Source organism: Macaca fascicularis, chromosome 16, assembly GCF_037993035.2.
Source record: "Macaca fascicularis isolate 582-1 chromosome 16, T2T-MFA8v1.1".
NCBI classification, from domain to species: domain Eukaryota; kingdom Metazoa; phylum Chordata; class Mammalia; order Primates; family Cercopithecidae; genus Macaca; species Macaca fascicularis.
In genome coordinates, this window is record NC_088390.1 from 62,657,807 (window position 1) to 62,726,871 (window position 69,065).

The 69,065-nt window shown below is 55.3% G+C and overlaps 2 protein-coding genes across 5 annotated transcripts; both read right to left on the minus strand.

Moving 5' to 3' along the window:
- Positions 1-4,001: 4,001 nt before the first annotated feature.
- Positions 4,002-9,143, minus strand: KRT17 (keratin 17). The gene is made up of 8 exons (XM_005584188.5): positions 8,646-9,143; positions 7,514-7,596; positions 6,925-7,081; positions 6,158-6,319; positions 5,531-5,656; positions 5,224-5,444; positions 5,098-5,120; positions 4,002-4,245 (listed from the first exon to the last, which is right to left on the minus strand). Exons 1-8 carry the CDS (start codon positions 9,075-9,077, stop codon positions 4,151-4,153), a joined length of 1,299 nt encoding a protein of 432 aa, XP_005584245.1. The 5' UTR covers positions 9,078-9,143; the 3' UTR covers positions 4,002-4,150.
- A 1,755-nt stretch (positions 9,144-10,898) lies between these two features.
- LOC141408816 (uncharacterized) lies at positions 10,899-54,595 on the minus strand. 4 transcript variants are annotated; one of them, XM_074019575.1, is made up of 8 exons: positions 54,513-54,595; positions 54,247-54,400; positions 20,095-20,210; positions 14,959-15,170; positions 13,650-13,811; positions 12,929-13,043; positions 11,363-12,676; positions 10,899-11,203 (listed from the first exon to the last, which is right to left on the minus strand). In XM_074019575.1, exons 1-4 carry the CDS (start codon positions 54,540-54,542, stop codon positions 15,117-15,119), a joined length of 354 nt encoding a protein of 117 aa, XP_073875676.1. In that variant the 5' UTR covers positions 54,543-54,595; the 3' UTR covers positions 10,899-11,203; positions 11,363-12,676; positions 12,929-13,043; positions 13,650-13,811; positions 14,959-15,116. The 4 variants fall into 4 exon arrangements, with proteins under 4 accessions (XP_073875676.1, XP_073875675.1, XP_073875674.1 ...); XM_074019574.1 differs by having other exon boundaries at positions 13,650-14,445; XM_074019573.1 differs by lacking the exon at positions 20,095-20,210.
- Between the last annotated feature and the right edge of the window lie 14,470 nt (positions 54,596-69,065).

Below are 69,065 nucleotides of genomic sequence, written 5' to 3' on the forward strand. Positions count from 1 at the left end.
CCCAGCCAGCTCAGGCTGGGCAGGCAGGAGGCAGCTTAGGGGGTTGAGAGGAGGGCAGAGAAGCTGAGGAGAGTGAGGGGGCTGCTGCAGGGCCCCCAGCCCCGGCTGGACAAGTCAGAGCCACAGGCTTCAGGGCAGGAGGAAGGAAAAGTGGAGCCCCACCGAGCCAGGACAGAGCAGCCTGGAATCGGGGCAAGCAAGGGTGAAACCTTGGGCAGGACATTCAGCCCCTCTGAGTCTCAGTTTCCTTCTCTGGGAAATGGCATATTAGGAGATTAGAGGTCAAATAAATAAAGCACCTGGCAAAGGCTGGTGGCTAGAGTTATGTTTATCAGCAGGTGTTTATAAAGCACCTACTAAGTGCCTGGCACTGTGCTGGACACTCAGACTCAAAGATCAAGACAGAGAAGCCCTGGAGACATAGTCTTCTGGGGAAGAAGGTGGTAAAGACAATCCCAATCCACTAATGTCAGGTCACGATGGGGTGCTGGGGCGCTGCAGAGAAACAGAGGCAGCAGGGTCCCTGGGGGAGAAGAAATGTCCAGGCCCAAGCTCTGCCCCTATGATGGCTCCCAGGATCTGGGGAAATCTGTGGGTGCCAGGCCCAGCTCCGGGGATCCTCTCCCCTCCTGCATATTTGATGCCCCCCTTCTGAAGGTGGGGCTGTCACAGCCCTTCACAATCCAACCACAGATCAGCAGCTTCTGCCTTGAAGACGGAGTGAAACATTCTCTGCAGTGGGCAGGGTGGGTGTGGACAAACTGTGAGTCCCATAAGTCTCATAGCTGGGTCCCCAATCCAGCCCAGGCACATGTCCCCAGCATCCTGGGCCCACTTGGGGTGCCTGTTCTGCACAAACAAGGACCTGGACTCCTGTGTGAGTCTCAGGAAATCCCCAAGAGGGGCTCCCATTGCCCCCACCCAAGGAATGTGAGCAGGAAGCTGGTGCCTCCACGGAAGGCTGCGGACCTCAGGGGGGTGTGGGGGAAAGAGTGGGCCTCTCTCAGGGATGTTTCTTCAAATGGTCACTACAGCTCAGGGTGAGGATGGGGTTCTGTCAAGTTCAGTTATCCCCTCGGCTCTGTGCATGGGGTAAACCCACCTGGCTCCGCTCCCTCTGTTCCCCTCATCTCCCCAAAACCTGGGTTGCCACAACAGAACCACACTGCATATGGGCTGAGGGACTATTGTCAGTCCCTCAGGTTCCCTTGGGGCAGGCGTTGTCTCTCAGGGTCAAGACCGGTGTCTCCTCCTTCCCCTAGACTCAGTGCAAACCAGGCACAGAGCGATGGCATGCCATGGATGAGTGTCCCCCGCCACCACATCCGTCTCCCTACAAGACATGCTGCCAGGTCAGCCCCTGCAAGGGGGGTCCGGAGGCAGGCTACCACTAGCATGAGCCTGACCTGAGAGTCATATGTGTGTGTCCATCACACGAGACCAGGTGTGGCAGCTCCAAGGGCAACCACAGATCTGCAGCTTCTGCCTTGATGACAGGGGGTGAAACATTCTGTGCAGTGGGCAGGGCGTGTGTGGACAAACTGTGAGTCCCTCCATGAGTCCCATAGCTGGGTCACCAATCCAGCCCAGGCACATGTTTCCAGCAGCCTGGGCCCCCTTGGGGTCCTTGGACGAAGTCATTCAAGTCTCCCCACCATCCCCTGGCAACCACTGCCTCTACTGGCTCAGCTCTCTGGGCACACTGGGGGGCTCCCCTATTCTGGACTCCTAGCCTCTGCTAGGTGCCTGGCACTGTGCTGGGCACTCAGACTCAAAGATCAAGACAGAGAAGCCCTGGAGACATAGTCTTCTGGGGAAGAAGGTGGTAAAGACAATCCCAATCCACTAATGTCAGGTCACGATGGGGTGCTGGGGCGCTGCAGAGAAACAGAGGCAGCAGGGTCCCTGGGGGAGAAGAAATGTCCAGGCCCAAGCTCTGCCCCTGTGGCGGCTCCCGGGATCTGGGGAAATCTGTGGGTGCCAGGCCCACCTCCAGGGATCCTCTCCCCTCCTGCACATTTGATGCCCCCCTTCTGAAGGTGGGGCTGTCACAGCCCCACTTTGTGAAGAGGGGCTTCTTCCCCAGCAGAGGGGCACAGTCTGGGGCTGTCTCTGGTCCTCCCCACACTCTGACCCCTCCTCACTCGCGCCATCGGTAATTGTGGACCCCAGGATCTACAGGAGGGAGAGAGAGCCCTGCCTGGAGCCTGAGGTGGGGCAGGAGGTGGGGCTCGGCTCCTCTTCCCAGCATGGAAGCAGGGCCCACTCCCCTCCCATGCCTGTCTCCATTATTGACCCCCCAGGCTCCAGGACAAGGGCTGAGTCACTGTTCCTTGGAGCCTCAGTGTCCCCATCCACACAACGAGGCGCCTTCCCCCAGATCCTCCCTGTTTCCTGGGACTATTCAGATAAATGAAGTCACCCTCCAGAATGAGCCATCTGCAGCCCAGGGCTGGTTCTTCTGGTTGTGGCAGGATGTGTGGTGGGGGCCTGGTGCAAGCAGTGCCTCCCTCCTTCCCTCCATGGCGCCACATTTGCTGCCAGACAGCAGGGAGACGTCAGCCTCTGACGGAGCAGAGCCTGCCCTTGCTTTGAGTCGTGCAGATGCTGCTGCAGGCGCAAGTCCCCGACTCCAGGCAGCCATCTCCCCTGCAGAGAGAAACACTCTCCCGGGATGTCGTAGCTCCGAAGTCCAGGGAGGGCCTGTGACCAGCCCAAAGTCGCCCATACTCCAGTGGTCAGTACCCACCCCCATCCCTGGCCTCTGCCAGTCCTGAATCCCCAGCAACCCAGGCTCAGAGGGCTCTGGCCACTCCCATTCTCCTCGGGCCTGGGCCCCACCCCCAGCCTCCAGGCACCAGGAGAGAGAGAGTGTTTGGGGACCCTGGTCTGATGACACCCCAGGTCCAGCAGTGATGAGGTGGAGGCACCCTCCTCCTACTAACCCCCTGTTTGAAGAAAACCAGGAAAGCAGGCCGTCCTGCCTGGCAGTTTCCGGATTTACTAGAAGGAAGATTTCCAGGTGTCAGGCTCACCTCCCACAGACCGTTCCCCACAGCCACGTTTGCTGCCAACAGCAAGAGCTGGGGCTGGTGCTCAGAGGGTGCCAGGAGTGGCTGGAGCAGGACTGTTCCTCCTCCTTTTCCTAGGAGGCAGTTTCTACCCTCCCTCATGCCACCCCTGTCCCTAGTGGGGAACCAAAGAGGGTCCAGACCGCCAGGGAGAGTGGCACTGCTCCCTGGGCACAGCCACCCCATCTGCAGTGCCCCCCGCTCTACCCCATCCCCATCCTGAGCAACAGCTGACTACGTGAGGAAACATTCCTGAGAGAGGCCCCATCCTTTCTCCCACACCTGCCGGGGGTCCGCAGCCTTCCCTGCAAACACCCGCCTCCCGCTCACATTCCCAGGGCAGAGGCAATGGGAGCCCCTCTTGGGGATTTCCTGAAACTCACACAGGAGTCTGGGACCCAACCACCCAGGCTGCCTTCCCCACCCACCCTCCCTTTGTGCTTATCCAAGCCCTTGCCCACCTCCTGCCCCATCTAGGGGGAGGGCACAGCCCGCAGGACCGGGAGGAGCAAACTGATTGAGTGAGTCATCTCTGAGGATTCAGGCTCCCATACCTGAGATCTTCCCATCCATTTATGGATGAGAAAGCAAGACTCAGTGAGGAGAAGTGACTGCCTAACTTCCGGAGGTCACAGAGCTACTCACAGGGCAAGCAGAGGCCACCTAGGACCACACCTGATACACCGACTCCACCCTGGGTCTAGCGCAGCCTGGACCACCCCCTGAAAATCTTCAGCCCTTGGGAGATGCGAGCACCCCCTCCAAACTCTCCCCAGACTTACTCTTTATGCTGGTCTAAGCTGACCCCTGACCTGCCAGTCAACAACAGTGGGTATCTAAGCACCATCTCCCCTCACCCTCACTCCTTCCCATTTCATCCTTTTGTCCCTAGCGCCCACTTCAGGGGCCAGAACAAGAATACATTTCATAGCTGAGTCAACAAGCTTTATTGTCATCAGGCAGAGAAGCATGGGGAAGGGACTGAAGCAGGGGGGAGGCTGGAGAGGCCGGAGACTTCGGGGCAGATGGGGCGGCTGCCTCCCTGCCTCCTGGGGGGCTGGCCAGGGGGAGCTGAGTCCTCAGCGGGTGGTCTGGTGGACCTGCTCGCGGGAGGAGATGACCTTGCCGTCCTGGACCTCTTCCACAATGGTACGCACCTGACGGGTGGTCACCGCTGCAGGAGAAGAAGGCGCTTGAAAGTGGGTAGGGACCAGGAGACCCTCGCTAGCCCAATAGCCCTCATGGACAGGAGCCGGCTCTCTCCCTCATCCTCCCCCAGGTGCTGTGAGTGCCTCCACTGGCACTTCGAGGTCACACTACACACACATCCCTTCTGTCCCTGCCACCGCCTCCCTTCCATCCCATCCCTCTGCCGGTGGCCCTGTGTGAGTCTTGCCTCCCCAGATGGGTTATTTGATTCTGACCCAGTGTGTCCTGCCAGGGAGGAGCCATGTAGACTCCATGCAATCCATCTCTATTTCTCTGCAGTCTCCAGGACATAGATTTGCTCCTATCTCCCCCATCAGACTGGGATCGCCAAGACAAAAGCCAGGCCCCTATCTCCTCCATTAGACTAGGAACCCTGGGGCTAGGATCATATCTTCTCCCTCAGATGGGAATTTGGAGGACAAGGACCATGTCCCTATCTCCCATCAGGCCAGAGTCCCCAGAGATAGGACTGCTTTTGCTCATCCGAAAGTTGTCAAGAGCAAAGATCATGACACCATGTTCCTGTCTTCCCACCAGATGACAATCTCCAGAGCTGGGACCTGTCTCCTCCATCAGACTAGGATCTCCAAGGTAAGGACCAGTTTCCTACTCCACCCCCATCAGACCAGACAGTGTCTCTCTCGTTTGATCTTTTCCTGAGTATCAATCCTCAGTGCTAATGGATCACTTCTCCCACCCCTGCTGAGAGACAGCCATCAACTCCTGGAGCTCCTGGGGACCCTGCCCCGGCAATGTGCAGGTGGGCTGCCTGTCCCATGCACCCAGTCCCCAGGGTCTCAGCCACCAAGATGCTTACGTTCTTTCTTGTACTGAGTCAGGCTGAAATAAAAAAAAAAAAAAAAAAAAGGAAATTAGATGTGGGTCTGAGAGCCCCACCCCTGCCAAGAGGCCCCCAGCCCTGACCCCAGGCGCCCCCACTCACTGGGCGTCCTCGCCCTCCAGCAGGCGGCGGTAGGTGGCGATCTCCTGCTCCAGCCGCGTCTTCACGTCCAGCAGGATCTTGTACTCCTGGTTCTGCTGCTCCATCTCGCAGCGAAGCTGGGCCAGCTGCTCCTCCACGCTGCCGATGAGTCCCTGGATCTGGGACAGCTGCACGCAGTAGCGGTTCTCTGTCTCTGCCAGGCTGCCCTCCAGGGATGCTTTCTGCAGGAGGGCAGGAAGACCAGGGGTCAGTGAGGGTGGCCAGTGCCCTCTTCTGGGCCCACCCCCATGCACAGGACTGTTCCTACCATGCTGAGCTGGGACTGCAGCTCGATCTCCAAGGCCTGCATGGTGCGCCGGAGCTCCGAGATCTCGCTCTTGCCGCTCTGCACTAGCTCGCTGTTGGTGGCCACCTCGCGGTTCAGCTCCTCTGTCTGCAGACGGGACACAGGACAGGGCAGTGTGAGCCTAGATCCCTCTCCCGAGTCAGGCCTCCTCCTAAATCTAACTGTGGAGAGAGTGGTGCCTTCTCACCAGCTTCCCACATCCCAAAGCCCAGAAACATGCCATTTGAAATGTTAACTTTTTATGGTTAATCCCTGCCTGTGGGAGGCACAAACCGGAAACTTGAGAACCAGCCAGAACATGTAGCCTAGCTCTTGGTGCTAGTTCCTGACTTCTTGAGTGAAAGGTGGGGACTCCCAGGGTCTTTACCCTCTGCCTTTATTCTGTGGGGGCTCCCTATCTCCCCGCCACCCCCCAGATCCCAGCTTGAGCTCAGCTCCAGGTCCATTGATGCAGCGGGTGATCCTGTGATCCATGCAGCTTACTGAGGAGGGGGCACCTCCAAGACACCTGGCCGTGGCTTACTGTCAGTGCTAAGGCCCCCGAGCCCCAGCCCCTAAGAGAGACCTCTGGCCTGCAGCAGCCCCCACCTTGCTGAAGAACCAATCCTCGGCATCCTTGCGGTTCTTCTCTGCCATCTTCTCATACTGGTCACGCATCTCGTTCAGGATGCGGCTCAGGTCCACACCTGGGGCAGCGTCCATCTCCACATTGATCTCACCGCCCACCTGGCCTCGCAGGGCATTCATCTCCTATGGAAAAACGGGATGTGGGTGTGCACATCTGCACCCATCCTGACCTCTCACTCCCAAGCCTTCCCCACAAGGGGACCCCACTCCCCACAAGGACCCTTCCTTTGTTCTCCCTCTGCTCTATCTGACCCTCTAAATGATTTTTATTCATCTGCTCAGTATTATCTCCACCATCAGACTCTATCTCCCCCATTAGACCAAGGGCTCTCCAAACTAAAATCTAATTATTAGACCTAGGCCCCAAAAATTTCCACTCTAATTTCCAAGCTTCTCTGTAGATGTTCAGCTTTGAGAGTTTGAAATGGAACAAGAAGGAGACTTCCTTACTTATCCCCTGCCCTCGTGAGGTAGGCCAGGGCAGGTAGAGGGAGGCTCTGAGGGCCCCTAGGAGGTTCCCTGGGTACAGAGAAGCCGTGTGGTACAAAGAGGAGTCTACCCTGCACGCTGGACCCCAAGGATCAGGGCTCTGCAGACGGGGAAGCCCTCTAAGGTGACTAATCCCATGCGCCTGCTCTGCTCTCTCCCACGGCCTCAGCCATGGCCCAGCCCCAGGGCTCTGCCACCCACTCCTCAGCCTCTTTGACCTTCTGCCCCAGCCACCTCACCTCCTCGTGGTTCTTCTTCAGGTAGGCCAGCTCCTCCTTGAGGTTCTCAATCTGCATCTCCAGGTCGGCTCTGGCCAGGGTCAGCTCATCCAGCACCCTGCGCAGGCCATTGATGTCGGCCTCCACGCTCAGGCGCAGGGCCTGCTCTGTCTCAAACCTGCCGTGGGAATCACAGACTTCAGCCCAGGCTGCTTGGACCTGCAGGTCCAGGTCCTGGCTGCTCACCTGCCTTCATTTTGCTAGGACTCTAAGGGGTTGGAAGGGCTGATGAGAAGGTCGAGTGGAAACAAATTCCAGTCCTGGGGCCCGGGGACCATCACAGGGCCAGATCCCACGCCCACCAGCTTCCTTACTTCTCTACGCCTCCCACCTCCCCTCCCTCTCTTCTATTCCCTGCCTAAGCCCAGCAACCTTCAGAACTGGCTGCCTTCCCTGCATCCTGGACTAAGGAGTGGGGCTCCTAGCACCGCCCCACCCTGAGCTCCTGGGCCTTGCCACAAGCAACCGAGGAGTCCTGGGGTCAGGAGGGATACCCCGAGATCCTCCCTGAGCTGGCCCGGGCTGCCCAAGCCCACTGGCCAGGACTCACTTGGTGCGGAAGTCATCAGCAGCCAGACGGGCATTGTCGATCTGCAACAGGATGTTGGCATTGTCCACGGTGGCTGTGAGGATCTGAGGAGATGGGAGAGTAGTCAGGTCATTGGATGGGGGTGGCTGAGCCCACACCAGCATTCTGAGCATATCTTCCTGCCTGGGGGCCTCTCTTCCCTCGCAGTCCCTTCCTTGCCCTGTGCTGTATTATTGGCAGAGGAGGGGCAAGCAGGAGTCTGAAGGGCTGAAAGGTGCCTCTTCTTCCCCCGCTACTCAGTACCTGCCTCCCCCACCAGACCCCCATGCCAGGCTCAGCCTTAAAGGAGAAGAGACAGCTGGCTGGGAGTATGAGGCAACCAGAAAAGAATGGGAAAACGTCCCCAGGCAGAAGCTGTCCCAGAATTCTAGAACAAGGGAGGGGATGTGGGCAATCCCCTCGTTTCACAGCCAGCTAGAGGGTGCCCCTGACAGGCTTCCCCAAAAGGAGGCTAAAGGAGCCCTCACCAAAGAGTGGTTCCAGATCAGAAGTCAGGATCCCTCCTAATCCCTAATTCTGGGCTCCAGCCAGCAGCCCCGCCCCCTGGGGTTTGCTGAGCCCGTCTTAAGGGACAGCAGGAGGAAAGAAGAAGCCAGAAAAATCCCCAAATAAGGCACATCAGAGGCCTTCCCCACCCTGAGGTCCCACCCCACAGGGACCTCCCCCCGCAGCAGGTGCTATCAGGAGCTCACTCAGACACCCCCACTCCACATCACCCAAAACCCCCTCCTGCTGACCCCTGCTCCAAAGGAGCAAGACACCACGCATCCAGCGGCCCAGGGGCCCAGCCCTCCCTCTGCATCCTCCTGCCTCATCCTACAACCTCTCCAGGTAGAGGAGCTCCACGAGGGAGAAACTGAGGCTCCAAGGGGCTCCACGAGGCCTGTTTGTTCGTGACTCAGCCTGCTGCCCTCAGAAAAGGGGGATGTGGGCCACACAGGGGCCCCAAGGCAGGTTCCCAGAAGCTAAGCCACAGCCAAACCACCCTTGGCTCCCTGAGGCCCTGTGGCTGGACTCCAGGCCTTTGGCCAGGGCAGGAATTGGAGGGAAGAAGTCATGCCCCCCGGAGACCCCTCCCACCGGCAGGCCTTACCTTGTTCTGTAGCTCCTCGATCGTCCTGTGGTACTGGCTGTAGTCACGGGCGGGCCCCGGGGCCTGCCTCTGGTACCAATCACGGATCTTCACCTCCAGTTCAGTGTTGGCCTCCTCCAGGGCGCGCACCTTGTCCAGGTAGGAGGCCAGGCGGTCATTGAGGTTCTGCATGGTGGCCTTCTCACCTCCGGCCAGCAGCCCATCAACGCCCCCAAAGCTGCTGCCATAGCCACCGCCAGAACCAAAGCTGTAGCAGCTAGAGTAGCTGCTACCTCCGAGGGCGCTGCCCAGGCCTCCAGCAGATCCCAGCCTGCAGGAGCCGGCACCCAGGCCGCCAGACAGCCGACAGGAGGTGCGGGATGAGCCGCCCCCCAGGCCGGAGGAGCCCTTGATGGAGCTGGAGGAGGTGAACTGGCGGATGGTGGTGGTCATGGTGGCAGCGGCAGGAGGCAGGCACACAGGAGAAGGGCTGGAGAGGAGAGGGGCCCCAAGGTGTGTAGGGCTGCCGGGGTTTGCCCGCTTCCTTTATAGGCCACCAAGTGGGCGTAGCGATTACAACAGGCTTGCTCCTCTGTTTCCATTCCCCTGGGCTTTCATCACCACTGGCCACCTGCCAGCTTCCAGGTGGCCAGGGGCCCCCTCCCCGCCCATCATCAGGAATTTGCCTCATTTCTCCAAATCCTCATGCTGGGTGCCGTGCGTGTGCGTGTGCGTGCCTCTGGTCTCAGGCCCGTCACCTGTGATTCAGGCGGGCCCTCCAGCTATGCTTTCCCATGACCTAATACGGAGAAGAGCAGAAGGCAGGACGTCACCGTCCCCAGGCCCTCCCAGGCAGCCACCACCCCAGCCCGGCCCGCCTCAACCCTGTCTGGTGGGGAAATGGGTTGCAGTGTCAGGTGACCCCCCTGAAGTTGCTGTCTTTCACCCCACACTGCTCCACCCACGGTGCTGGCCCGGGGCTGGGTGCTGAAGAGACAGAGGGGACTGAGAGCCTATCCTGCCTTGGAAACGGAGCCCAAACCCACCAGGCCCACCTCACAGCACAGAAATGCCATCAAGCCTCGGAGACCAACCCACGTCGCAGATAAAGAAATTGGGGCTCCAGAGGGGTGCAGTGTCCACACTGGCCCCTTCAGAAAAGCACTCTAGGGGCTAGAGTTCCATCCAGTCAGCTTCTGACCCTGCCCCATCCCGAGAAGCCCTTGCTAACCCAGTCTCCTCATGTAGACCTTTCCCCAGGTTTACACCCCAGGGCTGGGGTGGGTAAACAGGGGCTCAGCTATAGGATGGGGAAATGGTGGGCAGCGCTAAGACAGGATCTAAACCAACTGAGAGGGGGATGCCCCCTTCCACTCCCCTCACCCTTTTGTACCCCAAGAGACCTCAGGGTCAGGTGAGGGGCATTTATCTCAGGTCTCAGCCCACAGGAAACCTAAAGTATATTGCCCAAGAAGAGGCTTTTACTGAGACCCCAGCCAGCCCCCTCCCCACTCCAGGCTCCCCAAAATGTGGCTCCTCAGGTGTGCCATGTGCCCCACCCCACAGCCCCACCCTTCCCTGCCCACCACCCCAAACCCGACCCTGGGTCCCAGGGTCCCTCCAGGCCCGCTGGGTGGAATGTGGTCATATTTCAGACTGTCGATGGCTTCTACTTCCCAGACAGGCCCAGACAGCCCCGCCAGCAGCTGAAAGAGATTCCTCAATAGCCCAGTGGCTGCCAAGCCACCAAAGCAAACAGGACGCCCCCCACGCATACACACACAGCGGCCACCCCACCCCACACACACACCCCAAGCTGGGCAGAGCCGGTCTGGTTTCCTGGGCTGGCTGCGTCGCTGCCACCCCCTCTCACTCATCAATGCCCTGGACCACTCCTTCAGAAGTACCTCCCCACCGAGCCCCTCTCTTTCTGCTCTCGAACGCGCCCCGGGCTGAGGCAGGGAGTGCTCCCCAACAGGCGTGGTCCTTGGAAAGTCTGTGTGGCCATCCCAGGGACCAGCCACAGGTGACAGGGACTCAGGGGCTGATTCTTAGAAACTTTTCCCAATACAAGGGGCTGTCCCATCCCTCCACCCTTAATCCTTCCGCCTCCTCCCGTCTCATCTTCCCAGGAGTCCCAGGCCTGGATGGAGTGGGCAGCACAGATTGGCAGGTGACAAGCCGATACCCAAACACTCAGTAAATTCTCCACCTCCCCCAGTCCCTCAGCCCACACTGCCCCAAACCAATGAATAGACCAGATCACACGAGGCATTGAACTTGGGGCAAAGCTTTAATAGCAGGCACCGGACAAACCCAGGAGGCCTCCTCAGTGTGGGGCTACAGGAAGCAGATACAGAAAGACCACAGGCCATGGACCGGGGCCCAGTCGGACACTCGGGGCATGGCAGCGTCATGCTGGAGCTGGAGCTGAGGGCTGTGCCGTGGCCCGTGAGGTGGGGCTGTCACAGGCAGAAAGGGGCCTTGGTGGTGGAGAGTTGGATCTGCTCACAGAAGGAGGCCACCTCTCCAACCTGGACTTCCACCACGATGGCACAGCTGGTGGCTGGTCACTGTGGCTGCAGGCGATGGAGGCGGGGGGGCGCAGGGAACATCAGGCAGGAGCTCTTCCCCCTACCTGTCCCCCAGTCCGTGTTCCCCCCAGTCTCACACACAGAAGGGTCCTCAGCCTCTCCCCTGCCTTGGGGTCCACACAGCAGGACAGGGCAGCTTCTTACCTTCCCGGGTGGGCTGTGAGGCCAGGGACAAGGAGTACTGAGTGGCCAGCCTACAGGGAGAGGAGCACCCATCAGCCCGGGGATGCCAGCCAGCCCAGGCCCCTGCAAGCACTGCTGGGGAGAAGCAGGCCCTGGCAGAGGAGGTTCCCCCAAATTGGTGAAAAATGGCAGCTGGGAATGCACAGAAATCAGCACAGGCCCAGGAATGAAAGGGCAGGGGCCCCGCGCAGCGGGAAGAAGAAAAAGAAACAGCACAGCGTAGGCCTGGCAGCACTGTGTGACTACTCACCAGGAATTTACAAGGAGAAGCAGAGCAAGTGGCTTTTCCATATCCCAGAGGACCCAACAAATAAACGCAATTAAAGCAGGAGACACTGTGGTTAGACTATAGATGGACTTCACCATTTTCGGGGAGCAAAAAGCTGCAACGTGTGACTAAGCATGGAGACTCCAGAACACTCTCAACGGCAGGCCTGATCACCCTTCCCGACTGCAAACCTGACCACCGCCCACCTTGCTCCTCACCCTGTGGCTGATGGTATCACCACTCACACAGTCATCGGAACCAGAAACCCAGGGCCATCAATGCCCACTCCTTCATGTGTTCACCTGACACTTACTGAGTCCTGACTGTGAGCCACGCTCACCCCAAGATCCAGGCATGCAGTCCTGCTGTTTTGAGCTATAGCCTCTCTTCTGTGTGTACCACCTTCCTTCCCCTGCCCCCCACGCAGGACTTCTCTGGCCAGACTCCCTGCTCCCGCCCCCGATGCATCTCTCTGGCCCCAGCCTGACCCCTCTGATCCATTTCTCCCTCTGCAGCCAGAGTGAATGTTCTAAAATATCTTGATGTTCATTCCCTTCCTCCGCTCCAAATCCCTCCATGGCTCCCCATTGCCTACGTGATCTAGTCCAGACGCTTTAACTTGGCATTCAAGGCTCCTCAGTCAGACTCCAGCCTGCATCCTCAGTTTCACCTCCTGCAAACCCCCACAGGTTCCCACGTTCACACCTCCTGGACTTCGCTGGTGCTCAGACACCAACTTCTCCCTGGGTGAAGCGGGCCCCCAGCCCACCCCAGCAGGTACCCAGGTGCACACTCACTGGGCGTCCTCAACCTCCAGCAAGCGGCGGTAGGTGGCAACCTCCTGCTCCAGCCATGTCTTCACATCCAGAAGGACCTGGTGCTCGTGGTCCTCGTGTCACAGCAGAGCTCGCATAGCTGCTACTCCATGCTTCTGATGAGCCCCTGCAACTGGGCCAGCTGGGTCTCGTAACATACCTCCGTCTCCACCAGGCTGCCCTCCAGCGATGCTTTCAGTGGGCCAAGAGATAGGTAGTGCGATGAGATGGACCTGGGACGCTTCCCCACGGCAGAGCACTAGAGAGGAGCCCCTACTGTACGGGGCTGTGGGTGCTGCCGGCACAGTGGGGTGGCAATGCACCCAGCCACTGAGTGTGAAGGGACAGGCTGGGTGGGGACTCTGGTTCTCCAAGCTGGGGTCTACAAGGCTGGGCTCACCCTGGGGTGACAGCTACAGGGTGGGGAGGGGACAGAGGCCCTACCTGGCTGAGCTGGGACAGTTCAGGTTCTGCACAGAGCTGCAGAGCTCCATATCTCTGTCCTGCCGCTCTGTAGGGCCTCTGTGTTGCTGGCCACCTCGCAGTTCAGCCCCTCTCTCTGGAAGACAGAGTGGGCCACAGGGGAGTAAGGAGGCTTTCAGAAGTGGGGCACAGGAAAGGGGCTGCTCCGAACCCTCACTTCCCAGAACCATCCCCTAGCCCTTCCCTGGCCTCTGTGGGGCCCCAAAGGCACCTGCGCACAGAGACCCTCTGCACCCACACTGGAACTTGGAGGAACTCAGCCTGCTGGGCGCTCATTTGCATTTCTTACTCCTACCGAACTGCAGTACCTCAAAGACAGGCACTGGGTGTTATTCTTTTGTGCCTGTTGCTGTCCCTAGGACACCGGAGACACTTAGCCTGTGCTTGCCAAGGGTATGTATATGTATTCAAACACACACATCTTGTAAACAGCTGTGGTGGAAACCCAAGACCAGGCTTGTAGAGACCTGGATCTATTTTGCAGGCCACAGTGAAAGGCTGTGTGAGCATGAGTCCTCTCTGAGCCTCACATTTTACATCTAAAACATGAGGGGCTGGTCCAACTGGTTTCCAAAAGTCCTTCCAACTGGGACGGCCTGTGGATCTGCCAGTGTTCCAGCTGCACCAGCATGCAGCACATGTGCCCACACGTGTGCACACCTGCTTACACACGGCCACCCACCACGCTGAAGAACCAGCCCTCGGCATCCTTGCAGCTCTTCTCCACCAATTTCTTGTCCTGGTCACACATCTCATTCAGGATGCAGCTCAGGTTCACTCCACGCACAGTGTCCATCTTCACACTGACATCCTCGTGCACCTGACCTCAAAGGGCGTTCATTTCCTGGGCAGAGAGTACAGCAGGAGCTCACCCAAGGCCATCCTGAGGAAAGACCCTGGGACCTGCCTTCTCTACCTCGAGGAGACAGGTACAGATGACAGACAGACAGACAGACACAGATAGGCCAACAGCTCCTCACCCTGAAGGTGGAGGTGGATGCTGTCACTTCTCAAACATACAGGGCTATGAGTATCAGCAACCTCCCCCAACACACACCGTGACTCGGGACTGGACTTCACCCATCCCCAACAAGTGCTAAGCCCCGAGAGATGACACCCCCCCAGCACGGCGGAGGATGACCACGGGCGACCTCACTCCCTGCCCTGACCTTGCCCCCACCACCAACCCCACAGCACAGGCATGCAGAAAGCAACACTGGTGTCACCGCGCCAGGCCCCGTTAGCAAATGTTAATCTGCTGGAGGAAAGCAATAGTATAACCAGCCTCAAAGCCAGGGGGAAACCCCGTCCGGGTGTCCCGCTTCTCGGGGAGTAGGCTCCCCCAGTTCAGAGCAGCACGGAGCTCGGCAGAGAAGGAAGCCACAGGACAGGGCGTGTAAGGCCTCCTGACTGCCCCAGCAGAACCTTGGCTCTCTATCCTTGGGTTGAGCCTTAGAGTCCCTGGGACCTAGAGCCTTCTGGAAAGGAGAGGCAGGAGAGGGGGCAGAGAGGTGGAGTGGATACGAGTCCAGCAGACCTGAAGGAGGGTCCCTGTGCAGCCGTAGATAAATCCCTTAACCTCTCTGAGCCTCAGTTTCTTCACGGGTCAAAAGGAGGAAAGAGTATCTGTCTCCCACCTGCAGTATCAGCTGAGATAATGGCTCTGAGCCATTTGCAGTGCTGGGCAGAAGTTCCTTGTTTTCATGACTATCACTATTATAATTAATTATAATAATTAGCATTGTGTGTTCTTACACTGACTTACTCATTAGTTAGTTAACTTCAGTGAGCTGAGCCTCAAGGGACAAATGAAGTCTATTTGGGAAGAGAGGCTCCTCCAGGCCTCACTCAGGGTCCTCTGAGGGTCAGGGCTGGGCATCCATAAGAGATGGGAACTGGACTGAAAACATGGCCCGGCCCAGGGAGGTTCCGGGTCCCAGCCTCGCTTGCTTCCAGGTGAATTTCTGCTGCGTTCCCTGAGCTGACCTCACCTCCTCATGGTTCTTCTTCAGGTAGACCAGGTCCTCCTTGAAGTTCTCAATCTGCATCTCCAGGTTGGCTCCGGCCAGGGTCAGCTTGTCCAGTCCCTGGGGCAGCTCCAGAGACCCAGCCTCACTTGGTGCAGAAGTCATCGGCAGCCAGCTGGGCATCATCCACCTGCAGCCAGCACGAAGCTGGAATGACCGATCACAGCCACCGGGATCTGGGAGAGACATGGGCTCCATGAGCAAATGCCCTTGGCAGCCTCCAGGAGACCCTCCAACACCCTTCTTGCAGCCTTTTCGGAAATAAGCCAGGGTGAGGGTGATGAGAGTGCCCGTAGTCTTCTCTGAGCACCCTCCTGGGAATTTCTGGGACCCAGCCAAGGCCCTCAGGGGGTTAAAGGATGATGGGGGTAGGATGCCCAGGCATGGGTAAACACGGATGCCAGGAGAGAGACCCTTATGCAGCTGTCTGCCACCATGGGGGTCATGGCTGCCTAGGCCTCACTCCCTCTTTCCCAACTAAATTCACCTCTAGGTTCAGCTGCCACCTCCTCCAGAAAGCCCTCCTGGATTCCCTTTCTGCATCTCTTTTCTGGGTCATACCTCCTTCCTTCTCCAGGTTGTGAATTTATACCTATTTCTATGACTTTTTTGGTTATTTCCTCCTCCACTGGACTGTGAGCTCCAGGGAGACAAGGCCATGTCTGTTTCCTTCTCTTTGGAATCCCCAGCCCTGGGCACAGTGCCCTGGCCCAGAGTTGGCCCCGAGGGTTCGTTAGTTTAATTAAGTGATTCGTTAATTAATTAATGAGGTTATGACTGGCCTCACCTCAAACCTAGGGCAAAGCTTTCTTTTCCCACAAGGTCATCTGGGTGGTTTCAATGCAAACACGGAGGGAGGGGCCCAGAAGAAGCAAAAGGTTGGTTGTGATTACTGCTGCTGTTGTTGGCATAGTTGGAAATGCCCAAGAGGGGTTCCAATTGAGGTCATGGGCATGCACCAAAGAGTGAGGCCCCTCCAGCAACCCAGAAGTGAAGGTGACACATGTGCGTGTAGAATCTGGAATTTGCTGAGGCTCAGGGCTGACCACCCAAGGCCTCAGAGGGAGAAGCCCCAGGACACACTAGTAGCCCCCACAGGCTCATCCTGTGCAACCCCTCCCAGACCCTACTCGAGGCCCTAAGTTCTGTGAAGTGACCCTGGGTCAGGCTGAGCCGAGGGCCAGTTTGTTCCCAGCACCCCCTCCTCTGCCTCAGTGGGCCCATCTGCATCTGGCAGAGACCCACCCAGCCCCCATCTCCTTGCTCAGGAGGCTTTGGGGGCACAGCAAGGGGTGGTGATGAGGCGCTGGCTGGTCCCAACATCAGGAGCACTGACTCACCAGGGTTTCCCTGGGTTCCCCGCTGCCAGGACCAACCCCAATATCTGATCTGGCACTGCCAGTATCTCTGCTTCCAAGGGGAAATTGCAGGAATTCCCACCTAGTGGAGGTCCCGGGCAGGAACAGACAAAGCCCCTCGTAGGCAGCACCAGGCCTGGCTCTCCACCCAGGAAACTGAGCAGGCCTAACCTGACTCCCGCCTGGCTCCCCGGTCCCCCTGGTCCCCCTGCCTCCCCTGGCTCCCTTGGCCCCCCTGGCCACTGTACTCATCGGTTGCACCCCTCACCTGGCACTGGTGGCATTGCTCTGTAGGACCCTCCAGGGCAGGGTTTGTGCAGAAGACAAAGTGGCCATGTTTACAGAATGCCAAAGCCATGTTCTCAGAGGTCATGAGAGAGAGTGTGTATGTATGTGTGTGTGGGGGTGGGGGGTGTGGTGTGTGATGTGTGTGTGGTGTGTGTGGTGTGTGATGTGTGTGTGGTGTGTGTGGTGTGTGTGGTGTGTGATGTGTGTGTGGTGTGTGGTATGTGGTGTGTCATGTTTATATGTATGTGGTGTGTGTGTGTGGTATGTGGTATGCATGTGGTGTGTGTGTATATGTGGTGTGTGTGGTGTGAATGTGTGAGATCTGCATGTATTGTGTGTGTGGTGTGTATATATGTGCGTGTGGTGTGTGTGGTGTGTGGTATGTGGGTGGTTGTGGGTACATATGTGTATGGTGTGTGTAGTGTGTATGTGTGTGGTGCATATGGAATGTGTGTGGCGTGTGTGGTGTGGGGTATGTGTGGGTGGTGTATGTGTGTGGTGTTTGTGTGTGTGGTGTGTGTGGTGTGTGTGTGATGTATGTGTGGTGTGTGTGGTGTGTGTGGTGTGTGTGTGGTGTTTGTGTGTGTGTACTGTGTGGTGTGTGTGGTGTGTGTGTGGTGTGTGTGGTGTTTGTGTGTGTGTACGTGTGATGTGTGTGTGGTGTGTGTGTATGTGTGTGATGTGTGTGTGGTGTGTGTGGTGTTTGTGTGCGTGTATGTGTGTGGTGTGTGTGGTGTGTGTGTGTGTGATGTGTGTGTGGTGTTTGTGTGTGTGTACGTGTGTGGTGCGTGTGTGGTGTTTGTGTGTGTATGTGTATGATGCGTGTGTGGTATTTGTGTGTGTGTACGTGTGTGGTGTGTGTGTGTGTATGTGTGTGATGTGTGTGTGGTGTGTGTGTGGTATTTGTGTGTGTGTACTATGTGGTGTTTGTGTGTGTGTACATGTGTGGTGCGTGTGTGGTGTTTGTGTATGTGTGTGATGCATATGTGGTGTTTGTGTATGTGTACGTGTGTGGTGTGTGTGTGTGGTGTTTGTGTGTGTGTGTGATGTGTGTATGGTGTGTGTGTGGTGTTTGTGTGTGTGTACTGTGTGGTGTGTGTGTGGTGTTTGTGTGTGTGTACTGCGTGGTGTGTGAGTGGTATTTGTGTGTGTATGTGTGTGGTGTGTGTGTGATGTTTGTGTGTGTGTGTGTGTTTGTGTGTGTGTGTGTGATGTGTGTGGTGTGTGGTGTTTTTGTGTGTGTGGTGTGTGTGGTGTTTCTGTGTGTGTGTGTGTGGTGTGTATGTAGTGTTTGTGTATGTGTGTGATGTGTGTGGTGTGTATGTGGTGTTTGTGTATGTGTGTGATGTGTGTAGTGTGTGAGGTGTTTGTGTGCGTGTATGTGTGTGTTGTGTGTGGTGTTTGTGTACGTGTGTGGTGCATGTGTGGTGTTTGTGTGTGTATGTGTGTGATGTGTGTGTGGTGTGTGTGGTGTTTGTGTGTGTGTACTGTGTGGTATGTGTGTGGTGTGTGTGGTGTGTGTGTGTATGTGTGTAATGTGTGTGTAGTGTTTGTGTATGTGTATGCATGTGATGTGTGTGTGGTGTTTGTGTGTGTATGTGTGTAATGTGTGTGTGTTGTGTGTATGTGTGTGATGTGTGTGGTGTGTGTGTGGTGTTTGTGTGTACTGTGTGGTGTGTGTGGTGTTTGTGTGTGTGATGTGTGTGGTGTTTGTGTGTATGTGTGTTATGTGTGTGATATGCATGTGGTGTGAGTGGTATTTGTGTGTGTGTACGTGTGTGATGTGTGTGTCGTGTTTGTGTGTGTGTAGGTGTGTGATGTGTGTGGTGTGTGTGTGGTGTTTGTGTGTGTGTACGTGTGTGATGTGTGTGTGTGTGTATGTGTGTGATGTGTGTGTGTGTGTAGGTGTGTGATGTGTGTGTGGTCAGTCAGGTTCTGCATGGTCTCCTTTTCACCGCCCCCCAGCAGGGCATCTGCCATGCCAACGCTGGAGCCAAAGCCCCCACCCAGGTTGCAGGTGTGGCCACCGCTGTAGCCTCCCCAAAATCCTGCCAAGAAGCAGGAGGAGGTGACGGACATGTTGCCACAGCTGTTGGCTCCCAGGAGGCTGGTGGCCCGAAAGGCATCCCCAACACTGACAGATGACATCCAGGAGAAACTCCCGCCAGGTGTCCACAGGCCGTTGACAGAGCCAGAGGTGGAGAACTGGCAGATGCTGGTAGTGGTGACAACCAGGGTGTCCATGGGTCAGGTGAAGGGTCTGGTCTGGATGGAGACGGGGTAGCCCATTATAGCCAGGCTGAAGTGGGGCTCCGACTCTGGCCCTTGAATTTCAGGCCAAAACCCCAGGAGTGTATTTTGCCTCCATCCCAGCCACCCAGGGCCTGGGGCTCAGGCTGGACACACTGAGAGCCTCCCCAGGGGCCCCTCCATAGCCAGAGCCCAGCCTGAGCACCAGGGCCTCTTAGTGGTCTGTTCAGACACAAAGGTGGTGGCGGGGCATGGTGGCTCATGCCTGTAATCCCAGCACTTTGAGAGGCCAAGGCAGGTGAATCACCTGAGGTCAGGAGTTCGAGCCCAGACTGGCCAACATGGTGAAACCCTATCTCTACTAAAAATACAAAAATTAGCTGGGCATGGTGGCACGCACCTGTAATCCCAGCTACTCAGGAGGCTGAGGCAGGAGAATAGCTTGAACCTGGGAAGTGGAGGTTGCAGTGAGCCGAGATGGTGCCATTGCACTCCAGCCCAGGTGACAAGAGCAAAACTCTGTCGGAGAGGAAAGGAGAGGAGGGGAGGGGAGGGGAGGGGAGGGGAGGAGAGGGGAGGGAAGGGGAGAGGTGGTGCTGGAGCTGCAGCCCTGGGGTAGGGTGGCCCTCCATGCTCAGCCGCAGTTAGGAGGCTGAGCTCATTCTTGTGTGGAGTCCGGAGAATCCAGCCCTGGGAGCCAGCACGGGCACAGGACAAGGCTGCACAGGCCAGGAGCGCAGGAGCGGGAGGCTGGCCTGGCCCCCCACCCAGCATTCCAGGGCCCCGGGGCGAGGGTGGAGAGATCGGGGGCTGACATCATCATCCCCCAGGTACAACATGGCCCTGGCAGAGACTCCCAGTCAGAGGCGGCAGAATTAGCGTCTGACCTGTGGGAGCCCCACTCTCTTGGGATTCTTCCCAGTCCACAGGGAGATACAGCCCACAGGTTCAAGGATCCCTGTGTCTGAGGGAAATAGACGTGGCGGCTGAACTGAGGGGGCTTTGGATCCAAGCCATTCAGGAAGTCAGTTCCAGAGCCTCCGTTCCCTCGTTTGTAAAAGGGGGACCAAATCTCGTCTCCCAAAGTCTTTGAGGGAATCTGGAGAGATAATGACATCAGCCAGGCTCTAACAAAACAGGAAGCAGGGGTGGGGCTGGGAGCAGGGGTCTGAGACCAGAGGGTTAGGGCAGCCTCCCGGCTCACCCGAACCTGAGAAGCGTCAGTCCAGAGCAGTCCTGGAGGAGGGGAGGGCAGCCCAGGAAGACCACAAAGGAGCAGGATCTGTGCAGGAGCCAGCGTCGTGCCCCGAGGAACGGCCCCTGCAAGAGAGCAGCATGATCCACAGGCTGGCGGCTGGCACCGCTCCACCCAACAAGGAGATTAGCAGCCTAATCTCCGCGGCGCTAATGATTTAGGCGCTGCCAGGACACCAGCGTCTGCACCAGGCCTGTCTGAATGTGGAGTTTCCCAGGGCAGCCAGGGCCTGCGGAACAGGAGAGGGGAGGGAAGTGCACGGGTGGCCTGGGCTCTCTGCCCGCACACGGGGACAGGGAGGGAGGTGGCCCAGAGCTCCTGGATGAGACCACACGGCTGGAAAGACTTCCTGCTCAGACAGTGGGTGGTCTCTTACGGAAAGTGCCAGCTGGGGACTGTGCCAGCTGGGAACGGCAGGAGCTATCTGGAAGACAGCGGTTGAGCCCTGACTTTACTGCTCCCGCCCAGCCTGTAAAGGTGCTGGGCAGGGATGCGGGGAGGTTCGAAACCAAGGCTAGAGAGCAAGGTCAGACCACCGTGAACATGAGGTTAGACATCAGGAAGGACTTCCCGGTAATCCAGGACTGTCTTCAGGGAGGAGAGAGACCCAGTAAAACCAGGGCTCACCTGAGCAGCCAGGGTCAGGCCTACACCCGCAGACACTCACACACAAAGAGACAGGAAATGAAGACCCTCCCCATCCCCATCCTCCAGTAAGAACCCCTCCCTTCCCACGCCCCATCCTCCCCCAGGCCAGCTGGGCTGCCCAGGCGGGCCTCACTCTGGGCTCAGAAAAGGGACTGCCCCACCTTCCAGCAGCAAATGTGGGGCAGAGCCAGGGCCCTAGGGAGGGGACCAGGCCATGGGGTGCCACCGCCCCTCTGCCTCCCCCTAGAGCCCACACCGCCGGTGCTCACCCTGCCTGGGAACCCCACTTCCAGAGTACCCAGACCTTAGTCTTGACACCAAATTTGAAGGGGCAGAGAGTTTATTAACCTTCTTTCCGCCTCTAAAATCACCCATGCCTCCAACCCTCAAGACCACCATTTAGCCTCCACAAGCTTCCTCACCCCTGACAGGCTTTCTGCCGCCGGCCTGCTCCTCTTCCTCTCTGGGCCTCAGTTTCCCCACGCCACTGACCGCGCCCCCCCCCCACCCAGGCCTCTTTGCTTCTGCTCGTTAGAGGCTCTACTGCCTGTGAATCTCCCTCTAGCCCCCAGCCCAGAGAAGCCTCACATGCTGAGGACAGGCCGGGCCAGCCAGGCAGGAGGGCAAGCTCAGCTCTCAGTGCAGAGATAGAAGTGGGACCCCAGGAAGGCCTCCTCTGCCCTCCAGAGCATGGGGCTACTCCCTGACCAGGGCTAGAAGAATGTTAACGTTCCTCCTGAGACCCTCACAGCAGTGCCTTGAGGACACCAAGGCGCAGGGTGCTTGAGCAGCGGGCAGTCGGGCGGTCCAATGTTGGCATCAGAGCCGGGCCTGGAGCAGGCCTCGGCAGGTCCCACTCTCCCAGCCAGGGAGGAAGGCCTGGCAGGGGCCGGCTGAAGGGCCACACAGAGGTCCTCGGGGCCATGGCACATCCTGTCTGGGCCTGTCCTCCACCCCCAGCAGGGAGAGGTCGCTGTCTCCCCCAAGGGGCAGCCCAGGCCTGCAGCTCCAGCAGCGGCAGCAGCCTAGCCCGCATGGAAGATGAAGGGGAAGAGAAGGAGAGGTTCAATGGCTCTTCCACCCCCAGAGGCTGCTGGAGTCAAGCGCAGGTGGCAGAGGGGGAGGCCCAGGGAGGTGGCTGGGAGAACTCGCAGCTTCCCCCAGAGCCCTGGGTGCCAGCCCAGCCTTAACTCCCCCTCAGTCTCCTCTGCAGAGAGGGCAGGAAAACCAGCACGCTGGAGAGCGCAGCACAGACGGAACCTGCCTGGAATTTGAGCAGGGCTAGGGTTTGGGGACGGTGTCCCCTAATATCACCCCTATTATGTTGTGGGGAGGCAGAGGGTGTAGAATGATCTGAGGCCCTGTGGACAGGAGATGTTCAATAGATGCATTTTTTTTTTTTTAAATAGAGATAGGGTCTCACTATATTACCCAGGCTGGTCTTGAGCTCCTGGGCTCAAGCAATCCTCCTGCCTCTGCCTCCCAAAGTGCTGGGGTTATAGGAGTGAGTCACTGCGCCCAGCCAATAGATGCATATTGATGATGACAAGGTCTGGCCAGGCTCAGTGCCTCACGCCTGTAATCCCAGCACTTTGGGAGGCCGAGGCTGGCAGATCACTTGAGGTCAGGAATTTAAGACCAGCCTGGCCAACATGGTGAAACCCCGACTCTACTGAAAATACAAAAATAAGCCAGGCGTGGTGGCAGGCACCTCTAATCCCAGGTAGTCAGGAGGCTGAGGCAGGAGAATCGCTTGAACCCGGGAGGTAGAGTTTGCAGTGAGCTGAGATCGCTCCACTGCCCTCCAGCCTGGGCGACAGAGCGAGGCTCCATCTCAAAAAAAAACAAGAAAACAAGGTCATGCCCTGTCTGCCCAGCTGGCCTTGGCTCCTACAGGCCCCCCAAGCAGTAATTATCAACCCGTAGGATGGTGCCCACCCCACACCCCACGCCGCTGCCCAGAACCAGGGCGGGCTGTGCGCAGCAGGTTCTCTGCGAGTGCTTGCTGAATTGTTAGGATCGTGGAGCCTGGGCGGTGACTGGGGTGGAGACAAGGTCCCAGGAAAGGGACATGGCCACCTATCCTTCCCCCACAGAAACGGGTCAGTATCAGGTGGTCAGGCAAAGTGAGAGGCCCAGGAGCCTGGAACAGGCTCCCAGCTGAGACCTTGGCTTGGCTGATGAGGAGAGAACTCCAGAGACCCTCATTCCAACCCTAGTCCCTTGTCACTAGGACCCACTGGGGTCTTTCCATTCACCCCTCAGACACAGAGCCCCTGTCACCTGCAGGGCCCTTGGTGCTCACAGATCTCCTGCCCCTCGCTCACCCTCAGGCACTCCCACCTGGCCCAGCATCCCCTGAGAAGTGCACCCTCACCCAGCCACACCTGCCGCTGGGCTGGCTCGCAGGTGGAATCCTGCTTCCTCTATTCTGTTTCCTGCCTCTATCCTGAGGCCCCAGGCGGCCCCGCCCAGATCCACCCACTAATGATTTGTATCTGGCTGCAAAGGGCCCCGCCCTCCACCTTCCCAGGGCCCTGGGAGATTCAGGACATTGCAGGGTGCCCTGAGCCTCTGCCCCAATTTGAAGAGACAGGGTAAAGGGATCCCCCAGCACCCCCTGCATACCCAGAGCTTGGCCAGGGGCTCCCCTACCCAGGGGTGAGTGGACCCAGCCTTTCTTCCCCTCTGCACCCCTCAGTTGCCTCTGACTGGTTTCCAGGAACCGTCGGCCTGGGGCGGATCCAAGATGTAGGATACGGTCACCCAGGAACACCCCACCCTTCCAGACAGCACCGTAGCTGTCCAGGGGCCCTTCCCAAAAGAGGGCCTGGAGGTGTCCCATGGGTGACCCCAGATGAGGCCCAGGGTGGGAGGACAGAGCAAGGGAGGAAGAGAGGGAAGGCTGGGGACCAGCGGGAATGGGTGGGGAGGACATCGCGGACAGGAAACCCAGGCCTCCGGGGTCACCCATGGGACCCCTCACTGCCTCTCACAGGGTGAAGACTCCTGTGAGAGGAGTCTTGACGAGACCGCTTCGTCCCCCTGTCCTTCCCTCCCTCTGTCCTTCCCTCCCTCTGCCCTTCCCTCCCTCTGTCCTTCCCTCCCTCTGTCCTTCCCTCCCTCTGTCCTTCCCTCCCCCTGCCCTTCCCTCCCCCTGTCCTTCCCTCCCCCTGTCCTTCCCTCCCCCTGCCCTTCCCTCCCTCTGTCCTTCCCTCCCCCTGTCCATCCCTCCCTCTGCCCTTCCCTCCCTCTGCCCTTCCCTCCCCCTGTCCTTCCCTCCCCCTGTCTTTCCCTCCCCCTGCCCTTCCCTCCCTCTGCCCTTCCCTCCCTCTGTCCTTCCCTCCCCCTGCCCTTCCCTCCCCCTGCCCTTCCCTCCCCCTGTCCTTCCCTCCCTCTGCCCTTCCCTCCCTCTGTCCTTCCCTCCCCCTGTCCTTCCCTCCCTCTGCCCTTCCCTCCCTCTGTCCTTCCCTCCCCCTGTCCTTCCCTCCCTCTGTCTTTCCCTCCCTCTCTCCTTCCCTCCCCCTGTCCTTCCCTCCCCCTGTCCTTCCCTCCCTCTGCCCTTCCCTCCCTCTGCCCTTCCCTCCCTCTGTCCTTCCCTCCCCCTGCCCTTCCCTCCCTCTGCCCTTCCCTCCCTCTGTCCTTCCCTCCCTCTGTCCTTCCCTCCCCCTGTCCTTCCCTCCCCCTGCCCTTCCCTCCCTCTGCCCTTCCCTCCCCCTGTCCTTCCCTCCCCCTGTCCTTCCCTCCCCCTGTCCTTCCCTCCCTCTGCCCTTCCCTCCCTCTGCCCTTCCCTCCCTCTGTCCTTCCCTCCCCCTGTCCTTCCCTCCCCCTGCCCTTCCCTCCCTCTGTCTTTCCCTCCCTCTCTCCTTCCCTCCCCCTGTCCTTCCCTCCCCCTGTCCTTCCCTCCCTCTGCCCTTCCCTCCCTCTGCCCTTCCCTCCCTCTGTCCTTCCCTCCCCCTGCCCTTCCCTCCCTCTGTCCTTCCCTCCCCCTGTCCTTCCCTCCCTCTGTCTTTCCCTCCCTCTGTCCTTCCCTCCCCCTGTCCTTCCCTCCCTCTGTCCTTCCCTCCCCCTGTCCTTCCTTCCCTCTGTCTTTCCCTCCCTCTGTCCTTCCCTCCCCCTGTCCTTCCCTCCCTCTGTCCTTCCCTCCCTCTGTCCTTCCTTCCCTCTACCCTTCCCTCCCTCTGCCTTTCCCTCCCTCTGCCCTTCCCTCCCTCTGTCTTTCCCTCCCTCTGCCCTTCCCTCCCTCTGCCCTTCCCTCCCTCTGTCCTTCCCTCCCCCTGCCCTTCCCTCCCTCTGTCCTTCCCTCCCCCTGTCCTTCCCTCCCTCTGTCTTTCCCTCCCTCTGTCCTTCCCTCCCCCTGTCCTTCCCTCCCTCTGTCCTTCCCTCCCCCTGTCCTTCCTTCCCTCTGTCTTTCCCTCCCTCTGTCCTTCCCTCCCCCTGTCCTTCCCTCCCTCTGTCCTTCCCTCCCTCTGTCCTTCCTTCCCTCTACCCTTCCCTCCCTCTGCCTTTCCCTCCCTCTGCCCTTCCCTCCCTCTGTCCTTCCCTCCCTCTGCCCTTCCCTCCCTCTGCCCTTCCCTCCCTCTGTCCTTCCCTCCCCCTGTCCTTCCTTCCCTCTGTCTTTCCCTCCCTCTGTCCTTCCCTCCCCCTGTCCTTCCCTCCCTCTGTCCTTCCCTCCCTCTGTCCTTCCTTCCCTCTACCCTTCCCTCCCTCTGCCTTTCCCTCCCTCTGCCCTTCCCTCCCTCTGTCTTTCCCTCCCTCTGCCCTTCCCTCCCTCTGCCCTTCCCTCCCTCTGTCTTTCCCTCCCTCTGCCCTTCCCTCCCTCTGCCCTTCCCTCCCTCTTTTCACTTCCCCCCATGACTTCCTTGGCCTGAGGGACACATGGGGGTGAGTGAGAGGCAGAAACTCCAGTGGGTTCCCCTTTCAGGCCTGGGGCTCACACCCCCTCTGGACTCTGCCTTGCAGCCTGGCTGAGGGGGCCCTGAGGGCCTGGGGGAGTGGGATGTCAGAGACACCAAAGGGACTCCAGGCTCCTTCCCACCCTACAGACCTCAAACCCCCAGCTGCACCTCCCTCCCTCACCCACCTACCAGCTCGCTCCTCCCTCCCCGCACCCTGGGGAGGCTGGTTTCTCCCTGTTGATCAGCGCTCATTCGCACCTGCTCTGCAATGCTCTTGAGCGGCTTTCTCCAGGGGCAGATGGGGCCAGGCTCCCCGAAACAGAGGCTGTGTCTCTCCCCTTAAATTGGACACTTCCTCAAGGTAGCAGCCATGTCTCCCCCTCAGACTGGGGACTCCCTTGACATAGGGGCTCTTTCTCCCTGATGTGAAGGGAGTCTCTCAACTCTTTGTCCTTGTATTGACCACCCAGCCCACCACAGTGTGACACACCTGACTGACCAACAAGGGAGGAGAAGCAGGGCAGGGAGGACTGGGGGAGGAGGACTAGGGCAGGGAGGACTGGGGGAGGAGGACCAAGGCAGGGAGGAGTGGGAGAGGAGGAACAGGGGACGGAGGACTAGGTGGGTAGGACCAGCGGAAGGAGGACCAGGGGAGGAGAACCAGGGGAAGGGCATGAGGAGAGGGAGGACTAGGGTAGGAAGACCAGGGGAAAGAGGACCAGGGAGGAGGACTGGGGGAGGGAGGACCAGCAGACGAAGGGCTATGGGAGAAGGACCAAGGGAGAGAGGACTAGGGGAGGACCAGGGGACGAGGACCAGAGCAAGTCATCGTCTATCCTTTCCTAGGGCAAAACAGGAGGACAGGGCAGGAGCATTCCTATGCAGAGGCCTGGGCTCCATGGAGTGCTCTGCCTCAGCCCCAGCCCGCCATCAAGGCCTGCTTCCTCCATCTGTGAAGCTGAGCTGCCCTCCAGCCAGCCAGGAGCAATCTCCCTCCACCAGACTCCTGCAGCGCTGTGGTCCCTGCCGTCTCTGCCTCAGACCCCAGGGGCCCTGGGAGCCTTGTTATTGAACGTTTCTGGTTGGCACACTTCTTTCAGCAAAGTTTCATGGGGAGGGACCAGAGTTTCTAATCTTCACGACCACAAGGTCAGGCATTGTGTTAGCTGTGATCACTCTATGATGTCACGAAAAGAGCTCCAAGTCCAAGAACCTGGGGTCAAATCTGGACTCTTGCCCAAGTATGCTCTTGGGCAAGTCATTTTTCTTCTCTTAGCTTCAAACCCTCCTCCTCTGCAGAATGAGGGGACTAGACTTTCTTTTTTTTTGTTTGTTTGTTTTTTTTTTTTTTGAGACGGAGTTTCACTCATGTTGCCCAGGCTGGAGTGCAATGGCTTGATCTTGGCTCACTGCAACCTCCGTCTCCCGGGTTCAAGCGACTCTCCTGCCTCAGTCTCCAGAGCAGTTGGGATTACAAGTGCCCACCACTGCGCCCAGCTAATTTTTTCTATTTTTAGTAGAGACAGGGTTTCGCCATGTTGGCCAGGCTGGGCTCGAACTCCTGACCTCAGGTGATCCGCCCACCTCAGCCTCCCAAAGTGATGAGATTACAGGTGTGAGCCACCATGCCCAGCCAGGACTAGACTTTTGTAACAAACTCTTCATGAGATTAAATGAGTCAATATGTCAAAGTAGCTAGCACAGGCCTTGTAGTAACTAGCGATTCAATAAAGCTTCAGTGACTCCAAAAATTGGCTGAGCCAAGGCTCCCTGCCATGAGAAGTCATCCTGCCCTGCCCGTGGTAGGCAGAATAATAAACCCCAAATATGCCAGGCGCAGTGGCTCACGCCCGTAATCCCAGCACTTTGGGAGGCCGAGGCAGGCAGATCATGAGGCCAGGAGATCGAGACCATCCTGGCTAACATGGTGAAACCCTGTCTCTACTAAAAATACAAAAAATTAGCCAGGCGTGGGGGCAGACGCCTGTAGTCCCAGCTACCGGGGAGGCTGAGGCAGAAGAATGGCGTGAACCCGGGAGGCGGAGCTTGCAGTGAGCCGAGATCACGCCACCGCACTCCAGCCTGGGCGACAGAGCGAGACTCCATCTCAAAAAATAAAAAATAAAAATAAAAATAAATCCAAATATGTCCATATCTGAATCCCCAGAACCTGGAAATATGCACCTTATAGGGCAAAAAGGACTTTGCAGATGTGAGGCTGATGGTTCACAAGGGATCTTAACAGGAAGGAGACAGGAGTCAGGGCCCAAGAAGGAGACGTAACCAGAGAAGCAGAGGTCAGACTGATGCGTGGCCCTGAGCCAAGGAGTGCGGCAGCCTCCAGAAGCCAAAAAAGGCAAGGAACAGAGTCTCTCCTGGAGCCCGCAGAAGGAGCACAGCCCTGCTGACACCTCAGTCAGCGCTCTAAGACCCATGTTGGACCTCTGGCTTTAAGTTGTTGATAATTTGTTACAACAGTAATGGAAAATGAACGCACTCTCCTAGCTCGTTCTAGCACCAGAGGTGCTAGCCTCTCACACTCCTGTTAGAATTATTGGGAGGCGGGGCTGGGCGCAGTGGCTCACGCCTGTAATCCCAGCACTTTGGGAGGCCGAGCCAGGTGGATCACCTGAGGTCAGGAGTTCGAGACCAGCCTGGCCAACATGGTGAAACCCCATCTTTACTAAAAATACTAAAATTAGCCAGGCGTGATGGCAAGCGCCTGTAATCCCAGCTACTTGGGAGGCTGAGGCAGGAGAATCACTTGAACCCGGGAGGCGGAGGTTACAGTGAGCTGAGATCACACCACTGCACTCCAGCCTGGGTAACAGAGTGAAATTCCATCACACACAAAAGAAAAAGAATTACTGGAAGGCGAATCTGCTCCCCTTCTCGATTGATAATCCTTTACAGCCAAAAGATGGTTTTCTGTTCATCTTTGGACCTACTACAAGGTCTGACTCAGTGCTTTGTACACAGTAGTTGCCCTATTGATGCTTGCTGAATGGAAGCAGGCAGTAAGAGCCCAGAGTTGGACTTCATTCAGCACCTAATTGTTGCATTCATTGTGTGCAGTCACGGGGTTGGGTGCTCAGAATTCAGTACTGAGTCAGCCGAGCCCTGCCCTTAATGAGAGCAGGCCATGAGTGAGACAGACACAGAACAGTTCAGTGCAGTGCAATGTTTCTTGCGCAGTGACAAAGGTATGTGTGTACAGGCACCTTGGGAGGCCCAGGGAGGGAGCAACTCATTCAGACCAGGCCGCCGAGGATAGTTTCACAGGGAGGGACAGCAAAGTTCGGTTTCGAAGCCAAGGCAGCACTTTGCCAGGCTGAGAAGATGAGGTGGAAAACCGTCCAGGCAGAGACAAGAATGCACCTGATGTGTTTGGCGAATACCCAGAGACTCATAGCTGCATCTGCATTTCCAGGGGGATGCAGTAGGAGTGCTATGGAAAATGGATCTTGCAAAGAAACACATTTCTTCATCTCCTGTTAGTTGAGCACCTGCTCTGCGCCAGGCACTGTCTCAGCTCTAGGAACAAACACCACAAACCACATTTTTGCTCTCGTGGAGCAGACATTCTAGCAAGAGAAATGGGCAATCAGCAAACCAAGGGATGGTCCATTCTCCAAGGAAATACAAAGGGGACTATAAGTGCTTCAAGAGGCTGGGGAAGGCCTCTCCTAGGTGACAGTTAAGCGGGGAACTGAACCGTGGAAAGAGCCAGCCATGTGCAGGGTAGGACACTCCAGGCTGGGGTAACAGCTGGTCCAAGAGCCCTGAGGCTGGACCAAGGTATTCCTTTTTGGGGAACAGAAAGAAGGGCCTGTGTGGCTGGGGTGGAGTGGGCAAAGAAGAGAGTCGAGCCACATCAGGTCAGGAAGGGACAGCACTGACCCTCAGAGCAGAGGTTCTCATCCCTGATGTACAGAGCTGACCCCTGTGGTGCTCTTAAGAGCAGGACTGAGAACCATGATCCACAGCCCCGTGGGCCTGGGAGCCTCACATCTTCGACAGACAGTTTTTGTTTGCTTGTTTCTCTGCAAACTTCTCAGAGCCCGGAACAAGCCAATGCACAGTGTGACCCTCCACGATGCTAAGTGTTTCCCAGACTCATATGGACATGGAGCCACTTCCAGGAGAAGCTGGTGGAGCTAGGGTTCCTGGGAAACCATTTTGGAAATCTCTGGGCCAATTCATAGGTCATACAATGAAAGAAACGACTGGGACAAAGGTTGAAAAGGAAGACCACCATGATAGGATGCTGAAGAGTTTGGACTTTATCCTGTATTAATAGGGAGTCGTCCAAGCATGATTGTGTGCTGTTTTGTTCTTAATGTGTCTGTTTACATAGATTTTAATCAGACAAAAGGGATATTATCGATATCTCCAATGCTTCAGTTTCCCAGTTAATAATATCTCTTGGAAAGCCACCTCGTTCTTTTTAATCCATCATGACCATGAGCTATAATTTATCTACTTCGTCCCTGACAACCACCTCTCTGGTCTCCAAGGCTTTTTGCTTTCCCAAGCAATGGTGTCATAAGCCTCCCTGAATGTAAAGCATGGTGAACTTTTGCAAATACATCTTCAGGGGGAAAGTTTAGCAGTGGGATGACTGGGTTAAAGGATAAATCCTTTCATACTTCGAGAGCCATTGCCAAATTTTCTTCCAGAGTAAAACAAAATGATACCTGGAGTTTGCTTTAAAATATTCTTACCTCTTCTATAAAAACTGGCAGCGGGAAAGAGAAGAAACCAAAATGGCATCATGTTGACAATTATCAAAACTGGGTGATGGGCATATGGGAGCTCATTTTGCTATTCTCTCTACTTTTGTGTACATCTGGAATTTTCCACAGTTAAAAAAAAAGTCACCTTGAAAAGTTCTACAAATTATCACTTGCCCTAATCATAACTGAGAATATCTTTCCCCTTAAACTTCTACTAGCAATGACACCATCAAAGTTTCTTTGTTGCTGTTGTTTTCCTATTTTATCTTTTTTTTTTTTTTTTTTTTTTTTTTGAGATGGAGTTTTGCTCTTTTCACCAGGCTGGAGTGCAATGGCATGATCTCAGCTCACTGAAACCTCTGCTTCCTGGGTTCAAGTGATTCTCCTGCCTCAGCCTCCCAAGTAGCTGGGATTACAAGCACCCACCACCACACCCTGCTAATTTTTGTATTTTTAGTAGAGATGGGGTTTCACTATGTTGGACAGGCTGGTCTCAAACTCCTGACTTCAAGTTATCTGCCCGCCTCAGCCTCCCAAAGTGCTGGGATTACAGGTGTGAGCCACTGCGCCCAGCCTTTCTTTTTTTTTTTTTTTTGAGATAGGGTCTCATTCTGTTACCAAGACTGGAGTGTAATGGTGGGATCACCGTTCATGGCTCACTTCAGCCTTGAACTCCTAGGCCCGAGTGATCCTCCCACCTCAGCCTCCCAAGTAGCTCAGACTACACGTGTGTGCCACCATACCTGGCTAATTTTTGTATTTTTTGTAGAGATGGGGTCTCACAATGTTGTCCAGGCTGGTCTCAAATTACCAGGCTCAAGCTATCCTCCTACCCCGACCTCCCCAAGTGCTGGGATTGCAGCCGTGAGCCACCGTGCCTGGCCCTTTTGTCTTTCTTCATAGTTGAAACAGATCTCTCTGTTGCGTCAGTTTCCATTTATTTACTTATGAGTAAAACTGAACTTCTGTTATAGTTTGAATGTATCCCCCAAAGTTCATGTATTGGAAATGTAATCTCCAATGCAATGCTGTTGAGAAATGGGAACTTTAAGAAGAGATTAGGTCACGAGGGCAGAGATTAATGGCCTTAGCGATTAATGCCATTACCAGGGGAGTGGGTTAGTTATTGCACTTATGGAGGTAGTGGGTTCCTGATAAAAGGATGACTTTGGCCCCCTTCCTTCTCTGTCTGTCTCTCTCTCTTCCCCCACTCCCCTCTCTACCGTTCCACTTCCTGCCAAGGGATGATGCAGCATGAAGGCCCTCGCCAGACGCAGGCCCTTAACCCTGGACTTCCCAGCTTCCAGAATTGTCGAAGTAAATCTTTGTTCTCTGTTAACTCACCCAGTCTCAAGTGTTCAGTTACAACAGCACAGAACAGCCAAAGACCACATTCTTCCCTATATTTCATGGTTGCTTCTTATTCTCCTTCTTGTTTCTTAGGAACTAGCTGTTCCTAACCTTTGCCTGTTCTTGTCTGGGATCTTGTCCTTCCTGGCTTGCGTGAGCTTTTCATAAACATGGGAAGAGGCTTTGGCACAGGTGTTGTGAATGCATTTTCCCAGTTACTTTTTCATTTTCCAACTTTGTTTATAGGGCTTTCTCCATACAGACAATTCCCTCAGGCCACATTCCTTCCTTCTTTTTTCTGTGTCTGGGCATTGAGTAGTTTGAAGAAGGAGCTCCCTTTGGTGGCAGTGTGAATGCCGGATAGGGCAGAGCTGGCCCCAGGGCTGAAGTGGCGGCCTGGGAGAGAGATGTGAGGTGAGGATGGGACACCATGGCCAACAGGGAGCCAGGCCTGAGCTGGGAACAGCAGGATGACTGTGCATTCTCTGAGCTGAGTAACTGGATGGGTGATGATGTCACTGAGTAGGATGGGGAAGCTAGGACAAGCAGAGTTCACAGAAACACAGCAACTCCCCTCTCTGAGGCACGTCTCACCCTATGTGGTCACACCTTCTTGTATACCTGACTCCCCTTCTAGACATGGGGCAGGGACCCTGCCTCCTTCTCTCTGTCCCTGGAAATGGCCATAGCAAAAAGTGCCCAATAACTGCAGATATGAATAAATTAATGAACAAATTAATAAATGAATGACTCCAGCACCTTGGGAGGCCAAGGCGGGCAGATCACTTGAGACCAGGAGTTCAAGATTAGCCTGGCCAACATGGCAAAACCCTGACTCTACTAAAATTACAAAAATTAGCCAGGTGTGGTGGAACACGCCTGTAATCCCAGCTAGTCGGGAGGCTGAGGCAGGAGAATCGCTTGAACCCAGGAGGTGGAGGTTGCAGCAAGCCAAGATCACACTGCTGCACTCCAGCCTGGGAGAGAGAGCTAGACTCTGTCTCGAAAAAAAAAATACGGCCGGGTGAAATGTCTCACGCCTGTAATCCCAGCACTTTGACAGGCTGAGGCAGGCAGATCATAAGGTCAGGAGATCAAGACCATCCTGGCCAACATGGTGAAACTCCGTCTCTACTAAAAGTACAAAAATTAGCTGGGTGTGGTGGCACATTCCTGTAATCCCAGCTACTCGGGAGGCTGAGGCACAAGAATCACTTGAACCCAGGAGGCGGAGGTTGCAGTGAGCCGAGATTGTGCCACTGCACTCCAGCCTGGCAACAGAGTGAGACTCCATCTCAAAAAAATAATAATAAATTAAGATAAAATAAATTTTGCTGGGTGCAGTGGCTCACACCTGTAATCCCAGCACTTTGGAAGGCTGAGGCAGGCAGATCATCTGAGGTCAGGAGTTCGAGACCAGCCTGACCAACATGGAGAAACCCCATCTCTACTAAAAATACAAAAAATTAGCCAGGCGTGGTAGCGTATTCCTGTAATCCCAGCTACTCGGGAGGCTGAGGCAGGAGAATCGATTGAACCCGGGAGGCAGAGGTTGTGGTGAGTCGAGATTATGCTATTGCACTCCAGCCTGGTCAACAAGAGCAAAACTCTGTCTCAAAAATAAAATAAAATAAAATAAAATTTATGTTAAATAATTTAAAATTTATAAATTTTATTTTATATTATAAACAGATTTAATTATTTAAATATAATTATAAATAAATTTATAATTAAAATTTAATATTTTTAATTTAATTTAATTTAAAAATCAGTGAGTAAATGGCTTGAGTGTGTGGTCCCCCTGTCCAGGTGGAGATGCTGGGAGGTGGAAGGCAGAATTCACAACTGAAGGGATTTCCTCCTCCCTAATCGCCTCCCCCAGTAGTTGATGGGGGCTACCACGCCTCAAGCCAAGCAAGGGACCTGGCAGTGTTCACCCACCAGCTGCGTGGACGCCTGTAACTCTTTATGGCAGAAGACCAAGGGTGCGTCTGGTCCACAGAACGGCAGCTATGGAGAAGGCTCCTTGGATGAGGCAGAGTGAGGAAGGAGACAGACAAGCAAGTCCTCCTCCCAGAGGCAGGGACAGGAAGCAGGAGCAAGGGGTCACCAGGGAAGCTGCAAGGGCTAGAACCCAGGGAACTTTCTAGAAAGGTTGGCTGGCCCTAACAGACCCCCGGCCTAGAGGAAGACCTCCAGGCAGGTTAGGAGGGCCAGTCACATCTCCGGGGAGTGATTTCAAAGTCACCACCTGGGGACAAAAGGATGGAAGCATTGACCAGACAAATGCCTGACCCAGCAGCAGCAGAAAGGGATGCATGGAACCCTGTGGGGTTCCCAAGTCATGAGGTCGTCTCTCCTCACTCCTTTGCTCGGTGGCTCCCAAGGGGCAGGCCCTAGTGCTCTTCATGGAGACCCCAGGCCCAGCCGCCTTCCAAGGCTGATGCCCTGTTAAACAGGGACAGGCTCCGGCCGCCCGGTATCCCCAAATCTGTAGCAGGAGTGCCCTCTGCTGGCCACCTTGGGTAGCGCCTCTGCGCTGCAGTCTCGGGAGGAGCCCGCGAAGCCGGGGGAGGAATGCAGGGGCCCTGGAGACCCATCCTCCACCTGCGCTCTTCAAATCACTCCTTCTCCCCCAGGGTCCTGGCTCCTCCTCGCCATCTTCAGCTCCACCGTCTCCAGTCCCTTAACCGCCAGGGACTGGGCTGGGCCGTGTGTCCAGGCGCATGAACACGAGATTCCCCACTGAAGCTGACCTGCGCTGTGTATCATCCCTATCCCCCATCCTTCATCTCAAAAAAGCCCTTCCCTGCCTTTGGCACGTCTCCCTCCCCCACGCCCACCCGCTCAGGTCCCTCTGTTAAACTGCTAACTCCAAAGCCAGCCTTCCTTCCAGCCTGCCCGGCCCCAAGTCCGAGGGTCCCTGGAGCAGACACGCTCCACCTGCGGGGACCTCTCCCTCCTGTCAACCCGGGGAGACCTCTCCCTCCTGGCAACTCCTGAGGAGCGGCAGCGGCTTCTGGGCTTCCCACGCGGCGTGTGACACCAACGGGGGACACAATACAAACGAACGAGGGTTGAGTCCGTGTGCGCACCTGTGCGTAGCCACATGCGGATGTGCGTCCAGGCATGCCCTGCAGGTGTGTGCGCAGTGACTGCGCCCACCCTTCTGTGGGGTCTCGCCACGCTAAGCTGGGTGGGCTTCTTCCAACCCTGGCTGGGGCTGAGCAGGAGGAAGCTGCAGCCTCGCCCCCAGAGGGCAGCACTGAGCCGCTCTGGCCCGACTTGGGCCAGACTCCACCCAGAGAGGAGTCCTGAGTTTCCCCGTCCAGGGCCTGGCGGGAAGGACTTCAGATCTGTAAAGGCAGGCAAGGAATCAAATCCCAAATCGAGGCTATCGGTTACACTGCGGGCAGAGCGCGAGGCGCACGTCCAAGCTAAAATGTCTAAAATTGGGCAGTGGATTCACAGATATTTGTTGTGCTTTTATTCTCTTTTTTTTTTTTTTTTTTTTTTTTTTTTTTTTTTGAGGCGGAGTTTCACTCTTGTCGCCCAGGCTGGAATGAAATGGGGTGATCTCGGCTCCCTGCAACCTCCGCCTCCTGGGTTAAAGCGATTCTCCTTCCTCAGCCTCCCAAGTAGCTGGGATTACAGACGCGTGCCACCAGGCCCGGCCAATTTTTGTATTTTTAGTAGAGACAAGGTTTCACCATGTTGGCCAGGCTGGTCTCGAACTCCTGACCTCAGGTGATCCGCCCGCCTTGGCCTCCCAAATTGCGGGGATTACAGGCGTGAGCCACGGCGCCCGGCAGTGCCTTCATTCTTAAATCCTACACATATTTTGTAAATATTATTTTGAACCTATTCAGTGTTACTTTTATTAAGATAAAGGCCTCTGAGCTCTCTCCAGAATGTGGAAAGACCACTCATCGCTCAGTCAACACTCCTGGAGCAAAATGAGCCTCCGAGCTCCCCAGATCGCCCCCAGAATCCCCAGAATGCAGAGGGCTCTGAGTGTCTCTGGGGTTGCCTGTGGCTTTAGGGAAGGGGAGAGCCTGGACCCAGGATTCTTTACCGCCTGGAGTCCCGGGTCAAGCACTCCTGCAGGGTAAGCCACACATCGACACGTAGCTCACACACACTCACACTCCCAGATTCATACACAGGTACATGCTCACCGGTTGACACACACACGCTCAAAGACTCATACACACACGTTCACACATAGCTCACATGCACATATACACACTGAGACTCTCAGACACACAGACTGATACACGCACATTCACACATAGCTCATACGAACATTTAAACTCCCAAATTCACACACAGGCTGACACACACACACTCTAAGACTCATACACACACATTCACACGCAGTTCACATGCACACTCACACTCCCAGATTCACACACAGGCGCATGCTCCCAGATCGATACACATACACTCAAAGATTCATATACACACATTCACACATAGCTCACATGCACATCCACACACACACATTGACACTCTCAGACACATGTACACACAAAGACTCACACACACACGTTCACACACAACTCATACTCACACTCCCAGATTCACACACAGGCACATGCTCCCAGATCGATACACACACACTCAAAGACTCATATACACACATTCACACATAGCTCACATGCACATCCACACACACACATTGACACTCTCAGACACATGTGCACACAAAGACACACACACACGTTCACACACAACTCATACACTCACACTCCCAGATTCACACATAGGCGCATGCTCACAGGCTGACACACACACACTCTAAGACTCACACCCATTCACGTGCAGCTCACATGTACTTTCACACACATACACTGACACTCCCAGACTCACACAGCAGCACATGCTCACAGACTTCCCCATACTCACACACACTCACACTCAGAGTCGCGTCCACACTGGCACACTTGTGCAAACTTTCACACTCACACAACCTCTCACGGGTTCACACCTTACACACTCACACAAAGATGTCATTGCCACTCTGGCCTGTTAATCTTACATCCTCACCAGGAGAGAAGAGGGGCTTGTATCCTCCCTGATTGCAAGAGAGATTTCTAGAATGTTCCCAGGAGACCCCAGTCCCAGGGTAGAGGGATATTCCTCCCGGACTGAGGAAGCAGAGTCGGGGCCGGGACTGGGCCTCAGAGGAACTCCCTGGGCCTCCTGCACCCACTCACTAGCTCATCCTCTCACTCCCAGCCCGTTCGTGGGAGGGCCTGGCCTGGGGACATGACAGGGGACACAGAGCAGGCCCTAATCGTGGGGAGCTCCCGGACCTCACGAGACAGCGTGCAGGCCTGGACAGGTCGGCCTGTGGGAGTACCCATGAGGGGTCCCTGCCCCGGCCCCAAGGCAGAACAGCTGAGGAAAGGATCTGAGCGGGCCCAGCACAGCAGGAGACACAGTGGACGCCGGCCTTCCAGGCAGGGTGATAGGCACGTGCCATGGCAGGGGGTACCCTCAGGGAAGCGTGAGATGTCCTGGGCCAGGGGAGCTGGCTGGAGAGGAAGGGGGTGGGGGCTGGGCCTCACGAGGTGGACAGGGGCCCGCCTGGGAGAGGCCCTGCTTGCCACACGAGGGAGCAGGGCCTTGCTCCTGAAAGCCACCTGGAGCCCTGATTAACTGCACAGGACAGGAGAGGACACAGGTGCTCTGCAGAGGCGCACAGCTTGTACCCAAAACCTGCAGGAGGGCAGGTGGCCCTCAGCCTCCATTCCAAGAGCAGAGAAGGCCCAGGAGCCCACCACTGGTCTAGGGGAACCCCCGACAGGTACAGCCACGTTCTTCCCTGATTCGTCAGAATGAGGCCCCTGTAAGTGACAGAGGGTCGGTCTGTGCAGACCCGGAAACACAGTACCAAGACCTGGGATCCTGAGGAAGCAGAGCCAGCTTCTCCCAGACAGCCCTCCCCAGCTGGCCCGCTGGCTCCAGCCCAGCCAGGAGCAAGGGCAGTGGGGGAGGCCCACAGGAGGGAGCGGGGGCTCAGGAGGCCTGGTGGGGCAGAGCTGGGACAGCTGGGCAAAGGGGCTGGGTTCTGGCTCTGCGATGAGGGCCCGTTCCTGGGTGAGGTAGGGTGGGGCTACTGCAGCCCGCACATTCCAGCTGCTGCCACTCCCGCCAGTCAGTGCCAGCCTGTTCTCACCTGTTCCCATGAGGTCCCAGGCTGCCCTGGGTCCAGCGCTCAGTGCCAGCTCCCAGAATCCTTCAGGGTTCAGACTCTATAGGGACCCCAGTGCGGATGTCCAGAAGCCCACCCCACAGAAACAAGTGCCTCCGCCACCAACACACCTGCACGCACACACCCCACCAACACACACACCCCACCAACACACACACACACCCCACCAACACACACACACACCAACACACACACACCCCACCAACACACACACACCCCACCAACATACACACACACCCCAACACACACACACCCCAACACACACACACCCCACCAACACACACACACCCCACCAACACACACACACACCCCACCAACACACACACACACCACCAACACACACACACCACCAACACACACACACCCCACCAACACACACACACACCCCACCAACATACACACACACCACCAACACACACACACACCACCAACACACACACACCTCACCAACACACACACACCTCACCAACACACACACCCTACCAACACACACACACACACACCACCAACACACACACCTCACCAACACACACACACCTCACCAACACACACACCCTACCAACACACACACACCCCCCACCAACACACACACCCCCCACCAACACACACACACACACCACCAACACACACACACCACCAACACACACACCTCACCAACACACACACACACCACCAACACACACACACCTCACCAACACACACACACACCAACACACACACCTCACCAACACACACACACACACCTCACCAACACACACACACACACCACCAACACACACACACCTCACCAACACACACACACACCTCACCAACACACACACCCTACCAACACACACACACCCCACCAACACACACACACACCCCACCAACATACACACACACACCAACACACACACACACCACCAACATACACACACACACCACCAACATACACACACACACCACCAACACACACACACCCCACCAACACACACACACACCACCAACACACACACACCCCACCAACATACACACACACCTCACCAACACACACACACCCCACCAACACACACACACACCCCACCAACACACACACACACCACCAACATACACACACACACCACCAACACACACACCCCACCAACACACACACACCCCAACACACACACCCCACCAACACACACACACCCCACCAACACACACACACACCCCACCAACATACACATACACACCACCAACATACACACACACCACCAACACACACACACACCACCAACACACACACCCCACCAACACACACACACCCCACCAACACACACACACCACCAACACACACACCCCACCAACACACACACACCACCAACACACACCCCACCAACACACACACACCACCAACACACACACACCAACACACACACACCCCACCAACACACACACACCCCACCAACATACACACACACCTCACCAACACACACACACCCCACCAACATACACACACACCTCACCAACACACACACACCCCACCAACACACACACACACCCCACCAACACACACACACACCACCAACATACACACACACCACCAACACACACACCCCACCAACACACACACACACCCCAACACACACACCCCACCAACACACACACACCCCACCAACACACACACACCCCACCAACATACACATACACACCACCAACACACACACACACCACCAACACACACACCCCACCAACACACACACACCCCACCAACACACACACCCCACCAACACACACACCCCACCAACACACACACACCACCAACACACACACACCCCACCAACACACACCCCACCAACACACACACACCCCAACACACACACCCCACCAACACACACACACCCCACCAACACACACACACACCCACCAACACATACACACCCCACCAACACACACACACACCCCACCAACACACACACCCCACCAACACACACACACCCCACCAACACACACACCCCACCAACACACACACACCCCACCAACACACACACACACCCCACCAACACACACCCCACCAACACACACACCCCACCAATACACACACACCAACACACACACACCCCACCAACACCCAACACACACACCCCACCAACACACACACACCCCACCAACACACACACACCCCACCAACATACACACACACCCCACCAACATACACACACCACCAACATACACACACACACCACCAACACACACACACCACCAACACACACACACACACCAACATACACACACACACCACCAACACACATACACACCCCACCAACACACACACACCCCACCAACACACACACACACCCCAACATACACACACACCCCACCAACACACACACACCCCACCAACACACACCACCAACATACACACACACCCCACCAACACACACACACACCCCACCAACACACACACACACCCCACCAACACACACACACACACCACCAACATACACATGCATGCACACACACACAAACACCAACACACATGCACATACACAAACACACACCTCACCAACACACATGCACACACACATACACACACTCCACCAACACACACCCCACCAATGCACATACATGCATGCACACACACAAACACCAACCAACATACATACACACATACACAAACACACACCCCACCAACACACGCGAATCCACATCCACACACCCCAATACACACATGCATGCACACACACACACACTGCACACACACCTCAACAACACATGCGTGCACACACACACAGAAACCCCACCAACACATATGCCCACATACACGCACACACACGCTATCAGCACACATGCACACACACACACAAACCCCACCAACACATATGAACGCACACACATATGCCACCAACACATATGCCCTCACACACGCACACACACACATGCCATCAACACACATATGTGCACACACACACACGGAGCCATCCTCAACCACAGGACACAGACACAGAGCAGGATTTTCAGGAGCTGAGGCACTTCCTTCCACTGCAGGCAGCACCAACAGCCAGGACAAAGTTCTACCCTCTTGCCACAAGGCCCTGGTTAGAGAAGCAGGGAAAGCAGCCAAGGTCCCCAGAGAGTCCCTGGAACGGGGCACCCCAGAGCCAGCCCCAGGGCTCGCCCAAAGAAAGCTGGGGAAGTGGGGAGTCGCCCCCAGAAAGAGGAGCCAAGGGGTCTCTGCCCCAGCCTGGGACACCTCGGCCAGGCTTGCCCACCACTGCTCTTCGAGGGGCCAGGTGGGGCCAGGGGGCTGCACCTGCTCTGGTCCCTGCCCCCCAACTCAGCTGCCCGGAGCTCAGCCTGCTGCCCTCACCGTGGAGGCTACACTAGACGCCTAGGACCAGTGTCCCACCTCATCCCTCAGCCTCTGCTCCCACAGCCCTACTGTCACCCTTCCTGACCTCCCCACAGGACAGAATTCCCACGCCCACCCTGGGCCCAGGGCCAGGAACTGCTGGTTCCCACCAAGGCTTGGGAAGTGATTTCTGCAGACCAAGCCACCCTGGGCCCGCCCTGGGCCCGTCACAGGTTCCCAGGAAACAGCTCGGCCCTGCCTACTGCGAGGCATGACAGAGGGGACCAGCCCTGGGCTGTGCTCAGAAATGCTGAGGCCTCAGAACTGGGCGACAGGGAGGCAAGGAGGCCCCCCATGGGTGGTTGTTGGTGTGATTGAGATGCTGGCCCTGCCAGTAGCCCTCCAGGAAGAGCTTGAACAGTGACCGAGGTCCCTAAATCCCAAACTTGAAGTTTCCTTCCCCAGTCACCAGCCAGGGGCCCTGCCAGACCCACAGAGAGCAATGGAGAAGCTACAGCACTAAGTTGGGGGGTCCCGTCGTGGGGAAGATGCAGGTCCCAGCACAGCTCATCGCAGCTCCCAACACACATCCTCAGTCTTACGGTCACATTCCTTTCACCAAGAACCCAGGGACATTCAGCTAGGCTTGGTGGTGCGCACCTGTGATCCCAGCTACTCAGGAGGCTGGGGTGGGAGAATCGCTTGAGCCCAGGAGGTCAAGCCTGCATGAGCTGTGATGGCGTCACTGCACTCCAGCCTGGGCAACAGAGTGAGGCCCTATCTCAAAAATCACAAAAAAAAAAAAAAAAAATTTAATTAGGTAAAAAACAAAAATAACCCAGGGACATTGGGAAAGGGAGTTCCTACCCCTGCTTTCCAGGAAAGAAAACCGTGGCCCAAAGAGAAGTGGGTCGTGGGAAGAATTTCACTGCAGTAAATGGCAAGGACTGACCTTGGCCAACCCCACATAGACCCCTTCCAGCCCCAGGTGTCAGTGCAGACAGCCCAGCTGGGATGTGGGGGAGGCAGGGCCAAGTGGCAAGGTGTCAGCAGCAGCCCCCGGAGATGGGGACCCCATGGGCAGAAGGCCGCACTCACAGCCTCTGCCTCAGGGCCCCATCTGGCACCGAGCTCCAAGCTGCTTAGGACAAAGGCCTCCCTTAAAGGCTGGAGGCAGCAAACAGAATGTGTCCCTCTGCTGCTTTCTGGCCACTGTGGGGCCCTCACCGCCACCTTAGGTCTCAGAACATCCTTCATTCCGCCTCCAGCATCTACTGGGGTGAAGGGCAGTGGTGAGCAATGACCAAGACCAAAGCCCCAAACCACAGACTGTCTGGGCCTCGGCCTCTAGCTCTCCAGCTGCAGACGCAAGAGCAGAGCGTGAAGAGGGCATGAGGAGTGGGCACCCCAATTGCCCTGGCCACTGTGGGAGCTTGGGCTCTAGCAGGCTGACCCCCCCAGCCTGCACCCCACCCGGCAAGGACATGCAAGCCAAGCAGTTCCCACACCCCGTTCCTGGTGGCTGCCAGAAGCTTCCTTACAAGGCCCGAGCACTGAGCTGGCTCAGCTGCAGGCGGGGGGACTGGGTGGGAAACAGCACACCTGGCTCAGCCAAGCCCAGACACACCCTGCAAGTGAGGAATGTGGACACCGCCCGGGCTGGCCCTGGGAAAGCTGCCGCCCTCGGCTCCTGCCTCGTCCTGACTCAGCCTAGGTGGGCCGGGGAAGCTGCAGCCTCAGCAGAACCGAGTCTCCCACTCCACCCTCCCCGCCGGTCTGCCTGGGATTGAACCAGGGGACAGGTCCTGGATGGGGGAGACTGAGAGTAAAGACAGCCCCCCCAGCCTCAAGACTTAGGGGAACAGCAGGGACTCTGTGGGGCCTGCCTTTCTCCTGCACTGTCTGGAGGGAACCAGCACGGCTCTGGCCGGGGGTGCTCCCCACAGCACATTCTCCCAGATGCCTGAGCCTCAGTTTCCTCATCCGTAAAAGGGGGCTAGTGACGTTCCTGCCCACAGTGCAGGGCTGCGGTGGGGGAGGAGGTTCCCGGGAAGCATTTGAGAAGCAAACAGACCCTCCAATCCCACCTCTTCCTAAGAAACAGAAGCGTCTGCCCAGACCCGTGAGGCCAGGTGATCGCATGCTCCATGCAGAAGAAACAGAAGCATCTGCCCAGCCCCGTGAGGCTGGGTGGTCCCGTGCTCCATGCAGAGCGGGGTGACTCCATTGTCCTCTGTCCCTGGCCCCAGTATGGCTATTCCAAACTCCCCAGGATGAGGGCTGTGTCTCCGCTCCGACTAGGCAGTCCCTGAAGGCTCGGGGTATGTCTCCCCTCAGACAAGAGGCTTCCCAGGGACAGACTCCATCCTCCTTACTCCATCGCCCCACGGTCCCACGCCCTGCACCGTGGAAACCACAGGCCAGTGAAGGCCAGAAAAACTGCCGGTCCCCTCCCAGTGCCACCTTACCCCAGCCTCCCCAGGCCCTGACATCCACCACCTTGCCCACCCAGCCAGCCCCCAGACACGATGCTGGAGTGCCTCAGAGTGCCCACCCAGACTTTGGGGATCAGGAGGCAGAGCCCCCCGGGCCTGGCGCTGGTAGAATCTCCTATCCCTCCCGGCCTGCAAAGAAAGGGCCCAGAGGCCTCCCTCCCTGAGCCCTCCCACCGCCCAGCTGGCCAGAGAGAACTTTCTCCCTCTGCTGTTTCTCTGCTGTAGTTCCAGCACAGACCCTCTCACCCCAGCCAGCCCTCCTCCACCTTCCAGGCGCACAGTCTTAGGGGTGGAGCAGAGGCTGAGGTTGGGGGCCCCACAGTCAAAGGTGCTGAGACAACAGCCCTGGCTGCCCTGTGCTCACTCAGAAGCTCCTGGGGGACTGGCGTGGAGGGGAAGGGTCCCCAGGCCCACAGGTTCCGGCTGCCCCAGCCACATCCCCTCCCCCAGCCAGGCTTCTCCCAGCTGCGGCAGGGCGTGGGGGCTCAGGTTGTGGTGCAGCGTTGGCAGGACAAACAGTCGCCAGTGATGGGTGTTGGCCTCGGTTACCAAGGAGGGGGGTGAAGGGCCTGGCTCCCTGCCATGTTTGGGCCCCGGGCTGAAGGCGTGGGTGGCAGGGAAGGCGGAGGATTTGGGGTGGGGAGGCTCACTTCCCGCTCCCAGGGCCTGAGGGCAGGGTGAGCCGGCTGGGACTCCCAGATCCCCGGGCGAATTCAGACCTGCACTGGCCCTGCCTTTCTGCTGGCTCTGGGAAACTCAGTCAGGCCGGGGAGATGCTGGGGGCAGGGCAGGCTCCCTTGCTGCTCAAAGGGGTCTGGGGGCTGGGCCCCAACAAGTCAGGCACTGCTGTGGGTGTCCCAACCTTCGGGACTGATGGCACCACGGCCTAACTCAGGCCACCCGGGAGAGAGGCCCAGGACTGCAGGTCTGGGCCCATGAATTTGGACAAGTCACTGCCCCCCTCTGGGCCTCAGTTTCCCCATCTGTATAGCATCAGGAGCTGGCCTGTGCAGTCTCCCAGGGGCCTCCTTTGTTTCGTCCTGCCTCACATGAGCTGGGCAGGTGGATGCTGAGCGGTGGAGGAGTTGGGCACTGAGCCGGCAGTCGTGACCCGGCCTTGAGCTCTGGCTGGAAGGGCTCGGTACTCTTCCGGGTGGCTCTACTGCCCTGCCTGGGGCTGGCATGCAGTGAGTGCCAGGCTGAGTGCAGGAGCCCAGGGCTGTGGTCAGGAATGGCCGGGTCCTTTCTCCTTCTCCCAGCACTGATGAGAGCCACAGACCAAGGAATCCCCTGTTGCCTCCTGCTCCCAGGTCCCCGTCACAGCCTCGGCATGACAGGCACTGAGCTGAAAGTGGGGGAGGCAGGACAGAGGCTGGCCTGGCAGTCAGCGCACAGCCGGGCTCAGGAGGCCGGCAGGTCATCGGGGCACAGAGCTGGTCCTCGTTGATGGGGCAGGGATGGCTTGGGGAGGGTGGAGACACTGAGGCTTGAATTGGGGGCGGGGGGCGCAGGTAGGGAAGAAAGGAAGGGGACTTGAGATTGTGGCCAGGCACTGCCACCAGGAACACGGGAGTGTGGGCCTTCCACGGGGAGGGAGGAAGGTGAGGCCAAGAGACGGTGGGGCGGGGGAGGGGACCACTTGCCAGGCTGGCCAGAGAGAGCGCCAACAAGCAGTTCCCACACCGTGAAGACCTTTGCCCTGGCTCTGCTGGTGGCCCTGCTGTGCACAGAGCTCCCCGGGTCTATGCTGCCACCAGCGCTTGGTGGTCCCAGCCTCGCACAGGTGCTCCTGCCCCGCGGCCACATGGCCCTTCCCTGACAGGGTCTGTGTCCCTCGGGCTATGAGAGACACAGGGAGTCTGGGTCCCTGTGACGTCTGGGAAAGTGAGAGTGGGGAACACGCTCTGCCTCCCCTCCCTCCTGCCCAAAAATGATGCCATCATCTGGAATGTGCAAGCTTTCTTGTTGCAAGAGAGGCCTCTGTGACTCTGTGATGCGGGGGTCCTGGTGGCAGGCAGCACCTGGGCCCTTCCTTGGGACTCCTGCTCAGCCTGGGTCAGTCCCTCTCTGGGCCCTGCTGCAATGGCCTTTCCTGTCCCCCTACCCCGTGGCCCCCTCCTCTGTCTCCATGCAAAGTGGCCTCCTCAGTTTGGGACCGCTTCAGCACTGACCCTCAGGAATTCCAGTGCGGTTTTTCAGCCGCGATTTCAGGGGCGGATGTGATGGGGCAGAGGAGGGGCTTCCCTGTAGGGGCCTCTGGCATCGGGCGGGTCCCTGTGGCAGACTTGGAATCGCTGCTTGGACTCATCCTGTTGTCTGGGCCCAGGGCTTTCAAACCCACATTCCCCACATCACCAGCTCCTTAAACCCTCGGCCTCAGAGCCAGGGGCCCTGCCATTTGCTGTTCTGAACCTGGAACCACAGGAAGAACGCAGGCCAGGGGCAGGAGTCCAGGGTTCCGTCCTACCCAGCCATTAATTCAACACGGAGCCAGGGCCGCACCACTCAGCACTCCAGACCACCTCTGTTCAAGCGAGGAAGAAACCGGGGCTCTGGAGCCCCGCAGGCCTCCCACACAGGGCGAGAGCTTCCCCGTCTCAAGGTCAATAAACAAGAGGCTCACTCAAAAAAAGACGGAGAGAGAGAGGGACAGCAGGGTCCAGTCCCCGAGGGCCTTGCGACCAGGCTGAGACATGGAATGGGGGCCAGTGAAGCAAGAAGGAAAGGACTGAACCCCAGCAGGAGCAACTCAGCACCCCACACACAGACACGGTCTCTGGGCCCTGACCACGGCTCCGGACACCCCCAGGAAATGCCGAGACCTAGATCTCTGCTTTGTGTGCTCTGGATAAGCACATGAGCTAATGCCAATCTGATCCAGACCTGCCCTCGGAAGCTGCAAGGTGGCAAAACAGAAGAAGCCTGCCCACGCAGGTGCACCAGACACCAGAGGACCGGGCTGGGGCTGGGTGGCCAGCAACTGAGGGTCCTAGGCAGGGCGGGGCCTCTAGGGTATGGACGGTAGGAGGGTCAGCCCTGGGGCAGGGGGAACGGAGGCCCCTTCTCCCGCCACTGTGCCACTGGCCGCCTGCAAACAGAGAATCCCAGGAGGCCAGATCTCCTCACTTTGCACCCAGGAAGCTGGAACTCTGGGTTTGTATGGGAAGCCTCCTGATGCTTCAAATTTGGAAACTAATTCCAAAATAACACCCTGTGCGGGTCAAACAAAGCAAGGCATTCAGCCAGCCTTGGAGCTCATGTGGGCTGAAGGACAATCTCACCCAGGACCCCCTTTACAAAAAAGTAAAGTGAGGCCCAGGAGGGATGGGCCTGCAGCCAGTTAGGATCAAGTTGGGCCGAAACTCAGGCGCTGACTTTCCCGTGCTCTCCCCGACAAGGTTCCCACCCCCTCACCTGCCCCACCGTGCAGATCCCGGCCCAGCTGAGGGGCGCCCTCACGAACCCCACACACACCCAGCAGGCCTTTGCTCTGCGCACTCCTGGGTCCTGAGGTCTCCCACACCCTCTGACTGATCTGAGCTGGCAGCTCCCTGAATTGTTTTCCCAATTTACCAAAAAGGGAAATTGAGGCCAGAGAGGCAGGCCATTGCCCAGAGTCCTTCTCTGCCAAGTTCCAGATGGTGGGGAGGGGGCTGTGTGCCCGCTTACAGGTCTCTGTGACTCGGCGGCAGGGAGGCCCCAACTTGCAGGGCAGGGAGGGGCTGGCAGGGATGAGGCAGGGCCAGGCCAGGCAGGCCCAGAGGCTCTCAGCATGCAGGCCCAATCCAGAGAAGCCAGGCCTCTGCCTCCCCCTCCCCAAGCCTGAAGAAGAACTCAGCAGGGGCCCAGATGGCCTCAAGGCCGAGGATGAACCACAGACAAGAGGAGGTGCCACCCGGGCTAGAGAGAACAGGGGAGGGCAGGGCGCTGAGAACCAGAGGGTGGCCGTGCCCCACACCCACTCCCACCCAGGGACCGTCGAGTACCACTTCTAGCCCTGGCCCACAGCAGGAGCACTGTGGTGCTGGCCTTTTGTGTGCCTGGGGTGGGGGTAGTAAGGAGAAATGCCCCCCTCAGGTGGTCAGCGCCTCAGGCCTCCGGGAGCACCCCAGAGACAGTGAGGTTGAACCCATGTGTTCCGCACCTGCCCTGTGCCAGGTCCCATGTCAGGGGACACAAGAATGAACAGGACCTGGTTCTGCCCCCGGTGGCTCACAGTCCGGGGGAGAGGAGAGTGAATAAATAAAACTCAGTCGAGTTGACATCGACCAGGGCCTTCACCGCAGACGGTGGGCAGGGGCAAGAGAGGCACCCTGGGAGGGCTCCCAGCCGTGGAGTAGGCATGGGACTCTTCCTGGAAGTCAGTGCTGGTCTTTTTCCGTTTTGTATGCAGAAAATGCACATGTAATTGCTATACAACTCAGTGAATTCTCACAGGCAGAAGCCACCTGTGTAACCAGCACCCAGATCACAAGGTTGTCACAGGGACACAGGGGAAAGGGCGTTCCAGGAAAGGGCCACTGAGGAGCGAAGCCAGGGAGGTGGGAACTGCCCAGCCCCAGCAGGCACCTAGAGCCAGGAGGATCCAGCAGGCTTCTACCCTCACCCAAAGAGGATGGGTGCTCAAACTCCAGACCTGCTCCAAGAAAGACATCTGCAACCCTAAAGCCCCCAACACCCCTAGCCTGCTGTCCTGTCCACCCTCTCCCCTCCACAGTCCAGCCTGCGCCTCCTAGTGCACCAGAGAGATAGGCTAAGTGCGCGCAAATGTATGCAAATGAACACAGACTCTCTGAGCCAACTTGGGCAGCACCTAGAGTGAGTGAAGAACCAGACCTCCAAACAGGTGACGAGGCCCCCTGCCCCAGCCCCATTCCTCCCACCGGCTCCTGAGCACCACAGCCCCGCACCCCCACACCCTCACGCAAAGCTCTGACCACCTGCCCTTCCCTTCATCTGTTCATTTAACTTTGATTCACAGGGGGCCGAGGGCCAGGCCCCGAAGTGAGCACCAGAGGGCTGAGCACCTGCCCAGCAGGAGCTCACAGTGAGCAGGGAAGGGGACGCAGACACGGCCACCACTTCCCAGGAAGAGCCCGCCTCAAGACAGAGCTTCCGAGCCTCAGAACAGCAGGTGCTAACTCGGTAGTGTGGGATCTGGCCCGACACTCTGCATTTCCCACCAGCTCCCAGCGGATGCCAAGGCTGTGGGTCCCAGGCCACACCCAGATTAGCCAGGAGTAAAGGAGGTGTGAGCAACGTGGCCCTAGGAACACGAAGGGCTGGGGGACAGGCAGAGCAGGAGAGTGGCTAAGGGATGCGCCTGGATTCAGGTCCCAGCTCTGCCTCCTGCCCATCGTGGCCTCAGAGCCCTCAGCCCTAAGGTACCACCTGTAACAACTGCCCTCGCATCACCAGGTCCCAGAGGCTTCAGTGAGACCAACTGGCCAAGGGCCTCCGTGGCGCCTGACACCCTGCAAGCACTTGGTAATTGGGAGATTTTTTTTGTAAGTCAAGGTCGACTGGGAAGGGGCACGAGGGACATGTTTGGGGTGTAGGGAATGTTCTCTGTCTTGATTGTGGTGGTGGTTCCTTGAAAGATGTCAAGGACAGGGGATTCACCAGGAGGAGGAACTGCAAGAGCAGAGGCCTGCAGGCGTGGACATGCAGCCAGGGAGGACAGATGACAGCTAACCTTCACTGAGTGCTTTCTACAAAGTGGAAGAGAGCCAGGGGCCACAATCGGAAGGACAGAGTCCCACCCCCCATCCCACCCCCCACTCCAGGGGTGGCAGGACAGTGGAGCCATGGAGCCCTGGCTGTGAGCTCCTGGGTGGGCTGGCAACACCTGCCATGAATTGGGCACCTTTTATGGGTCAGGCATTGGTGTGAGACTTTACCTAGTCAGAGCCCCCCGCCTGTCTTGTGCGGCCCCAAGAGCTATGAATGATTTTCACATTTTTAGGTAGTTCTTTTAAAAATCAAAAGAACAGGCTGGGTGCAGTGGCTCGTGCCTGTAATCTCAACACCTTGAGATGCCAAGGCAGGAGGATCACTTGAAGCCAGGAGTTTGAGACCAGCCTGGGCAAGAAAGCAAGACCCTATCTCAACAACAACAACAACAAGAAAATGTTTAATTAGCCAGGCATGGTGGTGTGTGCCTATAGTCCCACCTACTGAGGAGACTGAAGTGGGAGAATCATTTGAGCCCCGGAATTCGAAGGTGCAGTGAGCTATGATTGTGCCACTGCACTCCAGCCTGGGTAATAGAATAGGATCTTGTCTTTAAAAAAAATAGAAAGGAAGGAAGAAGACAGCCAGGCGTAGTGGCTCACGCCTGTAATCCCAACACTTTGGGAGGCCAAGGTGGGTGGATCACTTGAGGTCAGGAATTCGAGACCAGCCTGACCAAAATGGTGAAACCTCATCTCTACTAAAAATACAAAATTAGCCGGGCGTGGTGATGCATGTCTATAACCCCAGTTACTCAGGAGGCTGAGGCAAGAGAATCGCTTGAACCCAGGAGGTAAAGGTTGCGGTAAGCCAAGATCGCACCATTGCACTCCAGCCTGGACAACAAGAGCGAAACTCTGTCCAAAAAAATAAAGGAAGAAGAACAATACAGTTGATCCTCCATATCCACGGATTCAATCAACCACAGATGGACAATATTCCAAAACACAAAATTGTTTCTGTACTAAACATGTACAGACTTTTTTCTTGTGATGATTCCCTAAGCAATATAGTATAACAACTATGGCAGCCGGGCACGGTGGCTCACGCCTGTAACCCCAGCACTTTGGGAGGCCGAGGCGGGCAGATCTCTAGGTCAAGAGATCGAGACCATCCTGGCCAACATGGTGAAACACCATCTCTACTAAAAATACAAAAATTAGCCGGGCATGGTGGCGGGTGCCTATAGTCCTAGCTACTCCAGAGGCTGAGGCAGGAGAATCGCTTGAACCTGGGAGGCGGAGGTTGCAGTGAACCGAGATCGCACCACTGCACTCCAGCCAGGGTGACAGAGCGAGACTCCATCTCAAAAAAAAAAAAAAAACTATCTATACAGCATTTCATCGTATTAGGTCTTCTGAGTAATCCGGAGATAATTAAAGTAAACAGAAGGTGTGCATAGGTTATATGCAAATACTACTCCATTTTATAGCAGGGACTTGAGCACCTGCGAATTTTGGTATTAAGTAGAAGGTCCTGGAACCAAAGCCCCATGGAACCCGAGGGACAGCTGCGTTTTGTGACATCTGAACAACCACCCCCATGCACCCACGGATTGTCCCACACCACAAGGGCAGCGTTGAGTGGCTGCAATAGAGGACTTACAGACCTTCACAGTTTGCCCATAAATCCCATAAAGTAGGGGTCAAGTTCCTAGTGTACAAAGAAGAGTAAAGAGGCCACCCAGCCTTCCTTCCCTGCTACTATTAGGACCTTCCCCTCCACCCACTCCTGGTGGGACAGGCCCAGCCCCCCTTAGCCCAGCAGGTACATCCGGCCTACCTCCGCTGCACCCGCTCACCTGGCGGAGAAGCAGCGCCCCCTGCCGGTGGTTCGGGGCTGGCCGGCTCGCCCTAAGCCCGGACTCTTAGCTTCTGCCACCACCTGGTGGCTATTTCTGGAAGCGCAGCTGGGAGCCCAGATCCGGTGAGCAAAAAGCTCACGTGGCTTCCGAGAGAGGCCCTGCTGCTCCAGCCAGGTGTGGCAACGACCAGCGCACAAAGTATTCCAGGCAGGACTTGAAGCCTTTAAGCTAGTATCCACTGAAAAAGTTTCACTTCGTCCCTGCTTTTTTTTTTTTTTTTTTTTTTTTTTTTTGAGACAGCGTCTTGCTCTGTTGCCCAGGCTGGAGTGCAGTGGCACGATCTCGGCTCACCGAACCTCCGCCTCCCGGATTCAAGCGATTCTCCTGTCTCAGCCTCCAGAGTAGCCAGGATTACAGGTACCCACGACGCCGGCTAATTTTTGTGTTTTTAGTAGAGACGGGGTTTTGTGTTTTTAGTAGAGACGGAGCCATGTTGGCCAGGCTGGTTTCGAACTCCTGACCTCAGATGATCCACCCACCTAGGCCTCCCAAAGTGCTGGGATTACAGGAGTGAGCCACCACGCCTGGCCCCTGCTTATTATTTGATCGGTGAGAAAACACCTGACAGAGCTTAAATGTTTACTAACTGTGGCTGTGCATCTCTAACCCTGGGGAACTGATCAAAGACCATGAACTATGGCCAAAAGATGATGGAGGGGGTGTGAAGGTCAACTGACTTAAGTCCGGTTCCCCAGGCATTTGGCCTTGAGTACTTCATCATTCTTTCTTAACTTCAGTCGTTATTCATTCTTTCAGCAAACTCTTTTTGAGCACAACACGATGTGCGGTGCCAGGTGCTGGAGAAACACCTGAGAACAGGCAAAGCAGTCCTGCTCTCGTGGAACTGACTACCCAATCATTCATAAGGTGTGATGAGGCATATTTGAAGGGGCAGAGAAGCCACTTGAGCAGCACATATGGGCAGCGACTTGACCTTGTTGGGTGTCATGGAAGGCTTCCAGTGGCCTGAGAATGGGTTGTCTAGCCAACAGGGTGGAAGAACCACAGGTGCCAAGTTCCAGAGCTGATGAGTATACCGGAAAGTGGCTGAAAGAAGGACTGACCGGCAGGAATGCAGAGGGTGATGGAGAGAGGAAGTCAGGCAGAGCTGGAGAGAGAGGGGGGCTGAGCCAGTCAGAGCCTCCAATGCTGGGTGAATCTGAAAAGTTAAAGCATCTGCTCTTGCTCTGGGGCAACAGGGGGCCACTGCCTGTCCTGGGAGGAGGCAGAGCACATTCTGCTCCTTAGTAGAGCCCACTGCGTGACTGGGCAGCTCTGCTGGCTGGAAAGCTCATTCTGAGATGAAATTGATGCCTCCTCTGCCCACAGGCTCCTGAGGCATACACACAGATGGAGGTGCTTCCCTGCCCCCAGCACAACCCCTCACCCTGTAACAGCCTCGCTGGCTGTTCCCTGGCAGAGGCCCTCACACAGGGTAGGCGGGAGGGCACTCTGGATGTGAATCCCAGCTCAAGCCCTTACCAGCTGTGTTGTCTGTCTCTTAGGTAACCTCTCTGAACCTCCATTTTCTCCTCTGTAAAAGATGGATCACTGACCTCAGGGCTGCACCTGTGACAGGGATGGTGTTGTGAAGTGCTTAGTACCCATTAAGTACTCAGTGGTGATAACAGAGGTGGTGATAATGACATGGTTTATCTCCAACTGACCTTTTCCAGAAAAGTTCCTATCAGTCAGTGTTCTGCATTTTAAAATGTGCCACCAGGGCGGGGCACGGCAGCTCGATCCTGTAATCCTGGCACTTTGGGAGGCTGAGGCTGTAGGATCACTAGAGCCTAGGAGTTTGAGACCAGCCTGGGCAACATAGGGAGATCCCCCACCATTTACAAAAAAATTAAAAATTAGCCAGGCATGGTGGCGTGCATCTGTAGTCTCAGCTACTCAGGAGGCTGATGCAAGAGGATCACTTGAGCCCAGGAGGTCGAGGCTGCAGTGAACCATGACTGAGCCACTGCACTCCAGCCAGGGCAACAGAGCCAGATGCTATCTCAAAAAAAAAAGTGCCATTAAGAACTGAACTCTGTTCTGGGGGAGTAGCCTTTCCTTACCTTCTCTGAGCCTCAGTTTCCCCATATATAAGAGAAAGGAATCAGATAAGATGGCCTGAAGGGCTGCTACCAGTTCTAATGCTCTCAGGTCCTGCTCTCTGACCTGCCCAGGACACATGGAAGCATCATCACCTCCTTGATCAGGGCACTCTACTCCTCATAATGGAACCAAGATGGTCTTCGCTTTATTCTTTTTCCCATTGTCCCCGTCCTCACTGTCCTCTGGGTTATGCCAACATCCTCTGAGATAACTGAGGCTCAGAGGCTCAAGCAGGCTTTGCCACCCTCTCCCCACTGTCCGTCCCACCCCTCACTCTCCCACCAGACTGTCTGCTCCATCCCCGTGCCCACGGCTCCCGCCTGGACTCCCTGCTGCCCTTGGTTCCTACCCCACCCCTCTGTCCACTCCCCCACTCACATACCTGGCCCTCCTTCCCCACACAGCCCACCTACCTTCACAGGGAGGCTGCAAGACACCCCTGCCGGCCTAGGAGGGTCGAGATCCTAGGACTCTACTTCTTCCAGTCCTGGTATTTGCCTACACCCCCCAGCCTCCCCCCGACCCCCCCCCCCCACACACACACTCATGCATTTATAACCCCCTTGGGGACAGCCGCTGTGTCTGCTGTAGTTTAGCCCTGGATTCATCATGACTTCGACATCACCGGCCCTAGGCCAGTGTTCGAGAGCATGATCCCAAACAGTTCTTGCTCTGTTCAGCTCCCCACATTGCCAAGCTGCGAGCGGACTCTCCGTGCTTCCTGCCTTCTGTCTGGCTCACCTGTTCTCTCTAGGTAGGCGGCCCCTCCTCCAAGCTCTCCCAGTCCTGGGCTGACCTCTGTCACTTGGATGGTGGGTGCGGTTCTCCGGGCATGCACCTCGTTCCCCTCTTTACTCCCAGCACAGTGGCTGAAACTTGTGGGTGCTCGATCATGCTAGTTGAATGAATGAATTAATAGATGAATGAATATGGGGTGGTTGCAGGCAAACCCACAATGCCACACAGGACACCGACCAACAACTGAAAATAGTGACAGCTCCCCCTACCCTCAGCTCCCCAGCGTAGCCCTCTCCCATCGCAGCCAGGCCGGCATGCCCACCGCGCAGCAAGGCAGGGCCCCGCACAGCTCAGCCCGGGCGTGGTGCTCGCGGCGCCCTCTGCTGGCCGGGCCTACGGCCTCCTCCTGCGCACGCGCGCCGCGACCCGGGACCAGACCTACAGGGAGAAGGCGCGATCTGGGGCCCTCCCTCCGCACCCCCTCACCCCGGGAAGTCCCAAACCCAGGTCTTTGACCGTCATGAACATCCTTTGTCCTTCCTTTCTCCTACTCCCCCTGCAAACGTTTTAGGCATCCCTAAACGAGCACCAGCCCTCGCCTGCTCTTTTAGCGGGCCTCCAGGTGAGGTTAGAATTGTCAAATGCTGGCACAGGACAAAACCCTAATAATAATAACTATGATGATGATGGCAGCTGCTGCTGAGCAGGCACTTTGTGGTTACCTTAGTAACCTTCCACCATCCAGGAAGTGCAGCACCTACTTTCACAGGCGGCAGCTGCAGCCCGAGGCGTGCAGGGACTTCCCAAGGTCACACAGCAAGAATCCTAAGAAACCCGGGGTGTTTCCTCTGCCTACATGGAGCGTTAACCCTGCCTCCAGAAGCGGGGTCCTTGAGATGGGAGCAGAGCGCTCTGGGGCCCCAGAAACCCCCCCCCCCACCTTGCCCCATGCGCAGCGAACGTGGCTGCACTTCGGATATTTGTCCAACCCATCATTTTGCCTTTGGGAAAACTTCAGGGGAGGTGGAGGCCAGAGAACAGGGAGACAAACGTTCGTGGGCATCTGCCACGAGCACATTTGCCACGCTTTGTGACAGGCCTTTTCCCGTTACACACCACACCAGCCCAGGACCGCAGCACAGAACCAGGACCCAAACTCGCCGACTCCCTCCCCAGTGCTCCTTCCTACACGCGCCCCGCCCACCTCCCCCACCCCCACCTCCCTACCCTCCTACCCCCTCTACCCCCCTACCCACCGCCCCACCCCCACCCCCGCGAGTTCTCTCTTGGTATATGTGCTGCCGAAGCGAGCACGAGAGTTCTCTCTTGGAAAAGGGACTACGGGGAACGGGAGGAAACGCACTCATTACAGGACTCCACGTGGGGTCCAGAGGCTCTGCCCCTGGTGCCTCTTCCCCAGCCCTAAAGCCCCCAGCCCTAGAGAGAGGGCCTTCCTGCACAACATCTCCAGGGAACCGAGTACCCCATTAGGGCCGAGAAATGTTGAGTAGTGCGAGGGTGCGGGAGGCGCGTCTAGGTGCCGAAACCCGGTCTGTGCTGCCATCCTGTGGCCATTGCAGGAAGTGTGCCTGTCAGGCCGCTCTGCGTTGAACCTGAAATGCCAGGTCACCCTCAGGTTGAGCGAAACCGGGCCCTATGCTGAGGCTACAAGGAACATAGAAAGGGACAAGACGCAGCCCGTGCCCTGAAAGAGCTTACGGTCCGATAGGATGGCCTTCAAATGACATGATCCAATACTCAGCTTGGCGTCAGATACCGCCCAGAATAGAAGATCGTGATAAAGGTTCCAAAAGATGGAGAGAGCCTGCCCCGAAACGCATCGGGAAAGCCCTCCTGCAGCAAGCCATGTCGCGACTGAGCCTTACAGGGCAGGCGGTACCGGGGCCAACAGAGACGAAGGCAGGCACTGCGGGCGGAGGGACCAGCCTGAGCAAAGGCACGGGGGCAGGAAACACGGATTCTCAGGAATCCAGCTTGTCCCAAGTCTAGGTCAACTGTGAAGGGGAGAGCAGCATGGCCAAGTCCTCCAGTGCCCAGGTAGGAAGTTTCACTTAACCCTTTAGGCCATGGGGCCAGCAAAGGTCTTTGAGCAAGCCAGCAGCTTGACCAGAAGTCTGTCCAGGAAAAGAACATGATAGCTGGAGTACATGATAGCTGGAGTGGATAGGGCAAATGGGTGAGGTTTCAGAGCAATTAGGAAGGAAGGAGAACAGGAGGCATGAGCGACGCGGATGGTGGTGCCACTGGCAGAGCTGGGAAGTCAGGGGCCACACAGGGGAGACCAGGGCTGGGGTTTAAGTTCCTGGCAGAACATCCCAGTGAAGACGTCCTTCAGGAAGCCAGAAAGAATACATTAATAAAAGAGGAGGTAATAGTTATTGCTCATATGTGTACAGACTTTATAGTAAATAAAGCAGTTTAATCCATACATGCATTTGAGTCATATTTTTTTTTATTTATTTATTTATTTATTTATTTTTGAGACGGAGTCTTGTTCTGTTGCCTAGGCTGGAGTGCAGTGGTGAGATCTTGGCTCGCTGCAACCTCTGCCTCCTGGGTTCAAGCGATTCTCATGCCTCAGACTCCTGAGTAACTGGGACTACAGGCGCGTGCCATCACGCCTGGCTAATTTTTTGTATTTTTAGTAGAGATGGGGTTTCATCATGTTGCCCAGGCAGATCTCAAGTCCTGACCACAAGTGATCCTCCGGCCTCAGCCTCCCACAGTGCTGGGATTACAGGTGCTTGCCACCACACCTAGATAATTTTTGTATTTTTAGTAGAGACGGAGTTTCACCATGTTGGCCAGGCTGGTCTCGAACTCCTGACCTCAGATGATCCACACACCTCAGCCTCCCAAAGTGTTGGGATTACAGGTGTAAGCCACCGCACCCAGCCTGGAAAGTTTATTTATTCAGGTCTGTTGCAGCCTTAGTTCCCAGTCTGTGAGGACAAGAGCTAATTTCTAAACCAGGTAAGGGACCTCCCAAAGGAATCTTTATGGCTTACTGCATACAGGAAAAGACAGGTCAGCTCACCCTTTCTGAAACTACAATTTCTCCAATAGTTTCAGCTCAAAATAATCACTATGCCAATTTGGCATATTTGGGGATGGCACATCCTTCACTCCATTGGGGGACTTCAGTGAATATGATATTAGATTACAGTGAGGGAGGCAGATATTAACTAACAGTCCAAATAAATAAGTACATTACAGGTGTAGGAGATGATGTCCTGGAGGGAAAGGAGCAGTAATGCAGAATAAGGGAGTGGAGGAAGACTGCAGGGAGGGCTGCGATTCAAAATAGGGAGGTCAAGGCTGGGCATGGGGGCTTGCCTGTAATCCCAACACTTTGGGAGGCTGAGGCAGGTGGATCACCTCAGGTCAGGAGTTTGAGACCAGACTGGCCAACATGGTGAAACCCTGTCTCTACCAAAAATACAAAAAATTAGCTGGGTGTGGTGGCACGTGCCTGTAGTCCCAGCTACTCGGGAGGCTGAGGCAGGAGAACAGCTTGAACCCAGGAGGCAGAGGTTGCGGTGAGTCGAGATCACACCACTGCACTCCAGCCTGGGCAACAAGAGTGAAACCCCGTCTCAAAAAATATAGAGAGAGAGAGGGGTCAGGAAAGGCCTCATACAAAAGTGCTATGTAAGCAAAACCTTAGACTTTGAGAAAGAAAGCCATGGGGATTTCTGGAGGAAAGCTTCCAGACCCCAAGGTGGGAGCATTTCTGACATGCTCTAGGCCCAGCTAGGGGGCTGGTGTAGCTGGAGTGGAAACAGAAGGCCGAGTAGTTGAGATGAGCTGAGCAGAGTCACAGGCACTGGATCACAGGGGGCCTCCTAGAACATGGTGGAAACTATGGCTGCTGTGTGGAATGAAGGGCCAGGGAGCAGGGACAGGAGTGAGACCCAGTGGGAGATGAGGAAACGACTGCAATAGTCCAGGCGAGAGAGGATGGCGGCTCAGATCAGAGTGGAGCAAAGGAACCCTACACTGAACTGTAGACTTGAAAATGATGTACAGGTGGCAAGAAGCAACCAGACGCTGGAGCTAACATGCAGGGAAAGCCCCCAGACGTACCAACAAACTGTAGTAGGTGGAGGGGTCAAGAATGCTATTACTGGCCGAGCGCGGTGGCTCACGCCTGTAATCCCAGCACTTTGGGAGGCCGAGGCGGGCGGATCACAAGGTCAGGAGATCGAGACCACGGTGAAACCCCGTCTCTACTAAAAATACAAAAAATGAGCCGGGCGCGGTGGCGGGCGCCTGTAGTCCCAGCTACTCGGGAGGCTGAGGCAGGAGAATGGCGTGAACCCAGGAGGCGGAGCTTTCAGTGAGCCAGGATGGCGCCACTGCACTCCAGCTTGGGCGACAGAGCGAGACTCCGTCTCAAAAAAAAAAAAAAAGAATGCTATTACTGAGAGGATAGAGCTGCCATGAACAATATGAAGGTTGTGGGCAGTACCTGTTCAGTGCAGGGAGATTAGGGGCTCTGTCTGAGCCATACTGAGTTTGAGATGTTTATTAAACATCAATGGGGGCCGGGCACAGTGGCTCATGCATGTAATCCCAAAATTTTAGGAGGCCAAGGTGAGCAGATCACCTAAGGTCAGGAGTTCAAGTCCAGCCTGGCCAACATGGCAAAACCCCATGTCTACTAAAAATACATAAATTAGCCAGGCGTGGTGGCACACGCCTGTAGTCCCAGCTACTTGGGAGGCTGAGGCAAGAGAATCGCTTGAACCCAGGAGGTGGAAGTTGCAGTGAGCCAAGATGGCACCACTGCACTCCAGCCTGGGTAACAGAGTGAGACCCTGTCTCAAAAAAGAAAGAAATACTGTTTTCCAACCCCGTGTGTTTTCATGCTCACTTTTACACAAGAAGGAACTGAGAATCAGATGAGTGAAGGGACTTAGCCAGGCAGAGAAGCTCCCAAGAGCAAAGCCCTGGCCCAGCAACCCTTGCCCCGGAGATGTTTCTGTGTGTTTTTTTGAGACAGTCTCATTCTGTCACCCAGGCTGGAGCATAGTGGCATGATCTCAGCTCACTGTAACCTCTGCCCCCTAAGTTCAAGCAATTCTCCTGCCTCAGCCTCCCGAGTAGCTGGGACTACAGGTGCACACCATCATGTCTGGCTAATTTTTGTATTTTTGGTAGAGATGGGGTTTTGCCATGTTGACCAAGCTGGTCTGGAACTCCTTACCTTAGGTGATCCACCCCTCCTCGGCCTCCCGAAGTGCTGGAATTACATGTGTGAGCCACCGTGCCCAGCCCCAGAGATGTTTCCGGTTCACTGAGTTGCTGTGATTCTAACACCATCTCTGGAGAGAGATCTGGAAATATAAACCCATGAGAGCTGAATTGAGCTAACGTGCAACTTTAGGAATCATCTTTTTTTTTTTTTTTTTTTTTGAGACAGAGTCTCACCCTGTTGCCAGGCTGGAGTGCAGTGGCACGATCTTGGCTCACTGCAATCTCCACCTCCCAGGTTCAAGTGATTCTCCTGCCTCAGCCTCCCGAGTAGCTGGGACTACAGGCGCCCACCACCACGCCTGGCTAACTTTTTTGTATTTTTAGCAGAGAAGGGGTTTCACTGTGTTAGCAAGGATGGTCTCGATCTTCTGACCTCGTGATCCGCCCACCTTGGCCTCTCAAAGTGCTGGGATTACAGGCGTGAGCCACCGCACCCAACCTCTGATATATTATCTTTAAAGCAAAACTCACACTAAGAATGCTTTGGGTTTTTGTTTTGTTTTGTTTTGTTTTGTTTTTGAGACTGAGTCTGGCTCTGTCATCCATGCTGGAGTGCAGTGGTATGATCTCAGCTCACTGCAACCTCCACCTCCCAAGTTCAAGCAATTCTCCTGCCTCAGCCTCCTGAGTAGCCGAGATTACAGGTGCGCGCCATCACACCCGGCTAATTTTTTGTATTTTTAGTAGAGACAGGGTTTCACCATGTTGGCCAGGCTGGTCTCAAACTCCTGACCTCAGGTGATCCACCCGCCTCAGCCTTGCAAAGTGCTGGGATCACAGGCGTGAGCCACCCCTCCCGGCCTTGTTTCTTAAGGTATTGGTACATCAGGACATGTCCTGGGTCTGTTCATTAAACATGATTAACTTGTTTATTCCCTTAACTGTAAATTTTTTTTGTTAAAAAAAATCAGTTCAAAATAATCCTTATGCCGAAGTATATTTGGGGCAGCATATTCTGGTCTATAGTCATATTTTGGGGTGGCATATTCTGACCTCCAACAGCTTAAATGTATAATTTAAAAATAAAAATAAAAATTTTGGCTTGGGCCGGGCGCGGTGGCTCAAGCCTGTAATCCCAGCACTTTGGGAGGCCGAGACGGGTGGATCACGAGGTCAGGAGATCGAGACCATCCTGGCTAACACGGTGAAACCCCGTCTCTACTAAGAAATACAAAAAACTAGCCGGGCGAGGTGGCGGGCGCCTATAGTCCCAGCTACTCAGGAGGCTGAGGCCGGAGAATGGCGTGAACCCGGGAGGTGGAGCTTGCAGTGAGCTGAGATCCGGCCACTGCACTCTAGCCTGGGCTACAGAGCGAGACTCCGTCTCAAAAAAAAAAAAAAAAAAAAAAAAAAAAAAAAAAATTTTGGCTTGGTGCGGTGGCTCACACCTGTAATCCCTGCACTTTGGGAGGCCAAGGTAGTTCAAGACCAGCCTGGCCAACATGGCAAAACCCGGTCTTTACAAAAAATAAAAAATTCAGCCAGGTGTGGTGGCATATGCCTATAAACCTAGCTACTCAGGAGGCTGAAGCAGGAGAATCGCTTGAACCCAGGAGGCAGAGGTTGCAGTAAACCGAGATCACACCACTGCACTCCAGCCTGGATTACAGACCAAGACTCCATCTCAAAAAAAAAAAAAAAGAAAGAAATTTTTGGATGTTTCTAACCCCTCCTGCTCTCTAGAGGGTCTATAAACCTGCAACCCTCTTTTTTTTTTCTCCCCAGTACTGAAACAGGTCTTGGCTGTACACATTTGCGGGCAAGCAGGGAGCAGGGATAAACTGACTTGCAAAACCAGAGACAGAAAAGTTGAAGGTCTGGAATTGGGAGGGGATCAAAGGAGGAGATCAAGGAGCCAACAGAACAGGTTCAGGATGGAGAAAGCAACCCCCATAGAGAGGTCAAGAGGGATCTAAGCAAGTTAAGACTTTTGAGATATGGCATGTGTGTGTCTCTGTGTGTGTGTAAATACCCTCCCCCACCTCTTTCAGGGATCACTGAGTAGAGTTTACATCACTCACACTGAAGCTGTCCTCACAAGGTTAACAAGAACTCTGGACAGGAATACAGGTATAATTACGCATTAATCAGGCTGCTCTTTGTCCCAGTTCCTTGTAACCTAAAATCACTTAACACTCAGTACTGAATATCTGTATCTCCATGTTCCTGTAGATAGGATCTCTGACATTAGAATCATGAGACTTTTGTTTAAGAATTGGTGAAGATGGCCAGGTGTGTTAGCTCACGTCTGTAATCCCAGCACTTTGGGAGGCCGAGGTGGGTGGATCACCTGAGGTCAGGAGTTCAAGACCAGCCTGGCCAACATGGAGAAACCCTATCTTTACAAAAATACAAAAATTAGTGGAGCATGGTGGTGCATGCCTGTAATCCCAGCTACTCAGGAGGCTGAGGCAGGAGACTCGCTGGAACCCGGGAGGCGGAGGTTGCAGTGAGCCCAGATCACGCCATTGCACTCCAGCCTGGGTGACAGAGCGAGAATCTGTCTCAAAAAAAAAAAAAAAAAAAAAAGAATTGCTGAAGATGTTTCTCCAACCCTGAATTCCAATGGAACAGCTGATGCCAACCAGTTTGAAGGCTCCCACAGAGGAATCAAATTAGCTTGAGAATGCAGTTTCTTCATTTCCCTATCCATGAATTCACCTTGCACCCATCAATGATCAGTTCCCTCCAAAACCCTTAAAATTCCTAGCAGACTCCTCAGGGAGATGAATGTGGTTTCCTCTGGTCTCCTCATTCAGCAGCCCTACTAAGGAAGGAGACCACTACTACTCCTGCTGCCCTCCTTCCCACACCTTGCCTAGTTCACAAGACAGGAGTAAAGAGAGAAAGAAACAAAAGTAAGATAAATAGCCAGACAACTTTGGCACCACCACCTGGCCATAGGAGTTAAACAAAGTAATAATAATAACATCAACCCCTGGCCTAAACTACTTGTGTTATCTGTAAATTCCAGACACTGTATGAAAAAAGCATTGTGAAACTTTCTGTTCTGTTAGCTGATGCATGTAGCCCCCAGTCACGTTTCCCACACTTGCTCGATTTATCACAACCCTTTCACGTGGACCCCTTAAAGTTGTAAGCCTTTAAAAAGGCCAAGTATTTCTTTCTCGGGGAGCTTGGTTCTTAAGACGTGAGTCTGCCGACACTCCCGGCCGAATAAAAAACCTCTTCCTTCTTTAATCCGGTGTCTGAGTTTTGTCTACGGCTCGTCCTGCTACACTACAATTAAGCTTCTTTCTCTGCTACAACCCAGTGTCTCAGATACTGACTTCCCATGTGCACATCGAGCGATAAACCTATTAGAGTTATAACTTGTATTTTAAGTGAAAAGGAATTCTTTGGGGAGACTATGAAGAGCTGCCCAGGACTGCATACAGATTGACACAGCACAGGGCAAAGGGAGACTCAAAGAATTTGGCGTCGTCATAAATCTACACATAACCAGATGGAAATAGGTCAGAATGGGTCCTGGTCATCTCTGGGTGGTGACTGATTTAACAGTTGATTTTTTGGTTGCTGTGCTACTTTTTAAATTTTTATGCAATAGGCAATGCGATATTGAGATATGATATGAAAAGTATGTTTGACATTGGTCCCCAGTTTCTGACACAGAGCCCTAAAGTAAAGTAATAAATTAATATTTGTCTTTTGTCCCCAGCTCTTGAAATATCCCTGAAGGAACAAAAGTGAAAGGAACATGTTTTGTTATCAAAACAAGCCCCTTTCAACCACACAGGAGTTTAAGTTAATGAGAGACTTTTGGAAAGCCCCTAAGGAGGGGGGCTGGATGCCAGGGGAACCAAGCATGTGATTAGAGAAGTGGAACTTTCGGGCCGGGCGCAGTGGCTCAAGCCTGTAATCCCAGCACTTTGGGAGGTCGAGACGGGCAGATCACAAGGTCAGGAGATCGAGACCACCCTGGCTAACGCAGTGAAACCCCGTCTCTACTAAAAAAAATACAAAAAACTAGCCGGGCAACGTGGCAGGCGCCTGTAGTCCCAGCTACTCCGGAGGCTGAGGCAGGAGAATGGCGTGAACCCGGGAGGCGGAGCTTGCAGTGAGCGGAGATCGGGTCACTGCACTCCAGCCTGGGCGACAGAGCAAGACTCCGTCTCAAAAAAAAAAAAGAAGTGGAACTTTCATCCCCACCTCCTGGCCTCTGGGGAGGGAAGAGAAGCTTGAGATTGAGTTTAATCACCAGGGTCCAATGATGTAATCAATCATGCCTACATAATGGAACCACCATAAAAACCCAAAGGACCCCTCAAGGTGTTGGGAGGATGGTACACCCGAAAGCACATCTAAGCTCCCCACACTTCTCCACACCTCGCCCTGTGCGTCTCCTCCATCCTGCCAGGTTTGTTTTGTTGTTGTTGTTGTTTTGGGTTTTGTTGTTGTTTTGGGTTTTGTGGTGGTGGTGGTTGTTGAGAAGGAGTCTCGCTCTGCTGCCCAGGCTGGAGTGCAGTGGCGCGATCTCGGCTCACTGCAACCTCCACCTCCCGGGTTCAAGCGATTCTCCTCCCTCAGCCTCCCTAGTAGCTGGGATTACAGGTGCCCGCCACCCCACCTGGCTAATTTTTATAGTTTTAGTAGAAACAGGGTTTCACTGTATTGGCCAGGTTTGTCTTGAACTCCTGACCTCAAGTGGTCTGCCCGCCTCGGCCTCTCAAAGTGCTGGTGTTACAGCAGTGAGCCACTGCACCCAGCCATCTGCTGTTTTTTAGTTGTATTCTTTTATAATAAGCTGTCAGTCTAGTAACTCAAATATTTTCCTGAGTTCTGTGAGCCATTCTAGCAAACTATCAAATTCAAGGAGGGGGTTATGGGAACCTCTGATTTATAACCGGTTGGCCAGAAGCACCTGAAGCGCAGACTTGTGGCTGGCATCGCAGTGGGACGGTTTTCAGGAATTGGAGGCTGCAGTGAGCTATGATCATGCCACTGCGCTCCAGCCTGGGCAACAGAGCAAGACTGTCTCTAAAAGTAGTCAGATAGATAGATAGATAGATAGATAGATAGATAGATAGATAGATGATAGATAGATAGATAAAATTTAAAAATGAGGTGGGCTTGTATAGTAGAGCTAACCCATTAACCTGTGTAGTCTTGCAATAGGAGTTCCGTAGGACTGGTTTTGCAAGGTACAGGTCACGAAGACCCCTCTGATAAAATAAGATGTGGTAAAGAAGCCAGCCAAAACCAAGATAGTAATGAAAGTGACCTCTGGGCCAGGCACAGTGGCTCACGCCTGTAATCCTAACACTTTAGGAGGCTGAGGTGGGCATATCATGAGGTCAGGAGATCAAGACCATCCTCACTAACACAGTGAAACCCCACCTCTACTAAAAATACAAAAAATTAGCTGGGCCTGGTGACAAGTGCCTGTAGTCCCAGCTACTTGGGAGGCTGAGGCAAGAGAACTGCTTCAACCTGGGAGGCGGAGGTTGCAGTGAGCTAAGATCGTGCCACTGCACTCCAGCCTGGGCGACAGAGAGAGACTCCGTCTCAAAAAAAAAAACAAAAAGAAACCAACCCAACCTCTGGTGTCCTGACTGCTTATTATATGTTAATTATATCAGCCTCGTGGTCAGCAACCCATCTTCAGGTCCCCTCTCACTGTCAAGAGATTTTCTGTCCCTCAATAAATTCTACTCTGCTTTACTCTCTGCTGTCCATGTACCTCATTTTTCTCAGTCGCAGGACAAGAACTCGGAACTCATTGAACTACAGGGGCAAAAGAGCTGCAACACTCTTTAGTAATTTTCCACCAACCTCCCTACCCCGTTCCTTGGCCATAAATCTCCAATTTTCCCTATTGCAGAGACAGTGGAACCCAATCTCTCTCCTCTACTACAAAACCCCAATATAATAGCTCCCCCTTGAATAAAGTCTGCCTTCAACAAGTGTCATGAGTAGTTTTTTTTTTTAATGCCACACTGACCTGGGCAGGGCATTTAACACCTCCCCCAAGCTCTGGGAAGGGAAACCAGCAGTGACTACAGTGATGCCTGTATGGGCCCCTGGACCAGACCCAGACAATGTTCCAGGGCAGGCACCCCTTCCAGGTTAGGGGCACAGGCTCTGGATCTGAATTCCAGCCATGCAACTTACCGGCTGTGATCTTGTAAAAATGATTCCTCTCTCTGATTCAGTATCTTTGTTACTAACAAAGCTGGTCCCCAAAAAATGGAGCCTTTCCCCATTCGGTGTTACAAAACCAATATGCAAAACTGAAAGTGAGCGCCAAGCAGTGCAGGCTTTATTAGATGGTCACAGAATAAAGAAGTGGGAGCTTGGGCTCAGCTCCTGGGAGCCAGGAAGTCAGGGCATCTTTAATCAAACGGTTGGATACTAAAAGCAAGCAGGGGAATATTCATTTCTTTTCTGGGACTGAGTGGAGAACTCCTTGAAACTGGATGCCGTCCTCCTTTTTGTGCTTTTGTGTTTTCTTCCGGTCTTTGTCATGGTCATTGTTTTTGTTTTTGTTTTTGTTTTAAATCTCAGTGACCAATCTCAGAGATACAGGGTTTGTTTTGTTTGTTTTTGAGACAGAGTCTTGCTCTGTCCCCGAGGACAGAGCTTGCTCACTGCAAGCTCCGCCTCCCAGATTAACGCCATTCTCCTGCCTCAGCCTCCCAAGTAGCCAGGACTACAGGCACCCGCCACCACGCCCGGCTAATTTTTTGCGTTTTTAGTAGAGATGGGGTTTCACCATGTTAGCCAGGATGGTCTCGATCTCCTGACCTCGAGATCCGCCCACCTCGACCTCCCAAAGTGCTGGGATTACAGGCGTGAGCCACCGCACCTGGCCTGTCATGGTGATTGTTAACTGTCATGGTGCTTGTGGGAGTGTCATTTAGCACAGAAATTAGTTATAATGAAGTTAGAGGTTCTTCAGAGGTCAAGTGAGCTGCCTTGGATCCCACAAATCTTAGCCAGTTTGGTCAGGAGGGGGAGCTTTTGACCTCAAGCATCCAGTTCCCTAAAGATAAGCAGAATTAAGGCAGGGTAGAAATTCACCTATGTCACGCAGGCATTACACTGGGTAACATCCTCATCTGTAAAAGAAAATAACAATTCTCGCCAGGCACAGTGGCTCACACCTGTAATCCCAGCACTTTAGGAGGCCAAGGTGGGCAGATCCTGAGGTCAGGAGTTTGAGACCAGCCCGGGCAACATGGCAAAACCCCATCTCTACGAAAATATAAAACTTAGCCAGGCATCATCATGGGTGCCTGTAATCCCAGCTACTCAGGAGACTGAGGTGGGAGAATCGCTTGAACTCAGGAGGCAGAGGTTGCAGTGAGCCAAGATTGTGCCACTGCACTCCAGCCTGGGCGACAGAGTGAGACTCTATCTCAAAAAAAAAAAAAGACTGAACCATGTTGATCTTTCTGACCCATCTTCAAGCTCCTCAAGGGCAGGCTGTGCCCATCACAGCACCTATCATGGGGGCTTAGCTACGGTTTGTTCAAATAGAGGAATTAAGGATCAAAAATGCAGTTGAAGCCAGGGGTGGCAGCTCACACCTGTAATTCCAAACTTTGGGAGGCCAAGGTAGGACTGGTTGAGCCCAGGAGTTCAAGACCAGCCCAGGCAACAAAGTGAGACCCCATCTCAAGAAGAAGGAAAGAAAGAAAACAAGAAGGGAAAGAAGAAAGAGGGAGGGAGGGAGGGAGGGGGAGGGAGAGAGAGAGAGAGAGAAAGGAAGGAGAAAGAGAAAGACAAAGAAAGAAAAGGAAGGAAGGAAGGAAGGAAGGAAGGAAGGAAGGAAGGAAGGAAGGAAGGAAGGAAGGAAGGAAGGGGAAGGGAAGGAAAAGAGAAGGAGGAGGAGGAGGAAGGAAGGAAGGAAAGAAGGAAGGAAGGAAGGAAGGAAGGAAGGAAGGAAGGGAGGGAGGGAGGGAGGGAGGGAGGGAGGGAGGGAGAGAAAGAAAGAGAGAGAGAGAGAGAATTTGTTTGAATCTTATGTTGTGTGCTGCAATGAGATTGTCCACAGTAGCACCAGCCTCCCAGACTCTCTCCAAATCTGCACAGCACATCTGAGCTCTGGAGAGAACTGGGGTGCATGCTCCGAATGCTGGCGTCCATCAAGAAAACAGATAACCCCTTTGTGACAGCAGAATCATACCAGAGGTTCCTCGCTCAGGAAACCTGGTCCCTCTTGGGTGGTCAGGCAGCCCAGCAGGAAGAGGGCCACCACCGCCACCCTGCCAGGTCTCTGCCTGCAGAAGGACTAATGAGCTTTGTCAGGATTCCATGGGACAGGGTGTGGAACACTCAGCTAAGCTCGTAGCAACAGCTCAACCACTGTAAATTTCACAAAATGAAAAAAAAAAATGGACTGTGCAAAACTCCTCTCAGGAGGAGTCTTATCTACGGTAAAGGGGCAGCTGCTAAGCTGTTTGGGGCAAAGGATGAAATCGATGCCCCCACTGCCCCGGTGCATGCTCAGGTGGCAGTACCTGTCTACTGGCTGATGGAGGGTCAGCTTGGGCTAGGTGAGTGAAAAAGAGAATTTCACCTTCTTGGCCCAGGAAGGGACCCAGTTTGGGTGGGTGAATACTCAATAAGCCACTTGAGTAGGAAAAAGTTCCCTCCACATCCCTGGCCTGGCTTTGGTACATATGACCATAACCAAGCTGTCTTCTAAACTGGGAGCAGGGACAGAAATATGCAAGCTCACAGCAGAGTTACATCACTGGGAACTAGAGATGCTGGAGGCGGGGGCAGGAGACAAGGAAATGAGGCAGGTGGTGACGGAGAAGGCTGGAAAGAACAGCCGTTCCTGTGACTAGGGCCTGCCGTGTGTGTGCCAGCAGGCTCGCGTCGGTCTAGCATCCTGCTGAGCAGCGCTGTCCAGTAGAAATAGAACGCACACCACACAAGCAACTTAAAATCTCCCAGGAGCCACGTTTCTTTAAAGTTAAAAAAAAAAAACAGGTGAAATTAAATTAATATATTTTATTTAACATAATAGATCCAAAATATTCATCTTTTAATAAGTAATTCAAATAAAAAGTATTGTGAAGGCTGGGCACGGTGGCTCACACCTGTAATCCCAGCAATTTGGGAGGCTGAGGCACAGGAATGGCTTGAGCAGAGGAGTTTGAGACCAGTCTGGCCAACATGCTGAAACCCTGTTTCTACAAACAAAAATTAGCCGGGCTAATTAGGTGGTGTGCACCTGTGATCTCAGCTACTCAGGAGGCTGAGACAGCAGAATCGCTTGAACCCAGGAGGCAGGGTTGCAGTGAGCTGAGATGACACCATTGCACTCCAGCCCAACAGAGCAAGATCTGTCTCAAAAACAACAGGCCGAGAGTGGTGGCTCACGCCTGTAATCCCCGCACTTTGGGAGGTCAAGGCGGGCAAATCACGAGGTCAGGAGTTCGAGACCAGCCTAGCCAACATGGTGAAACCCCGTTTCTACTAAAAATACAAAAATTAGCCAGGCACAGTGGTGAACGCCTGTAATCCTAGCTACTCGGGAGGGTGACGCAGGAGAATCACTTGAACCATGG

Coding starts and splice junctions, on each gene's coding strand:
- LOC141408816 (XM_074019572.1), bottom strand. CDS start 54,542: ATGGGAGAGGGCTACGCTGGGGAGCTGAGG. Junction 15,171..54,246: donor CGCCTACCTAGAGAGAACAG/GTGAGCCAGACA, acceptor TGTCTCTCCCAG/ATCCCGGTGGCTGTGATCGG. Junction 14,446..14,958: donor TGAAGAAGAACCATGAGGAG/GTGAGGTCAGCT, acceptor TCTCCTTTCCAG/AAGGCTCTAGGTCCCAGGGA.
- KRT17 (XM_005584188.5), bottom strand. CDS start 9,077: ATGACCACCACCATCCGCCAGTTCACCTCCTCCAGCTCCATCAAGGGC. Junction 7,597..8,645: donor TCGAGGAGCTACAGAACAAG/GTAAGGCCTGCC, acceptor CCATCTCCTCAG/ATCCTCACAGCCACCGTGGA. Junction 6,320..6,924: donor TGAAGAAGAACCACGAGGAG/GTGAGGTGGCTG, acceptor GTTTTTCCATAG/GAGATGAATGCCCTGCGAGG.